The following is a 72089-nucleotide window of genomic DNA, read 5'->3' as shown; positions in this document are numbered from 1 at the left end:
TCCAGCTCGCACTGGAACGGTTCACAGCCGAGTGTGAAGCAGCGGGAATGAGGATCAGCACCTCCAAATCTGAGGCCATGGTTCTCAGCAGGAAAAGGGTGGAGTGCCCACTCAGGGTCGGGGATGAGTTCCTGCCCCAAGTGGAGGAGTTTAAGTATCTCGGGGTCTTGTTCGCGAGTGATGGGAGAAGGGAGCCGGGGATCGACAGACGGATTGGTGTTGCGGACGCTGCACAGGTCCGTCGTGGTGAAGCTGAGTGTAAAAGCGAAGCTCTCAATTTACCGGTCGATCTACGTCCCTACCCTTACCTATGGCCACGAGCTGTGGGTAGTGACTGAAAGAACGAGCTCGCGGATACAAGCGGCGGAAATGAGCTTCCTCCGAAGGGTGGCTGGCCTCTCCCTTAGAGATAGGGTGAGAAGTTCAGCCATCCGGGAGGGGCTCAGAGTAGAGCCGCTGCTCCTCCACATCGAAAGGAGCCAGCTGAGGTGGTTCGGGCATCTGACAAGGATGCCTCCTGGGCGGGAGGAGGCCCCGGGGCAGACCCAGGACACGTTGGAGAGATTATATCTCTCGGCTGGCCTGGGAACGCCTTGGTGTTCCCCCGGATAAGCTGGAGGAGGTGGCTGGGGAGAGGGAGGTCTGGGCTTCTCTGCTTGGGCTGCTGCCCCCGCGACCTGGCCCCGGATAAAGTGGAAGAAGATGGATGGATGGATGGATATTCGTTAACTTTTCCACCTTCAGTACAAATTGTTAATAGGTCTGACGACTTTGACTATTGATCTTGTTACGGGTTCAAAATATTGGGGATGGATACAAGAGGAAAACCAAAATAACAACACTGGTCCGGCCGGGTCAAGTCAAAACGATGATTTTAATGAACACACGTGTGGGAGATGAATACTGTACGCAGACAGCATCGATCTCTCACCGAAAACCACACAACAATAGTTTTTATGAAATCAGGGTATTAGAACGCCCCCTCATACGTAAAGTAGGTACAATACAATCAATGTTGACAACTTTTAACACATTAAAAGAACATCTTCTTCTTCCCGAGGCCAGATCCTTCCCAGTAATCTTCTAACTCTGCTTATCCCCTGGAACAACCCGTCTCTCCTGCCAGCATAATCAAACAGCTACAAGGCTTTGCAGATTGTCATTTAAATATTTGAACTCTCCCCTACACATGAGTTCAACTACTGCTTGTGTGTGTGCGTGTGTGCCTCGACCTCAGCATTCACTCTGTCTATAAAGACAGAGGCCAACTCTTCATGTGTGCAATAACCTAACTGAAACCATACATGTAATCTGTTGAATAAATGTTCTAATCAAATGCCACTACTCAAAGCTTAATAAAAAGAATATAAATGAATAAAGGATAATGATAACTGACATAGTATGTCTGTCACGGTCCTGGGTCGGTTCGACCCAGCATTTTGAGTTTCTTATGTTTTAGTTTATTTTCTGCATTATGGATTGTTCTTTATCCTCTGGTGCTTTGATTGTAATTGTGTTCTGTTCCTTTGCCGATCATGATGAGTATTCTGGTTTGGGTTTTTGTTAGCTTGCCCTCATGTTTAGTTTAGGTGGCCTGTGTTTGGTCTTCTCTGTCTGTCCGTGATGTTACTGTGCTTGCTTATGAGTCTGCGTCTGTGTCTCTGTCTGTCGTGTGCTTCCTGTTTTATTCTGAAGGTCCCCGTCTCATGTGAGTATGTTCAGTTTATGTTTTCCCTGTCCCGTCAGCTCTGATTTCTCCCAGGTGTGTTCCCCCCTGTCTCTCATCCCTTGATTACTGCCATGTGTATATAAGCCCTGTGTTTCCTTTGTTCTCTGTCGCGTCGTTAACGTCTGTTCACCCTCACGTTATCTGTGTGTTCCGCCTGCCTGCCTGTCTGCTTGCTTAGTTTATTTCTGTATCCTCAGTTTAGTTTAGTTTCAGCTTCTCCAGCAATAAAGCTGTGTATTCTGAGTTCACGCCTGCCTCTGAGTCTCGCATTTGGATCCTCCTCTCCATCCGCCTGCACACTGACCCGTGACAGAACGACGCGACCAGTAATGGATCCAGCAGACTCACGGTGGAAGTGCAGCTCCCGTTTTGACGGGACCCGGCTAGCGCTTGAGGGCCCCCATGCTGCCGTTCCTCGCTAGCGGCCTACCCTTCGCCCACTCATCTGCTTCCTCCCCGCGGACGCCCGGTCTCGCAGAAAACGCCCAGCCGGTCCCGGGAGGATTTCTACGAGCCTGCAAGCAATCAGCTTACGCCTGCTCAGGCATTCTACAAAATGTTAGGGATCATTATTGTGCCACCTGACCCACCCAGCGTTTCCTCACCGCAGGAGGAGCAGCTGCATCAGAGTTTTGCCACGTCACCCTCAGCCAGTTCCGAGCCCTCTTCGACAGGAAAACGGCAGACGTGCCGCCAGCATTCACAGCTCCAGCGGGAGCCTAGGATGTTCTCTGAACAGCCGGCTAGGGTGAGTGGTGGGGCAACTCTTTTGCCCCTGCTGAAATAAGAACTGTAAACGAAAGGACTGATTATTTGAAGGACAATTCTCCCGGTTCATTGCACTATTCTGACTGTCCCATACCTCACCCTTCTAAATCTGTTAATGAAACCAAGGAGATCTGTGACTCTATGCCTCAGAAAGTTCCGAATGATTATCATGCTCTTGAACCCGTCAAGAATGTAGTGACTGCTGTTTGTCCTCGACTCAACACATCTGTGAGCGCAAACAACGTGTGTATCATCCCAGATATTCATAAGCCCCTGCCAGGTAACTCAGGAGTAGTTAATTCGGAAGCTATTGTGTCTACTCCTGTGCCCATGTTTAAAAATGAACAGTGTGTTTCCCCACTCGTAGCTCAGTTAGCTGATCAGCAGCCACTCGTAGCTCAGTTAGCTGATCAGCAGCCACTCGTAGCTCAGTTAGCTGATCAGCAGCCACTCGTAGCTCTGTATCCAGTGTTCCCTGCTCATTCAGCCTCTCTACCCATAGCACAGTCGCATCCACAGCCTGACTTACTACAAGCCTTATTACAATCCATGACCCAGTCAGTAGCTCGGTTAGCAGAAGAGTCACTAGCCTTATCATTAGGTCGGTCTCCAGTGTCCTCATTACCTGTTGTTCAACCATCTTCTCCACCGCTAGTTTCGTTCTCTCCTCACCCGATACTTCAGCCTGTAGCAGCCCAGTCCCCTGTAGCTCAGTCATTCTCTCACTCACCAGTTCCACTTTTACCACAACCACCACCACATCCTGTTCTCCAGTCAGTTCAGTCTCCTCCTGTTCTCCAGTCAGTTCAGTCTCCTCCTGTTCTCCAGTCAGTTCAGTCTCCTCCTGTTCCCCAGTCAGTGCAGTCTCTTGTATTGCCAACACCTCAGCAATTAGCACTGCCTGCTCCTCAGCCACCATCTCCACCCACTCATTTTCAGGAGGGGGATAGCCCCACACCAACTTTTGTTGCTTCTCAAGACCTGGCTAAATTTGAGACGTTTACTCTCTCCAGGGCCTCCCCAGAGGTTAGATATCAGCATTCAGTTAACTCTGGCCCCTGGATGTAAAGAAGCCAGCGCTACCTGTTTTGTCCCTGCCAGAGGCCCGTGTGCCTGCTGGTTCTGTTCCGTCCCTGCCAGAGGCCACCGTGCCTGCTGGCTCTGTTCTGTCTCTGCCAGAGGTCTCCGCGCCTGCTGGCTCTGTTCTGTCTCTGCCAGAGGCCACCGCACCTGCTGGTTCTGTTCTGTCTCTGCCAGAGGCCACCGCGCCTGCTGGTTCTGTTCTGTCTCTGCCAGAGGCCACCGCGCCTGCTGGTTCTGTTCTGTCTCTGCCAGAGGCCACCGCGCATGCTGGTTCTCGTCTGTCCCCGCCAGAGGCCTGTGAGCCTGCTGGTTCTGTTCTGTCTCTGCCAGAGGCCACCGTGCCTGCTGGTTCTGTTCTGTCTCTGCCAGAGGCCACCGCGCCTGCTGGTTCTGTTCTGTCTCTGCCAGAGGTCCCCGCACCTGCTGGTTCTGTCCTGTGTGTCCCAGGGGTCCCAGTGCCCACTGGTTCTGAGACTGTTTTTGCTGGAGGGCCCGAGGAGCCCGTCCGGCCATTTGTCTCGTCCGCTGGAGGGCCTGAGGAGCCCGTCCAGCCCCAAGACTCGTCAGCTGGAGGTTCAGGAGAACCTAGCCAGCCTTCTGTCTCGTCAGCTGGAGGGCCTGAGGAGCCCGTCCAGCCTTTTGCCTCGTCAGCTGGAGGGCCTGAGGAGCCCGTCCAGCCTTCTGCCTCGTCGGCTGGAGGTTCTGGAGAACCTAGCCAGCTTCCTGCTTCATCATCCTCATCTGCTTCAGCGCCGCCTGCAGCCGTCTCCTCATCTGCTTCAGCGCCGCCTGCAGCCGTCTCCTCATCGGTTACTTTCACGCTGCCGGCAGCAGCCTCCTCATCTGCTTCAGCGCCACCTGCAGCAGCCTCCACATCAGCTGCATCAACCACGCCGTCGCCTGGTCCAGCTTCAGCTTCACCCACGCAGTCGCCTGGTCCAGCTTCAGCTTCACCCACGCCGTCGCCCGGTCCGGCTTCATCGTCGTCTGGTCCGGCTCTGGCTTCATCGTCGTCTGGTCCGGCTCTCGCATCAGCTGCCTCGTCTGGTCCAGCCTCCGCCTCGCCTGGTGCTGCGGGGGCCACGCAGCCTTCAGGTCCCCAACTGCCGCCTCAACATCGTCGGTCATCTGCCAGGCCGCTTCTTGGGCATCTTCGCCACTGTGGACGACCTCCTGAACGCCGCCACTGCCTTCCGCGTGGCCGGCCTCCGGACTTGAATTGCCGCCGCCGTTGCCATCCGCACGGTCGGCCCCCTGAACTGCTTTCTCGCCGCCGTTGCAGCCCACACGGTCGGCCCCCTGAACTGCTTTCTCGCCGCCGCCGTTGCCGCCCGCACGGTCGGCCCCCTGAACTGTCCCCTCGCCACTGCCTACTGCGTGGCTCGCCTTCAGACCTGCCCGCTACCGCTGCCTTTCACACGGTCGGCCTCCGAACTGAACTGTTTTGGCCTCCTGTGCGGTCGGCCTCGGGTCGGCCTCCTGAACTGTTTGTTAGATCTGTGTTTCTTGACCGCCTGGGTTTTGGTTTGTTTGGACTCTGTCCCTCCGTCCTGGACCCCCACCGCCCGCCCTGGTCGGGTCGTTTTCTGTTTTTTTGGGTGTGTTTGTGTTTCTGTTGGGCTGTCTGGGGCCAGCCCTTGAGGGGGGGGTACTGTCACGGTCCTGGGTCGGTTCGACCCAGCATTTTGAGTTTCTTATGTTTTAGTTTATTTTCTGCATTATGGATTGTTCTTTATCCTCTGGTGCTTTGATTGTAATTGTGTTCTGTTCCTTTGCCAATCATGATGAGTATTCTGGTTTGGGTTTTTGTTAGCTTGCCCTCATGTTTAGTTTAGGTGGCCTGTGTTTGGTCTTCTCTGTCTGTCCGTGATGTTACTGTGCTTGCTTATGAGTCTGCGTCTGTGTCTCTGTCTGTCGTGTGCTTCCTGTTTTATTCTGAAGGTCCCCGTCTCATGTGAGTATGTTCAGTTTACGTTTTCCCTGTCCCGTCAGCTCTGATTTCTCCCAGGTGTGTTCCCCTCCGTCTGCCTGCCTGTCTGCTTGCTTAGTTTATTTCTGTATCCTCAGTTTAGTTTAGTTTCAGCTTCTCCAGCAATAAAGCTGTGTATTCTGAGTTCACGTCTGCCTCTGAGTCTCGTATTTGGATCCTCCTCTCCATCCGCCTGCACACTGACCCGTGACAATGTCTTTTGTAAGCGTGTGCGGCCTTTTATGCTCAAAGCCACTTCACTCAATAGATCAGCCAGACATCCCGCTGACTGTAGCTTTTAACCCTTACTGACTTGAGCACAACTCCATAATCAGCACCAAGCGGCAATATGTATAAAGATGATCATGGTTACACCTGCAATGAAAGATTATATGATTATACTAACACCTGTAAATAGAAGATCAACATGAGGTTATAACAATCACTGTCATACAAACTTTAACGTAATGTCAATAGCTTCAATAATGCTTTAATCCAATGCTTATTATATGATTCTGATGCAATGATAAAATAACAGTAAAATATCTCTTCTCAATCTTATGCTCATGAAAGAGCTGGGATTTGGTGGGATTATGCAACATTAAGACAGCAGCCAGGGATACCGAACTAATTTTGTGGTTCATTCACACCTCGCTCAAGTTGACCAGCTTGTCTATTACATGTTTTACCGTGATATTGGGTTAACTTGGCATAAAGTTAGATAGAAAATGCTCATTGCACGTGTCATGAGTTGGAAAGTATAGAGGAAGTGGGTGTGTATTTTGAGTAGCCTGTAATGGTGTTTGTCACATCATGATCATGAGATGGTCCCAAGAAATACACTGTATACTGCAATGTTGTGATTGCCTCTGAAAAACACTCTTTAAAATGAAAAATGTTACTCTGCATTTTTTAGATGCTTGAAGAGGAAATTGTTACTTTTGTGAAAAATGAGCTACAAAAATTCAAGAAATTTCTGAGTCAAAAATGTCCAGAAGGCACAAAACGAGAAGATTATGAATCAACGGCTGATAAAAAAAGATGAGATCAGCGACGGTGACACATTTCTGAGACTCACACTGAGCTTCCTGAGAAGAAAGAAGCAGGATCAGCTGGCTGATTCTCTGCAGAGGAGTGAGATGCTTTTCTATATTTTCTTCATTTATTACATGTGTGGAAACTGTCAAACTGCCAAAGAGGTAAAATTGTTATTATAATGTAAAATTATTGTGAAAACAATAACTCTGTTAACCTCATTAATGGATAATGTGAAGATAATCAATAATGGATTAGGTTTCTTAAGGGTTTCTTAAAAACCATGTTGCACTTAGCATATTTGATTCACTGTAAATGGACCTATATCACCTGATGTTTCCTCAGAACCTTCTGCTGCCATTTGCCAACATAAATTAAAGTGTAACCTGAGGACAAAGTTTCAGTGCTTGTTTGAGGGGGGTGCCCGAGCAGGGAACCCCACCCATCTGAATCAGATCTACACAGAGCTCCACATCTTAGAGGGTGAGAACAGAGATGATGATCATCATGAGGACAGACAGGTACAACCTGCCTCCTTGAAACCTGGATGTTCAGATGACGTCTTTTTTTAGAATATTTTTAAACCTTTATCTGGAAGACATGAACCAGTCAGAACTGTGGTGACAAAGGGAGCGGCTGGAATTGGAAAAACAGTCTTGACACAAAAATACATTTTGGACTGGGCTGAAAACAAAGCCAACCACAATATACAGTTTATCTTCCCATTCACTTTCCGAGAGCTCAATTTGCTGAAAACGAAACAGTGTAGCTTAGTAGAACTTATCCATTATATGTTTACTGACACCAAAGGAGCAGGAATCTGCAGCTTTGAAGAGTTTCAGGTTGTGTTTATCCTGGATGGTCTGGATGAGTGTCGACTTCCTCTGGACTTCCACAACAACAACATTGTGACTGATGTTACAGAGTCCACCTCACTGGATGTGCTGCTGACCAACCTTATCAGGGGGAACCTGCTTCCCTCTGCTCGCCTCTGGATAACAACACGACCTGCAGCAGGCACTGTAATCCCTCATGAGTGTGTTGAGATGGTGAAAGAGGTCAGAGGCTTCATGGACTCACAGAAGGAGAAGTACTTCAGGAGGAGATTCAGGGATGAAGAGCAGGGAAATACAATGATCTCACACATCGGGACATCACGAAGCCTCCACATCATGTGCCACATTCCGGTCTTCTGTTGGATCACCTCTACAGTTCTCGAGGATGTGCTGCAGTTCAAAGAGAAGACAGAGCTTCCTGCAACCCTGACTGAGATGTACATCCACTTCCTGTTAACTCAGATAAAATAGGATAATGCAAAGTATCATAGAAAGGCTGAGACAGATTCAGTGTAGAACACAGAAGCCAAGAAGATCCTTCTGGCTTTGGGAAAACTTGCTTTTGAGCAGCTGCAGAAAGAAAACCTGATATTTTCTGAAACAGAACTGAAAGAGTATGGCATCGACATCAAAACTGGATCAGTCTGCTCAGGACTGTTCATAGAGGTCTTCAATACGAAGCATGGGTTGAGCCAGGAGAGGGTGTTTTCCTTTGTGCATCAGGACGCAGTGGACCAGGCTTTACAGAGTCCAAAGGGGCACCTAGACTTGTTTGTTCGCTTCCTGCTGGGTCTTTCACTGGATACTAATCAGACTTTCTTACAAGGCCTGCTGAAAAAGACAAAAAGTAAACTAAAGGTCAGAGAAAAGCTAGTGCAGTACATCAAGCAGAAGATCAGACATTGTCCTTCTCCAGAGAGAAGCATTAATCTGTTTCACTGCCTAAACGAACTCAATGACAATTCTTTAGTGGAGGAAATCCAACAGCTTCTGAGATCAGGAAGCTTCTTTGAAAACATACTCACTTCTTCTCAGTGGTCAGCGCTAGTCTTCATCTTACTGTCATCACAAAAAGTTCTGGACATGTTCGACCTGAAGAAATTCTCTGCTTCAAATGACGGTCTTCTGCACCTCCTGCCAGTGGTCAAAGCATCCCAAAAGTCTCTGTAGGTTTTTGATTTAATGTGCTAAATATGACCATGGCTTTGAAAGGAATCAAAGAAACACTCACATTAAAACCTTTTCTTTTTCAGCTTGAGTAGCTGTAACCTTTCTTGGAAAAGCTGTCTGGGTCTGTCCACAGTTTTAAACTCAGAGAAGTCTAATCTGAGAGAGCTGGACCTGAGCAACAATGACCTGCGTGATGGAGGAGTAAACCTGCTCTCAACTGGACTCGAGAGTCCACAGTGTAGACTAGAGATTCTCAGGTTAGTATTAGTATGGGATTCCGTTAACTCAAAAAACTAATTTTCCAGTTCTGGGTCATTTTGATCCAGCATTTTGAGTTTCTTATGTTTTGGTTTCCATCCATCCATCCATCCATCCTCATCCGCTTTATCCGAGATCGGGTCGCGGGGGCAGCAGCCTAAGCAGAGAAGCCCAGACCTCCCTCTCCCCAGCCACCTCCTCCAGCTCATCCGGGGAACACCATGGCGTTCCCAGGCCAGCCGAGAGATATAATCTCTCCAGCGTGTCCTGGGTCTGCCCTGGCCTCCTCCCGGTGGGACATGCCGGAACACCTCACCCAGGAGGCGCCCAGGGGCATCCTTGTCAGATGCCCGAACCACCTCAACTGGCTCCTTTCGATGTGGAGGAGCAGCGGCTCTACTCTGAGCCCCTCCCGGATGGCCGAACTTCTCACCCTATCTCTAAGGGAGAGGCCAGCCACCCTTCGGAGGAAGCTCATTTCTGCCGCTTGTATCGGCGATGGTTTATTTTTGCATTATGGATTGTTTTCTATTTCTCTGGTGCTTTATTGATTATTATGATAATCTATGTTTCAGTTACTCTTGTTAAGAGATTAGTTCTTATGTTTGGTATTTCTCTGGATTATGATGTTTGGGTTTTTGAGTTGTGCTGGTTTGATTTTGTATTAAGGGTTATTCTTCGTTTTGTTCTCTTTACTTTATTTAGTGTTCTGGCCTGTAGTTTAAGTCACTGTCTTCTCTGTTTTGTGTCATATTATTCCTGTCTCTCTCAGTGCCAAGTTTGCGTTTTTGTGAATCGTTTCTTATTTCCTGTTTTACTTTGAAAGTTCATGTCTCATGTCAGTGTGTTCAGTTTTACTTCTCCCCTGTCTCGTTAGAATAGAATAGAATAGAATTCAACTTTATTGTCATTGCACATGTCACAGGTACAGGGCAACGAAATGCAGTTTGCATCCATCCAGAAAGTGCTTTAGTCGTGATATAGATATATTACAATATATATTAGCAATAATAGAGATGTGTAAGTATATTACAGAAATGGGTCTATTATGGTATGTTATAATGTACACAGTGTGAAGTATGTTATGAATATTCTATAACTATAAGTATGTACAGGCTGTAGTGAGTACAAGCTATGTACAGGCTATGAACAGGATATAAATATGAAATAAAAACTATACAGAAATCTGAGATATACAGTTATACAGAAATGTGAACTATGTAAGTTATAAACAGTTGTGGGATTAAAAATTATCGTATGTACAGAATGATTATTTACACAGAACTATACAGTAGTGGTAAAGTGCTAGTGGTTGTGGGTGTGTGTATGTTCAGTCCATGAGTTTAACGTGGGTCAGATGTCAGGAGGCAGAGTTCAGGAGTCTGACAGCTGTGGGGAAGAAGCTGTTCCGGTACCTGGTGGTCTTAGTCCGGAGGCTCCTGTAGCGCCTCCCAGAGGGCAGGAGGGCGAAGAGTCTATGTGATGGGTGACTGGGGTCTTTGATGATTTTCCCAGCCCTTTTCAGACACCGCTTCCTGTAGATGTCCTTTATGGCAGGAAGTGGTGCTCCGGCGATCGCTGGGCAGTTTTCACGACCCTCTGCAACGCCTTCGGTCCGAGGCAGAGCAGTTCCCGTACCAGACTGTTATACAGTTGGTCAGGATGCTCTCGATGGTGCAGCGATAGAAGTTCACCAGGATGTCTGAGGACAGGTGGTTCTTCCTCAGAGTCCTCAAGAAGAAGAGGCGCTGGTGAGCCTTCTTGACCAGCTTGGAGCAGTTGGTCGTCCAGATGAGATCCTCGGAGATGTGGACTCCCAGGAACTTGAAGCTGCTCACACGCTCCACAGCCATCCCCTTAATGTGGATGGGTGGATGTGGTCAGCATTTCTCCTGTAGTCCACGATGAGCTCCTTAGTCTTCTCGGTGTTAAGCAGCAGGTTGTTTGTGTCGCACCACTCAGCCAGACGATCCACCTCCTCCTGTAGGCGGCCTCATCGTTGTCACTGATGAGGCCAATCACCGTGGTGTCATCTGCAAACTTAATGATGGTGTTGGAACCATCAGCAGGTCTGCAGTCGAGGGTGAAGAGGGAGTAGAGGAAAGGGCTCATCACACAGCCCTGTGGTACACCAGTGTTCATTGTGATTGTTGATGAGCAGCGGTTATCCAGTCGGACATGTTGGGGATGGTTGGTCAGGAAGTCCAGTAACCATTTGCAGATGAGGGAACTGATGCCCAGGTCTGTCAGTTTCCTGATGAGAGTTGTGAGGGTGGATTGTGTTGAATGCTGAACTGAAGTCTATAAACAGCATTCTGGCGTAGGTGTTGTTGTTGTCCAGGTGTGAGAGGACAGAGTGCAGTGCGATGGAGACTGCATCCTCTGTGCTCCTGTTCTGGCGGTATGCAAATTGGTGGGGTCCAGGGTGGGGGAGACAGGATTTGAAGTGTGCTAAGACCAGCTGCTCTAAGCACTTAGTGATGATGGGGGTGAGGGCTACTGGGCGGTAGTCATTGAGGCTAGATGGGTTGGAGTTTTTGGGTATCGGGACGATGGAGGTGGATTTGAAGCAGGCCGGTACCACAGTGTGGGCCAAGGACAGGTTGAATATGTCTGTGAGCACTCCTGCAAGCTCCCAGAACACGCTCTGAGAACACGCCTGGGATACCATCAGGACCTGCAGCCTTGTGGACATTGATCCTGCTCAGCACCGCTCCTGCATCGGTGGGGAGAGAGTCAGAGGTTGGTGGTCTGGCGTCATGTCTGTTATGGTTGTGGTTGTGGGGTTCCCTCGCTCAAAACGAGCATAAAAGTTGTTGAGCTCGTTGAGGAAGGAGGCATCAGAGGATGTGGGGAGGGTTTGGTGGTCCTGTAGTCTGTAATGGTCTGGAGTCCTTGCCACATGCGTCGGGGTTGGAGTTGGAGAAGTGTTCTTCTACCTTCTTTTTGTAATGGTGTTTGGCTTTTTGATGCCCTTCTTTAGATTAGCCCTGGCTGTACTGTAGGCGTGTGCATCTCCTGACCTAAAAGGCGGTGTTGCGGGCCTTCAGGAGGAGACAGAACATCCCGGTTCATCCAAGGCTTCTGGTTGGGGTACATGGTGATCCGTTTCTGGGTGGTGACACTGTCTGTGGTTTCGGAGATGTAATCCAGTACAGATGAGGCGTACTGGTCCAGGTCTGTGTGGGTGAACATATTCCAGTCTGTGTTTTTAAATCTGTCCTGGAGCACTGCGTCTGTCCCCTCTGGCCTAATTAGCCTAATTTCTCCCAGCTGTGTCTCCCTCCTGTTGCCCATTCCCTGATTACTCCCCTGTGTATATAAGCCCTGTGTTTTCCTGTGCTGTCTGTCGTGTCGTACCCTATACTATACAAGACACATCTCCTGGATGCACTGGTACGCATCTTCAGTGATGTATCCTGGGGTGAGGGTGTTTCGGGTCTCACAACATCATACACCCTCACCCAGGCGACCCAGCCGAGGGTGATCAGGCCCCGACTTGCGTACCAGTAGCTACCCACGGATCAGCCCTCTTAATCCACAGCCACCTAGTGGCTTTCTCTGCCGCTTCGCTCACAGCCTGGATGACCATCTTCTTGGCTGCCCCAGCCACACCCAGCCAGCCTAGGACTTTGCAGAGTGATCGTCCCGCAAAGCCCCTACAACCCACTTCTATGGGCTCATAGAAAGTCTTCCAGCCCCTTCCCCTGCACTCCTGCACTAGTTCCTGGTACTTTCCATGTTTCCTTTCATTGGCCTCCTCAATCCACTCTTCCCAGGGCACTGTGAGTTCCAGCATGATCAGCTGTTTTGAGGCCTCAGAAATAATGATCATATCTGGCCGGAGGGATGTTTTTGCAATGTGCTGTGGGAACTTTAGCTGTTTACCCAGGTCAGCCTGTAGCTGCCAATCAGAGGCTGTGTTGAGGAGGCCAGTTGTTAAATGTGGGCGCACCTGGGGTTTCTCTAAAGCCTTAACGAAAGAAATTGCCTTCCTCGGCGCATGATGGTGCTTGCTGGTCCTGATTGCTAAAGCAATATTTTCAGCAACTACTCTGAGTACGCCAACGATACCGACCATCGGCCAAGGCCTTTGGGCAGCTGCTAAGGAGGTGTTCTAGGGTCCCTCTTCCAGAGCACAGGAGACAGACAGGTGTCTCGCTCTTCCCCCACAGATGGAGGTTTGCTGGGCTTGGCAGAGTGTCATATACTGCCTGCACTAGGAATCGGATCCGGTGGGAGTCTGCCTGCATGATGTTTGCCCAGGTGACCTTACGCTGCAAGGTGCTCTCCCACCTTGTCCATGCTCCCTGCCACTTAAGGCCTACAGCCCTACTTACTCGCTCGTCCTCCACACCTGCTCGGACCTCTTCCTGGAGTAGCTGGTGTCTCTCCTTTCCCTGTGCCCTGCTGACATGGGCCTTTGGGAAGTACCCCAAGCCTTCTCCCTCTGTTGCTTAGACCCCCACCAATGTCAGATTATGCCTGTGTGTTTTTGTTCTCAGTATTCACTTCATGTTTTGTTTTCGTGCCAGCAATAAAGATGAGGGTTTGAGTTGCATTCTGTTTTCTGAGTCCTGCATTTGGATCCTCATCTCCGCCTGCCCGCACTCAGAGCCCTGACAGAACGACGTGACCAGTATGGATCCAGCAGACTCAATGAGGGAGTGCTGCTCACCTTTTGACGGGACCCGGCTAGCGCTTGGAGGGCCTCCATGCTGCTGTTCCTCGCTCGCAGTCTGCCCTTCGGCCCACTCATCTGCTTCCTCCCCTCGGACGCCCCGGTCTCGCAGAAAACGCTCCAGCCAGTCCCGGGAGAATTACTATGAGACCGCGAGCAACCAGCTTACACCTGCACAGGCATTCTACAAAATGTTAGGAATCATTATTGTGCCACCCGACTCACCCAGTGTTTCCACATCGCAGCCGAAGCAGCCACAGCTGAGTGTTTCCTCATCGCATTCAGTCACAGCTGCTCCCCCTTCAACAGGGAAGCGTCGAACGCGCCGCCAGCACTCACAGCTCCAGCGGGAGCCTGGGATTTTTTCTGAACAGCCGGCTAGGGTGAGTGACAAAGACTTCCTTAATTTGCCTTTGGTGTCAAGGGATAAACAGACTGTTTCCCCCAAGGCCGCTAACGCCAGCTTCATGAACTCCAGAGCTCATGTTTCTCCTGTTCGGGAGAATAAGAGTGTTTGTTTTGAGAACAATTATTTCTCCCTGGGTTCAAAAGACTGTGCTCCTGATGTTCCTTCAGACCCAGGAGTTCAGACTGTTTCATCTGGAACTGTTTATTCTGGGGCTATGTTTTTTCAGTCAGCTGCCCAGCCGCCACCTTCAGCTCAGTTAGCTGCCCAGCCGCCACCTTCAGCTCAATCGCCAACTCCACCACCACTGTTACCTCAACTTCAGTCGCCCTCTGTTCAGTCTTCTGTGTCGTTGCTAGCTCAGTCCCCTGTTCAGTTGCCGCTAGCTCAGTTTACACCTCCACCACAATCAGCCCTGCTACCTGTAGCTCAGTCTTCAGCCTCGTCAGCCACACAGCCACTATCACCAACCTTTATTACAGTCCATAGCTCAGTCAGTAGCTCAGTTGGTAGCACAGTCATTAGCTTTGTCATCAGTTCAGGCTCCAGTGTTTTCACCCATCCAGTCAGCCACTCATCTACACTAGAGATGGCACGATACCACTTTTTTAAGTCCGATACCAATATCATAAATTTGGATATCTGCCGATACCGATATGAATCCGATATAGTGTTTTTCACTCAATAAAACTGTTTTTTAAATATCTTGCTGCATTTTGTATAAGTTCATACTCAAGTTTAAATAAACAACAACACTAAAGCTATTCTGTTATACCTGTATGTAAAAAATACACTGCACCCAAAATATTTCATAGTTCAGCAACACTGATCAATCTAATAAACTTAAACCTACTCCACCCTCCCTATTCTGGTATTTTAAAGAGTACTTAGCACTTTAGTACTTTAATTTGATGCAGGGTGAAAAAAAATGGACATAAATAAATTATTTTTCAAAAAAAAAAAAAAATAGATTCAACATCTTTCTTCTACAGAATTGCAGAATGCACAGATGGTACCTTCTGTTAAGGGTTCAGAAATTGAGGAGGAAGACCAAAAATAATGACCACTGATCCTGCCGGGTGCAATTAGACGGCATTTTAATGAATACACATGTGGAGTCCAACACTGTGCAGATTCAGTGTTGAACTGTCTTACCATAGTCAGAACAAAGACTTTATAGGGTTGGGGGTGATACTGCTCCCCCCCCCAGACACAATACAGCATACGTCAATCCAAAACCACAACTGTTCAGTTAACTTTTAACACAGTTTAAAGAACATCGTCTTCGGCTTGAACCCAGGTGCTTCCCCCAGCTTCGGTGTCGCTTATCTCTGGGACATCTGGTGTACTTCCTGGAACAGACTAACACGTACGCACCCCAACTTTGCAGTTATAGCAAAACACATCTTAACTTCTTACCTACTAAATGAGTCTACTTATATGTATGTGTATGTGTGTGTCAGCTTCTGCTGCCCTTTATTTCACCCTTCACTTCATCAGCTAAACCTTGTAACCTTTCCACCAGACAGAAGGCCAGCACGTACGCAACTGAAACTATGTGTGTGTGTATGTGTGTCTCGTCCTTAAATGCTCTCTCATCTCACCCGTTGCACTTCTGACCTTTCACCAGAACAGAGGCTCATCCTTACATGTAATAACCTAACTGGAACTATATATGTAATCTACTGAATAAATGTTTTATTCAAAAACCTCTACTAAAAGCTTAATCCAAAGATATAGATAAATAAAAGATACTACAGATTCATAACCTACTCAAAGTACTTGCACTCAGACTCTGCTTTCGGTTTCACTTTTGCAAAGCATGGCGTTTCCTGTCTCCTTTTACACAGAGTATATTTCCTGTCCCTGCAGTCTGCACAGAAACATTTAAAATTATAGGAGCTTTGAAAAGCATTTGGAATTATAGATTCAACTCAACAGTTTAAAGTGGTTCTTACTGGACCTGTAATAAAAGCTTAATTGGGTGCCAATATGTTTAAACATCTAAATGCAATATCCCTACTTGGAGATTATGTGATTAATGCCATGGTAATATGAACAATAGCAGGAAATAATTTCTCTAATCCCAATACTTCCCAAAGGAAAAAGTAGTATAGCTTACTAGGGTAAATTAGACTTAACAGTTACTATATACAGTAATGTGCTTCTATATATTTTACACAAGATTAAAACTTTTGGTGTAAGATTCAGATATTTATTTATTTATTAAAAGCTAGACATTTTAAATGAGAATAAGAAAGAAAAGTATGTCTTTGTGCCCCCTTTTCCCTGTTAATGCACTATCGGCCCCCCTGGCTACACTTTGCTAGATCCGCCCCTGCACAGTTACCAGCTGTCAGCTACGTAGAAAAGGATCCTGGTCTAGAAAGTAATATTAAATAAATTCTAACAACAGCTTATCAAGCTTAAACGTGCTGCTGTTGTTCAGCCGCTGGTTTCCTCTTTCTGGTGCAAAGTGGGCCAAAAACAAAGAAGAGAGACGGACTCGCGACAGAAAAGCCGATCAGCTGATCATTAAGCAGTTTCATGACTAAAGTAGCAGCAGGAGACGGAGGGAGAGAGAAGAGGCACTCGCTCCATATATTGGTTGTTAAGCTTAACGTGGGAATGCGTTACAAACATTCAGAGATGAACTTACACATTTGCTTTGCTTCTCTCTGGGATAACTTCCTCGGAGATGAAATGCTGGATTGCTAGCAAGGCTACAAATACACACAGGCGCTCTATCACGTGACCACACTGCTCCGATGCGCTACAGTTATGAGCAGAGTTACGCCGTGTCGCAAGTTTTGTGAGGTGCTTTTTTGATATTTAATGGATCGGATTACTTTTTTTATTTCTCTCCGATATCCGATCCAGTAATTTACGTCAGTATCGGACCGATACCGATACCTAATATCGGATCGGTCCATCTCTAATCTACACCCTCAGCCAGGGGTCTCAATGCCTTCTGGTCCTGCATCAGTCCTTGCTGGAAGCTCAAGTGAGCCAATCCAGCACTTCGCGGCTCCCACGCCGCTGTCAGTCTCCGCTGGCAGTTCAGGTGAACTGTTTCAGCCGTCCGCCACTGCAGAAGGGTCAGAGGGGCCTGTTCAGCCACCCGTCTACGCTGGAGGGTCTGGGAGGCCCGTCCAGTCGTCTTCTGTTTTAGCTGGGGGATCAGGAGAACCCAGCCAGCACCAAGTCACATCACTGGGGGTTCTGCAGAGCCCGGCCAGCATCATGCCATGTCAGCTGGAGGGTCCGAGGAGCCCATCCAGCCTCAAGCCACGTTAGCTGGGGGTTCTGGAGAGCCCGGCCAACATCAGGCCATGTCAGCTGGTGGGTCCGAGGAGCCCATCCAGCACCACGTCTCGTCAGCTGGGGGTCCTGGAGGACCCAGCCAGCACATCCTCATGTCTGCTGACGGCTCTGGGGAGCCTGTTCAGCCACCACCTGTTCCACCACCTGCAACTTCCACACCGTCGCCTGCAGCGTCACCACCCACAGCTGCCACGCTGCCGTCTGGTCCCACGGTTGCTACACCGCCGTCAGATCCAGCTCGGCCTGTACCACCTCGCCTTCGCCGGCCGCTTTCCAGGCTTCTAGTTGGATGTCATGGCCGTCGAGGGCGGCCTCCTGAAAGAGTTCGTCGCCGCAGCTGGCCTCCAGACCTGCTTTGTCGCCACCGCCGGTGGCTTCATGGCCGGCCTCCGGACCTGCTCTGTCGCCGCCACTGCGTTCTGCATGGCCGGCCTCTGGACCTGCTCTGTCGCCGCCACTGCCTTCCAGGTGGCCGGCCTCCTGATTTGGCTCACCTGTGTCACCACCGCCGTTGCTGTCCACATGGTCGGCCGCTTGAACTGTGTCCGCGCCGCTTCTGCCTTCAGGCAGCTGGCCAAGAACTGGGTCTTTGGATTTTTGAGCGGTTGCCTCCCTGAACTTTTGATTTGTGGACTCGTGATGGATCTAGTTTTGTGTTGAACTGTTTTCTTGTGTTTATGGACTGATCTGGACTCATGCTCATGCTGGTGGCTGCTTGTCGGGGCCTGGAGCTTGGGGCTCGCTGGGCCCCTTCGGGGGGTGGGGTGCCCTAGGCCCCTGGGCCTGGGGCTCGGTCACTCTGGCACAGCTGGCTGCCGGCAGAGCTCACGAGCACGTCACTGCAACCCCCCCTGGCGTCTGCTCCGCGGCTGCTAAGTGACCCCTCATCTGGGGCTCTCCTCAGCTCTTTCTGGGAGAGTGACACGGTTGCCGCTCCGTTGGTCTTTCTTGGTTTCTTGTGATCTGAGGGCCTCTGGATGTCTGGAGACTAGATCTCCTCCATACCTGCTTCATGCCCTGGAGGACGGGGCTATGGCCCCCCACACCCTCTAGCACAGTGGTTTCCAAACTTTTTTTGCCAGGCCCCCCTTTTTTACAAGAAAAATGTTCACGCCCCCCCACCGCACAAACACATCCTCCAAACACACACACCCATATTTTTTTTACAAACTCCATTGCGGTATATTTCACACCTCAAACATTTAGTAAACAATTAAGCAAATACAAGTAAACGGCAATAAATTACAGGTAGTAATAAAATATACTACTAACTCTTTTACGCTACGTCCACACCTACATGGGTATTTTTGAAAACGCAGCTGTTTCTATGCGTTTGGGCCTTTCGTCAACACGTAAACGGCGTTGCGATTCACCGAAAACGAGATTATTTAAAACTCCTTTTTGCGTTTACGTGTGGACGAGGAATACAGAGTTCGTCACGCATAGCGACAAAGGTATGTGCCTCTTTTCACGTCACGCTGTGCGCCACGTTATTGTTTACATGAGATGAATTGCAGAATGGCAGATAGGGACAAAATACTGTTACTGTTAATCTGACTATCTTCAGGTTTTACACGCAGTTACTGTCCCTCCATTTAGAAAGGCAGAGGCGTCACAGTGTAATTATTTTACGTGTAGTTGTTTTTTTTCCTGTGTAATAATATTCAACATTGCCGTCAATACATTTTTCAAAAAATGCCTCTCTGTGCAAAATGGGTTTAAACACATAAACAGCTGTGGGATGCTGTTTGTCCGTGATTTGAACCGGGGGAACAAATTACGGCAGGATCAGCCTGATATTATTTGTATCCCGCTGTAACTTTACTGCTTAAAGAGCTAACATGTCCAAAATGTCAGGAGTAGTTAGTTATTACAAGAAGTGTTTGTGAACTAAAAATCAAGAATGTGGGATCCTGTTTGTCCGTGATTTGGAGAGCCCAGCGCTGCTCCCGACGCAGGGAAACTAATTTTGCAGGGAGACCTACCTTGGCACTTGTGCAGGTGAAGCCAAAGGAAGATATGCTTCACCATATTTTCCTGTCTTTGGCTTGGAAGGAAGTTGGTTTGGAAACATATTTGGCGATGCTTCATCTCCTGCTTTGCGTTTATGTGGGAGCCCCGTCAAAAACCTGTCCACAGTGTCCAAGCGCTCTTTTTTTTTTTTTTTGCTTTTCATACCGTGCCCCCCCGCAATGGCTCTGCGCCCCCCCTAGGGGGCGGGCCCCACACTTTGGGAACCTCTGCTCTAGCAGATCATTACATGAAGGAACCTTTTAAATACAAGCTCATTCATGCTCACAGGTGTACACACGGGTGCTCACAGACACAAACGACACCCTTTTTGGCTCCTACCTCAAAGCACACTGTGCACTGTCGATCTTACGTGCTGCACAATAATATTCAATATTTAGTATTTACTGTTCACATAGATTATCGCAATGATGCTGTTTATTGTATTGCTCTCTGTTTTTGCTTGTTTTCTCTTTTTTCTTTCTCAACAGGTGATCCAGGTGATCGATATATGTATTTTTTGTCTGTTAGTTTTGTTTGTTTTTGTTTTTTGCCCTTTATCACCAGCCCTCTTCCCCGCTGTTTTTCTTTCCCTACCTCTCTTTCTTTCTCCCTTTTCTTTCCCCCAGTCATGTCTGTCCTGTGTGTAGCAAGTGAAAATAAAATAAAATAAACAATAAAAACAAAGGTCAATCAAATGGACCAATACGGCAAGGCCGGGATGGTCCATTTGGTAAAGTAAATCCGTTGGGCATCTTTCTTGGCCTTTAGACAATAAATCTGATGGCAAAAGAACCAAACGGGACAGGCGGAAAAAAAAAAATAAAAAAATAAAAAATAAAATAAAAAAATAAACACCTGTGCCACCATAACAAATAAACAAAACATAACCATTGACTTTGGCTCTTACAACATCCCCATAGAATGACATGTTTTAGTTTTAGACATATGAGCATGTTAAAAGAAAATTGTACATAATGTGATCAGCTACATGAAATGTGCCCTTTTATGGATCACTAAGCAAACCACATGTCTTCGTGACTTTTCACCTAATAACTTTTGTGATAAATTTATTTAGCAACTAACAGCTTCCTCTTTTCTAAGAACATGCAGACTTAGAAAAGGGGAACCTCAGCTCTGAGTTCTTAGAATAACTCTGTTATTCTTACACACAGACACACACACACAGACACACAGACAAGTATAAATAAAGAACGCAGACAGTAATACAGCGCGAGTCTGGAGTACGAGCGCTCTATGACTGCCCTCGCGAGTAAAAGACAACTGCAGTGTTTGTGTTATCTAACTCAGGCGTCTCAGCTGAAGAACTGCGGGGTGATGTTTAGAAATCCCCTGTCAGAGCAGAATTAATCTTTTCTTCTTCTTTTTTTTAAATTTATTTAAAAGGGACAGTGCAGTTTAACATAGTCCAAGTACAAACCATGAAACTGATGTAACGCACATAAGTTTATAGCTATTGCTAATTTTCTTTTTTCGTTTTTTTTTTCTTTTTTTCTTTTTTTTTTTTTAACCTGTCCCGTTTGGTTCTTTTGCCATCAGAATTATTGTCTAAAGGTGAAGAAAGATGCCCAACGGATTTACTTTACAAATGGACCATCCCAGCCTTGCCGTAATGGTCCATTTGATTCACCTTTATTGTTTATTTTATTTTCACTTGCTGAATACGGGACAGACTTGACTGGGGAAGGAAAGGGAGAAAGAAAGAGGGAAAGAAAAACAGTGGGGAAGAGGGACGGGGGAAAAGGGCAAAAACCAAAACCAACAGAATAAGCAGACAAAAAATACATATATCGATCACCTGGATCACCTGTTGAGAAAGAAAGAAGAAAGCAAGCAGAAGAAAACGAGAGTAATAAACAACATCACAATGATCTATGGGAATATGACAGTAAATACTAAATATTAAACATTATTGTGCAGCACGTAAGATCGACAGCGCACAGTGTGCTTTGAGGTAAGAGCCAAAAAGGGTGTAGTTTGTGTGTGATCACCTGTGTGTACACCTGTGAGCATGGACGCGCTTGGTTTTTTTTTTTTTTTTAAAGGTTCCTTCATGTAATGATCTGCTAGAGGGTGTGGGGCCACTGCCCGTCCTCCAGGGCATGACGCAGGTATGGAGGAGATCAAAACTCCAGACATCCAGAGGCCCCCAGAACACAAGAGACCAAGGAAGACCAACAGAGGGGCAGCCGCGTCACTATCCCAGAAAGAGCTGAGGAGAGTCCCAGATGAGGGGTCACTCAGCAGCCGCGGAGCAGAAGCCAGGGGGGTTGCAGTGGCGCGCCCGTGAGCTCCGCCGGCAGCCAGCTGTGCCTGAGTGACCGAGCTCCGGGCCGAGGGCCGAGGGCACCCGCCTCCGGTGGCCCGAGCGAGCCCCAGGCTCCAGGCCCCGATAAGCAGCCGCCAAGGAGTGAGCCGGTGTACCTGGGCGCCCACCCCGGACACACAGAACCACCAACGCACCGATGTCTGAGGCGTCTGCCACCGGCAGGGGAAGTGGTGGGGGGAGATAGGCCTCAAACCTTGGAGGGCCTGAGATGTCCCCAGAGAGGTGGCATCTGATACCCAACCTGACATATAGACACAGACATACAGGCACACACAGATACAAACATCCATTCCCACCCTCATGCTCTCATAAGCAATTATTCCACACTCAACCAACGTGGAGACAGACATAAAGAGACGCTGTACACACAATCACTCTCCCCAAGCGTACTCTAAGAACCGGGTCTGGGTACCCTTGCCCCTGGAGTGGGAAACTGCACCCAGACCCAGGTGGTGTTACCCTTTTTCCCTGCGGTGGGAGAAGCAGACTGCCCGACTCCGTGGCAGCAGGGAGGCCCCACATTCCAGACCCCAGTCGGACGGCCAACTCCTCCTCCCAGCCCCCCGCTCCAGCAGGCCGCAGAGAACGGGGTGTGTGAAGACTCAAACCTCCCTCCACCCGCTCATATGTAGTGTTGATGCATGTGTGTTCTAAGGTGCATTTAAAACCCAGGAGGGCATGGAGCTACCTGCCAGAGCAGCAGGTAAGTGCATAGCCCTCCTGATAGCCCTCAATGTCTACGTGTATTTAAAATTGAGAGGTGGGCAGCCACGCCAGGGGTGAGGTGTACACCCTGATGGTAATTTGGATTCTGTGTGGCGTGCCCACCCCAAGATCCTATATGTATGTGTGTAATGAGAGTGAGTAATGTGAATGTCTAAGTTGTGGGATAAAATTGAGGCAGAGGCAGCCAGAAGGGGACAGAGGGGGGATGCCTCCCTGCACCCTGGTGACACACCCCACCCCAAGGCCCTGCATGTGTGGGTGACTGTGGTGGAGCGGGAAGAGGGAGGCAGCTGGAGATGGGGAGGGGAAGGAAGGGAGGGCAGTAACCCCTCCCTGGGGCCAGCTCCCCGCTGACCCCAGTAGGCACCCCCATACTCTGCAACCCACCAGGGAAAGGGGGGCCCAGGCCCATCCGGACCGGGGCCCAGTGCGGCAGCGCTGCCCGGCCCCACAGAGCCCGGGACAGTCCTCCCGACCCCACCACAGAGAAAATTGCACCCATCCCATCATCCACTCATCTTCCAGACTACACTAGACAATAGACGCCCAGGCTGAGATCTTCCTCCACCTCTCCTGTATCTCCCCCTATCTCCCCTCTCCCCCTAGCTATTGCTAATTTTCAACAGTTGTCCCTTGTTAGGCTTACAATCACAATACATACATTTTACAATAAAACATACATTTTCATAAAACCAAAATACATCATAAATACAACTACAATTAATAGACAATAAATTAAAAAAATAAAAAATCATTAATTAAAATGACTACAGCTCTGATTTCCCTTTAATCAAACTTTGACCTTCAATGTAAAGGATCTGATGTCTGTAATCAATTTGATTTCGGTTGGAAGTGTGTTCCACAGATGGTAAGCCTTTATGGAAAATGCTGACTGACCAAATTTAGATCTGCGATATGATATCTTGCAGTTGCCGTTCACCATGCTCCTAGTAATACGATTACTATCTTGTCTTTGGATGTATCTATTAAGACACTCGCCATCCTATTTATACATTTAAAAACTAATTTAAGAAAACACAAATGATTAAAACTCTTAAAACTAAGTAGATTATATTTCTTTAAAATATGATAATGATGCCACTGAACAGATTTTTTATCCATTATTTTTAAAGATTGGTTATATAAGGATACCAGGGCAGCTGTGGCTACAACTGTAGCTTGCCTCCACCAGTGTGTGAATGTGTAGAAACAGATTTATTTCTAGGGTAGAGGAGAGAGCTTTTTATGAGGATGTTAAAAGTGTCACTGACCCAAATGAATAGCATTGAAGATTATATACATAGAAATGATTTTATACACATTGCATTTTGTGCCTTTAAAGGAGTTGTGGCTCAAAAAGTCGTCTCTTGAGGGTTACAAACTTTTGGTTAGCGTTATGATTAGCCAATCTACTGTGAGGATGATATGAGTTATTGAAGGATTGCACACGCTTACAGACATTTGGAGTTCATCAAGACACATGACAGTATTGACTCCAGGCCAAAGGCCTCAAATCCATTTAGCTTCTAGCCGAATAGGAGTTTCGCTTGTAACTAAATTGGGTGACATGTAAAATATTGAGATAACACATGCAGCTCACACATGAGTCTTATTGTATAAAATGCAGTTACAGAATAACGAACGCTTGTTGAAGTGACCAAGATTTTTCTTTTTTGCTTTAAACCAGGAGCAAAGGGGGGAAAGCTTATATATTTTGGTTAAGTCTGATAAAATATAATTAGAATGTACCCTTACATTAAGAGCAGCAAAATGAAATAAAGTGCTATACCAAAACAGGTTATAACACAGGAACTGTGAGTTTTAAAATGAAGTTAGTGTCAACACATGGAAGTTGTTTCTAGGCAGTTTTTAGCTATGATGAAATTTATTCAGGAGTAATTGATTATATGTTTACACTTAGTTGATTAAAATGGTTGTTTTCCTTTGATCTTTTAACAGAATAAGTGTTTATGATGATTTTCTTGTTAGAGGTGACTTTAGGTCAGAGCTACGTGCAGCTGAGGCAGTACAGGATGTTGAATAGAGTGAACAACAGGAAACGTGTGAAACCAGCGCTTTAAGACTGTTAAAATGCTGTAGATTGAGATGAGTGAAGTTTAAGACTGTATATGAACAAAAGTTAGGAGTTCAAAACATAATTAGGTTCATGTTTTTGAATAAAGAGAACAATTGAGGAACAGAGTAAGTTGGCGAGCCGTAGGAGGAAAAGGTGTTTTGTTTCCTTTGCAGGAGGCTTGATGGACCACGAGAGAGGGACCAAGGAAGAACCTAACCTTACCCATGGAGTGTTCTTAGGGGGGAGCTGGCATTTTATTACTGGATCACCTAGATGTCATGAGGTGGTTGTCTGATTTGCTGAGCCAGAGGACGGCTAGAGAGGGTCAGAGGAATGACACAGATGAAGTGTGGTGACCCTCTTCAAGGGTCACCAAGAGAGGGAATTGTGAGGAATTGAGGTGTTATTTTTCTGCCATTTTTATTATTTCATTTTATTAATTCTATTTTTATTATTTTGTTATTGCTATTACATCATAATCATATAACAAGCATTTGCATTGACGCATTTATTAATAGTGATATTGCATTTAGATGTTTAAACATATTGGCACCCAATTAAGTTTTTATTACAGGTGCAGTTATAACCAGTGTTGGGCAAGTTACTTTGAAAAAGTAATTCAATTATAGTTACTAGTTACTTCTTCAAAAAAGTAACTGAGTTAGTAACTGAGTTACAATATTCTAAAAGTAATTAATTACTTGGAAAAGTAACTATTATGTTACTTTAAAAAAAAAAAAAAGAACGTTTAACCCCTGGGGGTCCAGGGTATAATTGGCCATTTTTTTACTACTCTTGATTTTCCCTCCACATTTTACCTTTAAAAACTGTTTACTTTGCCTTGTTTGGTATCATTCTTTTTAGCGCAACCTTGCGTGCCTGAATTTACAGTTATGTTCTCATGTTGTCATACTGTATAACCAGAATTGATCTAAAATCAGACAAAAACCATAAAATCAGAGTAGAAAAAGTTATATTTTTACTGTAACAACCACAAACATCTTTAATGAATCATATTTCATAACTTCAAATGCAAATATTAATTGTCAATTTTAAAATCCTATGCACAAGTTTTGCAAACAACAAATTTATTTGCATCCATTTACCTTGATTTTTTAAACAACCATTTCAAACTATTTACAGAACAATCAGCTGTTCTTCAATAAGATGCCACACAAATTATTTGTGCCACTCCAAAAAAATATTTTGTGTCCACTACAAAGGAGAACATCACAGCCTGATACCTGCAGGTCTGACAGCAGCAGGTGTATCACTGCTGTTTCTACCTGGAGACAGCAGTCGCCTTATTGTTCTGACACACAACACAAAACTATCCACAACACTACACACTAACTACACAAGACAGCACATTAACTACACACTCCAAACACGCTAAACGTCACAAATCTCACATCTCAAAACTCGCTCTCTCTCTTTTTCTGCTCTCTCTCTTTTTCTGCTCTCTCTCTCTCTCTCGACGTCACTCCTAAAACTTCCCCTGTTTTGTTTTGTTTTTTGCTCATAAGCAGAGAGGGCTTGCTAGCGCTAACGTGGTGAAACTATTGAGGAAAAAACGCCGCGTATATCTTGTTTATCACGACTCTGGTTTTACGTGGCCTATCAACACAATTTATAAACTGGTATATATCACCTTGTTGCTTTGTCTTTAAGTGATCACGTGATTGACGACTACTTTATTCTTCCTCAGTCAAACAGCAGCACTCGATTGTTTTGCCCCCTTAGCTCCAGGTGTTGTGCTAGACAGCGATCGTGATTGCCGTCCGTGGGAGCGCGCAGCTGCTTAAAGCTGTAGCGTCCAGATTACTTACAGCTACTTCCGTGCAGCTGATATAAGATGCGGTAAGCTGAACACAGCTTTAACCGTCTGTTTGTTGAAAAATAGTAACGGACCGCGTTTCCTTGTTAGTAACTGTAACGGCGTTGTAACGATAGGAATAGTAATTAGTTAGATTACTCGTTACTGAAAAAAGTAACGCCGTTAGTAACGCCGTTACTTGTAACGCCGTTATTCCCATCACTGGTTATAACCACTTTAAACTGTTGAGTTGAATTTATAATCTTAAATGTTTATATGCAGACTGCAGTGTGAAAGAGTAACTCTGTGCCAAAATAAGACAGGAAGTTACATGTTTTTGAAGTTACATGCTTTGCAGGAAGTGAAACCAAAACCAGAGTCTGAGTGAAAGCTAGTCTGAGGAGCAGTTTCGACGATGCTATTATCTTTTATACTTTTATATCTTTTGATTAAGCTTTTAGTAGAGGTTCTTGATGAAAACATTTATTCAGTAGAGTACACACACATAGTTTCGGTTCGGTTATTACATACACGAGAGCGGCTTCTGTCTCTCTGTCTGGGGAGAGGCCAGGAGCTAGTCGGCAGGTGAAATGGGGTGCAATTGCACATGGACACACACGTAACCACACACACACACACACACACTTAGTTAGAGGGTTCACTTGTAGGTGAAAGTTTAAGCATGTGTTGCTAGGGTTGCAGTTTTATGTTGGTGTACGTGACTGTTTGATGAAGAAGCAGGTGCACGAGGCGAGAGCTGAGCGGGCTTGCGGGAAACCACCGGGGAGAAGATGGAAGCCAGTGTTCTTTTAATTGTGTCACAAGTTGTCAAACAGAACATTTGTGGTTTTGAAGCTGATGTACTGACGCAATGAGGGGGCGTCACTAAATATACTCTGATGCATATAAAATTGTATTTTGAAGTCTGGGTGATGAGACCTGATACTGTCAGCGTACAGTGTTCAGCTCCCACGCTGCGTGTTTCATTAAAATCATCGTCCGACTTTACCTTTTGGACCAGTGTGGTTACTTGCATTACACCTGTATTTACTTCCCTATATTTTTGAACCCTAACACCTCACAAAGTGGTACTTTATGTCAACATGTTTACATCTCTGTCTCGTCACAGGATTCTTCGCTAACGCAATTGCACCCTGATTATCTTCATGAACTTTTGGCGGTGCATATTTTTGTCCATCGATACCTTGTAACAGTTGCATTAGATACAAAACTTCTTCTCAGAAATGATGACGGATGATGATGGCAGCAGCAGCCGTTCTCCTCTGCGTGAGTAGCTTCATGTTATTCGTGTGTAATTAACGTTGAGTACTAACCATGTTATTAAATTAATGCATGTAAGGTGAACTAGCAAACACCGTCGTAGTTACATGCGGCTGTCTTCTTGTTTGATGGCAGATACTCCCTTCACCCTGGCCAAAAAGGCTAAAATGACCAAAGAAAAAGAAAGAAAAACAGTTAAACATGAGAGGTTTTTGGACAAAGTTTGTGTTTTTTCCATTGTTTAAGCACTGCTTCCAGCCAAGAGTGAGACCATATATGCCCTATAGCTGCAGAAAAGGCTAACATTGTTATCTTTTTACAAAAAAACAGCTAAACATGAGAGGTTTTTGGACCAATTTTGTGTTCTCCATTCTTTAAGCACCGGTTTGAGCACCGTTTAAGCACCAGCACCATTTCAAAAGTACCGGTTTCGCACCGGTATCGGATAAAACCTAAACGATACCCATCCCTACCTCTGACTGTATCCTTTAGCAACATAACGTGCCTTGTACTTCTCAGATCCATCAACATTATTTTTGACTGCGTACACCCATCTACCCCCCACTGTCTTCTTACCCTCAGGCAAAGTGGTTAAGGTAAATGTGTCATTTTCTCTTAGTGATTGCATCTCTTCATCCATTGCACTGACCCATTTCTCTGAGTTAGATGAAGTTATTGCTTCCTTGAATGTTTGGGGTATGTTACACATTGCTCTGTAACAATAATCCATGTTTGTGAGTACTTGATCACAATCCTCCTTGTCAGTAACATATTCACTTAAATACCCAGGCCTTTTTCCATTCTGGAAGGGTACCTTGCAGCCTCGCAGTTGAGTTCATTCTCCTGTGACTGGCTGCTCATCTCAGACATGCTTACTGGGATCTGTTCCTGAGTATCTGTGTGTTCTGTACTCACATCAGTCTTTTCTCTGGTCTTGGTGAACCTGTTTGGTGTCTCAAAGTCACCCTCATCATCTGGCACCTTGTCAGTCTGAGTTTGTCTCTCTACTCTTGTTTTGGTCTCAAACTTCACCAGTCTATGCTTCTGTACTTTCCCACTGTCTGGGTAGTAGACCATATAAGCTGGACTGTTCTTGTCATTAGAGATGGCACGATACCACTTTTTTATGTCCGATACCGATATCATAAATTTGGATATCTGCCGATACCGATATGAATCCGATATAGTGTGTTTTTTAATCAATAAAACTGTTTTTTTAATATCATGCTGCATTTTGTATAAGTTCATACTCAAGTTTAAATAAACAACAACACTAAAGCTATTCTGTTATACCTGTATGTAAAAAATACACTGCACCCAAAATATTTCATAGTTCAGCAACGCTGATCAATCTAATAAACTTAAACCTGCTCCATCCTCCCTATTCTGGTATTTTAAAGAGTACTTAGCAGAAATATTAAGCAACCTAACTAATAGGGTTGCAAACTCCCAGCAAAAAAAAAAAATAGGAACCCCCACCCTCCACCTCATGATGGTTAATCAATGTAATCAACTTTAATTTGATGCAGGGTGAAAAAAAATGCACAGAAATTAATTATTTTTCAAGAATAATTAAATAGATTCAACATCTTTCTTCAACAGAATTGCAGAATTCACAGATGGTGTCTTCCCAAAGGAAAAAGTACTATAGCTTACTAGGGTATATTAGACTTAACAGTCACTATATACAGTAATGGACTTCTATACATTTTACATCATATTAAAACTTTGGGTGTAAGATTCAGATAATTATTTATTAAAAGCTAGATATTTTTAATGAGAATAAGAAAGAAAAGTATGTCTTTGTGCCCCCTTTTCCCTGTTCATGCGCTATCGGCCCTCCTGGCTAAACTTTGCTAGATCCGCCCCTGCACAGTTACCAGCCTTCAGCTACGTAGAAAAGGATCCTGGTGTAGAAAGTAATATTAAATAAATTCTAACAACAGTTTATCAAGCTTAAACGTGCTGCTGTTGTTCAGCCGCTGGTTTCCTCTTTCTGGTGCAAAGTGGGCCAAAAACAAAGAAGAGAGACGGACTCGCGACAGAAAAGCCGATCAGCTGATCATTGATCAGTTTCATGATTGAAGTAGCAGCAGGAGAGGGAGGGAGAGGCAGTCGCTCCATATATCGGTTGCTAAGCTTAACGCGGGAACGCTTTACAAACATTCAGAGATGAACTTACACACTTGCTTTACTTCTCTCTGGGATAACTTCCTCGGAGATGAAATGCTGGTTTGGTAGCGAGGCTCCAAATACACACAGCCGCTCTATCACGTGACGCACACTGCCCCGACGTGCTACGGTTATGAGCCGAGTTACGCCATGTCGCAAGTTTTGTGAGATGTTTTTTTGATATTTAATGGATCGGATCACATTTTTTATTTTTCGCCGATATCCGATCCAGTAATTTACGTCAGTATCGGACCGACACCGATACATAATATCGGATCGGTCCATCTCTACTTGTCATATCCAACAAAAATTCCTTTCTCACACCTTGAGTCTAGTTTTCTCTTGTTCTTCCTGTAGGCATAACACACTGACCCAAATGTCTGCATCCTGGAAAGGTTTGGCCTTCTTCCTGTCAGCATTAAATATGGTGTCTGTTCTGTGCGTCTGTTAAAACATCTGTTCCTCACTACAGCTGTTGTTTGCACTGCGTAAGTCCACAACTCTTTAGGTAACTCTTTCTCTATTAGCATACACCTGGCCATATCAAAAAGAGTGCGCCAATTGCGTTCAGCAGTACCATTTTGGTGTGGTGAGTATGGTGCTGAGGTCTCATGCCTGATTCCATTTTTGCTAAGGAGTGCCTGATACTCATTTCCCATAAACTCTGTTCCATTGTCAGACCTGATACATTTAACTTGCCCATACGGGGCCGTATCAGCCAAAAGCTTCTGTGTTGCTTTTGCTGTGTCACTCTTATTTTTCAGAAAATACACAAACACTGCACTGGAATAGTCATCAGTGAAAGATAGTGCAAATCTATATCCATCTCTGGACTCTGGGTCTATTGGACCAGCTAGATCTGTCAGGGTTCCTGGGTCGGTGACCCAGTGTTTTCAGTTTTGTCACGTTTAGGTTATGTTTACATTATGTTGCCACATCAATGTTCTCACTTCCTGTTTTTCCTGTGTCAGCTCGTCTCTTGTGCTATTAGCCAGATTATGTTCAGCTGTGTACTCACCGGTCTCTCATTATCATCCTCATCAGTCTGTGTATTTAAGTCCTCTGTTTCCACTCGTTCACTGTTGTGTCATTGATGTTATGTTGTCGTTTCCGCCTGTGTTCAGTTCAGCCAGCCATTCAGTCTTTCAGTCAGTCAGTCAGTCCTTTCGTTCCTGCCCTGTTCATCCACGCTTCATAATAAACCATCTTCAGCTCTTCACTATCCACGAGTCCTGCATTTGGGTCACTTCCTTGCCTCCACACGACACAACCCCTGACAAGATCTGTGTGTACCAGCTCTAAAGCGGTTTTGGCTCGTGCATCAGGGTCCCTGTTTCTAGTTTGAACAAACTTTCCCTGTGTGCACACCTCACAATGCCAGACAGATTTATCTGTTTTCCCTTTGATTGTCATACTATCAACAACACCCTGTAATTTCTGAATGTCATCATAATTACAGTGACCAAGAATTTCATGCCATGTTTGCATGTCATAGCAACCCTTACATTGGTCTTTACCTTCAGTGTTTACTGTTTGTAGGTAGTACAGTCTGTTGTACTCATATATTGGGAACCTTGTACCGTCTTTGTGTCGCAGGGTGTTTTTTCCTTGCTTGAAGATCACAGTTGCTCCGTTTGAGGTAGCTGCTTTCACAGAGAAGATGTCTTGTGGATACGATGGGATGTACAGTGCCTGTTTCAAGGTTGTTTTGTGGCACTGCCCCCTGCTGTCCATCAAGCAAAACTCTGCCTCCCCTCTTTGCTCTGCAACTCCAGTGCACTTAGTGCCATCAGCCAACTCTACGTAGTGTGACTTGGGCTGGAAACTGTCGTCGAATCTTCTGAACTTCGTTATATCTGTAACAATATGCGAAGTTGCCCCTGTGTCCACCATCAGACCCTTTTTGTTGATGCCATGCTCTGACTGGAACGCTGCATCCTCGCTGCTTACCCGGAATGCGTAGTCTTTGCTACCCGACTCCTCGGAAACTTTCTGTGTGTTGTCCTGTCGCCGTTTCCGTCTGCAGGTCGAGTCCCGATGGGTGGTGCTTTTACACTCGCTACACCACTGCTTGCGCTGACACGTCCTGGCTTTGTGTCCCTTTAGTCCGCATCTGAAACACGCTATGTCTGTGTTGCCGACCCCACGGTCATTCGATTTTTCAAACGTGGGATTGTCACTCGGTCGTGCACGTGCTTTCATGACGTTGTCATCTGATGCTGCGGCGTGCATTTTCTCTGTGTCTTCATAGCTTCGCAGTTTAGTTTTAAATTCAGCAAAAGTCACTTCAACTTCACTTTGTGTGACATAGATAGTAAACGGTTTGAATGATTCTGGCAGTCCCTTCAAAACCATTGCTACCAATAGTCCATCACTCAATGTTTCTCCAGCATTCCTCAGGGCTGTGATTATTGTCTCTGCTCGTATCACATACTCAGTCACACTCTCACTGCTGGGCTTTTGGAGCGAAGTGAGTTCTGTATACAGGCTAATTATACGAGGCTTTCCTTTACCTGCATAATAGTTTCTTAGAATCCCCAGCGCCTTCCGCCCATCATCCGCTGCTTCTCGCATAACAAGAGACAAACTTTTGTCATCCAGAAACTGGATCAGCTTCGCGTAGCCCTCTGCATTCTTTGCTCTGTCTTCTTCTCCCTCCGCGTCGGTAGGCTGCTTCAAAATAATGTCTCTTAAACCTTGCAAACGAAGGTGGCCCAAAAATTTCGTCTCCCATAGTTTGTAATTCTTTTCGTCTCCATCAAAAACTAGCCGAGCCCAACGGCTATTTGACTCAGCGGCTCATCGGCTCATGGCGCTAGCATGGTATGCTAATCCTCACCGAGTGTGCAGTACGTTGCGGCGTTTCTCTTGGTGGCAAAAACACATGGACTCTTTTGGAAAACTTCTTAGCTCCCTGGGCCCATAACCTGTTGGCAGAGATATGAAAATGGGCAGGAAAATCTGACTGTGCATGGCAAACTTCACCGACGATAGTTAGGGAGGAATAAACACACATCAGCCTTCGGCCATTTTGATGAACGCATACGCCCCCTAGAGCGTGCCAACTTTATTAACAGCCACACAAATATAAAGCACACATCAAACATAGATGGACCATTTGACTGTCTCCATAATTGAGAGCACTTTCTCTTCTCATGTCAACAGCCACATTAATGCGGTTATGGTGTTAAGGTCATTTTAACGAGATTAGCGCTGATAGCGCTAGATATAATATATTCTTTGAAAATGGCTAGATGAAATGTGGTGAAATAATTAGCTATGCTTAGCATAAAGACTGGAAGAATGATGAACCCGTAGTTTGGATCCAACTGAGGGTAACATAAACCATAACCTCTTAAAACTCAATCATTAATATGTCATATCTTATTTGTTTAATGTCTATAAAAGCCAAAGTACTATTAGTGCATTAGCAATGTTCTTAGTTGTCCGTTGACACTTGACTTTAAAGATTTAACCATATAAAATCATCAGCAGTCATGTTTAAAAACTCCTCATACAAGTATCGCTCTTGTTTCCATCATCAGTTTTCTGTGAACTTGCACTGGACCCAAACACAGCAGAAGGAAACCTCAAACTGTCTACAGACAACAGAAAAGCAGTGTTGGTGAAAAAGGAACAGCCTGATCATCCAAAGAGATTTGATAGCTGGAAACAGGTGCTCTGCAGCGATGGTTTGACTGGGCGCTGTTACTGGGAGGTACGGTGGACAGGAACGGTTAAAATAGGAGTGACATACAAAGGAATCAGGAGGAAAGCATACACTGATGGCTGCTGTATTGGATGGAACAATCAGTCCTGGAGTCTTTTCTGCTCAGCTCAGGGTTTTACTGCCTGGCACAATAGCATACCAACAGACATAAAAACAGCCCCACCCACTGACTCTAACCGAGTAGCAGTATATCTGGACTGGCATGCTGGCACTGTGTCCTTCTATTGTCTCCCTTGCAATAGTGTCTTCACGAAAACAGATACATCTCCACACGTATCAGACCACGTTCACTGAGCCAGTCTATGCTGCATTTGGACTTGGACGTGTACTTGAGTTTGAGCCTGACGGTACATTGTTATCATCCCAGATTGTTCTGTCTAAAAATGTTCCCTAGAAGATTGGTTCCCAAAGTGTGTGATGCAGGATCTTTGAGGCTTTAAGAAAGGATGAGGGTCCTCTGACATGTATTTATATTTTTACATGTACATCTGTACATTTTGAATAAGGTTTGAGCACATAAAACAATGCAATCAGTGTATTTAGTTTGTTTGATATAATGTAATGTGATTTTTTTTATGTTTACTCTTGAGTTGTTTGTACAGCTCAAATATAATATATCAGCTCCCAACACAGACTGAGACCAACTAAGTTCTGAACTTTAACAGCGTAATTTTAAATGAATGAGCCTTTTTGCATGATTAACTGTGATTTATTAACTCTTCAGAAAATTTGGATAAGTATTGGCAGATTTGCACAACAGCCAAATTCTTGGGTGTGTTACTTCATATGCACACACCTTTTTAAGTCTACAACATGCTGAACAAGTTTGAGATATCGCTGGGAAAAGTAACAAAAGACATAAAGACTTCACAGGTAGCATTTTTGTAGCTGACCAGCAGTTGTATTTGATGTCTTTATGAATGAAAGAACGTGTCCAAGCTCCTCATGCAGTTTTACTCCTGTGTCGTAATGCTTGCAAGGAATTCCCACAGAAGGAATACCAGCTCCTTGGTATTTGTTTTTCTGATTCAGTTTATTTTATTCTCTGAATATGTATATTGCACGTTATAGTTGACCGTTATACTAATAATAAAAACACATATTTGTGTGTGTGTGTGATCAGAATGAATGGGTGACATTTATTTATTTTTTTTACTTTTTATTTTATTTTATTTTTGCCTGTCCCGTTTGATTATTTAGCCGTCAGAATTGTTGTCTGAAGGCCAACAAAGATACCCAACGGATTTACTTTGCCAAGTGGATCATCACGGCCTTGCCATTTTGGTCCATTTGATCGACCTTTGTTGTTATTGTTTATTTTAATTTATTTTCAGTTGTTACAGACAGGACAGACATGGCTGGGGGATAGGAAAGGGAGAAAGAAAGATGAAGGAACAGAAAAACAGAGGGTAGGTGGGACAGTGAGAAAGGACACTTAGAAAGAAAAAAAATCTCCCGGATCACCTGTTGAGAGAAAAAAAAAAGAAAAACAGAAAACAAGCAAAAAAAAGAGAGCAACATAATAAACACAGCACCATCGCATTAATCTAGCTAACAGTAAATAACAGTAAATACTAACTATTGAATGTTGTTGTGCAGCACGCAGCACCGACAGCGCACAATGTGCTTTGAGGTAGCAGCCAAGAAAGATGTAGTTTGTGTCTTCACAGGGGACAATTATTTTTAAGGCTATGGATGGACGCTGACTCTTCAAAGACAAACTAGGCAGCATTTTTTAGACAATATTAACAATGCAGCAAAAACTATGGGCTACATAAAGCATGGAAAAACACTGGTGACATTACAACTCGAAGCCTGCTCCTGCGTATTTCTAATGCAGTAAATCTAAGCATATGAGACTGTATCAGCTTGTTGAAATTACACACTAATCAGTATATATTTATGAATACAACATTCCTATATAATGACCTAAAAAATTACTTACTGTACCTTAAAGAAACAATGATTTGAAAAAGGTCAAATTTGGAGATAAAAGTGTTTATTACAGTATATTTTACTGAGAAATGATTTCTCAGAGCCTGCAAGAATAATGTTGAATGATCATAGCCCACATAAAAAAATGTAGGAGTAAATTTAAGTGACAATAATAGCAATAATAACCAACCAACTTAAAGTACAGTTACATCATAACACAAGCGCTTAAACAATCCAAGGAGGAACGGATTATGTGCTGGTGAGGCCCAGATTTTCAATTTCTCAACAATAACTAGAATAAAATGTTGAATTCACAGCAGGAAAAAAGTTAATAACAGGAAAGGATGTCTTGAGGCTTACATATACGCTCTGATATTTGGAGGTGGAAGCCCCCTCGTCGTTCTCAGACGCATTCATCAGAATCAGAAACGCATTTATTGGCCAAGTACGTGCAAACACATACAAGGAATTTGGTTCCGGTCGATGGTGTAATAATATGTAAACGACACAGTATGTACATGAACATATACACATATACATACACAAAGGTGTATAAACCAACAATATAAAAACAATCAAAATCGTATATACAGAAAATACAGGATTATAGATATGAATACCACAGAGTGTAAATAAGGTGCAGCTGCAGTCTAGCAGTGTGGCAGTTCAACAGTTTAGGAGGGAGATGGCGAGGGGAAAGAAACTTCCTGTGTCGGGCGGTCCTGGTCTCATTGTGGAGAGTACAGTTCCAGCCTTGAATTCAGGTGGCTCTTTTCAGTTTATTTCTTCATGCAAGTACTGCTGCGTATACATGAGTAATAATAAAGACAATAATAAATAATGTAATAAGTAAAGCTGACTCCCGGCTTCAACGTTTTCAGACCCCGCTGACTTTCGCTACTCAGGTTAAACATGATATATAATTGTTTAGCTTTTTAAGGTGTTTTATTTGTTACAGAGTAAATCGGTTTGGCTGAGATCAAGGTTATTAGATTAGATTAGATTAAATAAACCTTTATTAATCCATCGGGTGGGTTCCTCTGGGATTTTCACACAGCTGAATAAACTTCAAACAGAAAACTGATTAAACAGAAGTGTGAGCTGGTCGAGGTTACTCCAGTGTCCTGTTATATTTTAGATAGCAAAGAGCAGACGGCTGAGTTTATTAAACTACACCAAGACAGCGGTGACGCAAATCTGAAGGCTAGACCGTCCCATTTCACACCCTCGCACTTCCGGCCTTCTCGGTCTTCGAAGGATCCGGCCCACGTAGACCGCGAAGGCCAGGTCCTCTGAAGGATGCGGCCTACGTTTTGGGACACAGCTTATAAACCAGTAAACAATAGACAACATAACATGTACTGGCTGGTCTATTTCCTATAACTTTAACTGAAACCAGCTAACAGTTTTCTTTCATATTACTGATGGAACAACACGGTTACAGAGACTAATGCAGGAGGCAAACATTACTTAGCTAGCACACATACGTTACTAGCATTACCAACGGATAACGTGAAACAACTCTCTTATTCGGTCACATTAAACGCCATATAAACAAGAATTACACTCCAAACATGTTAAATAAGTATCAACTTTACATCAGTTATGTAGTGCTCATATATTGCTCTCACCTGAAACACAGCAAAACAGTTCTGTGTTACTGACGGCTGCCATTAAAATAAACTGCCCTGCGTTACTTTTGTGAGGGATTATTTTGCCAGTCACCCGTTTATCAGAGCCGCCACTGCCACCTACTGGTGAAACTAAATATCGCCCTAACGTCACATCAGGTGGGCGCAAATGAGCTTTTCGCTCTGTGCTATGATGCAAACTACTGTCACAACAATAGCAAAAAAAGATGATGGGGGGGGGGGGACACGAACACACAAGGAACACATCTGACACTTGTTCTTGATGCTCAAAATACTCAGGGTGCCACTACAACAGTTTGGTGACTGTGACAGGCTTGGTCTCATGTTGTTTTCCTCTATTTGTGTGGATTGTAATGCAAAAACTAATATAAATATTGTAGATAACAGCAATGTTATGTTTGTCCATACTGCCTGCTTTTGTTGCTGTTACGGAGAGTTCTCTCTGGGTTATGTGTACTTCCTGTTATGAATGTACAAACGTTCATGTTGGCTGCTAAAAAAACGCCTGGCATACAGTTACAGCGGACTGATTATTGTAAGCAAACCTACATGGTGTCAGAAGTGGGATTTACTACAAAGCCTGCACAGTCCAAGAAGAAAAGGGGAGCCGGTAAGAACAACGAAAAAAGCAATCTCCTCACAACATGGCGGACGGATTCCGGCGCCCAGATCCTCTCATCTTTGACAGCAACGTCGCTGAAAACTGGCGTAAGTTCGAGCGCGAATATGACATCTTTATCGCCGCTGCCCACAGTGACAAAAATGCTAAGACTAAGGCCTATATACTCCTCAATCTGGCGGGACCAGAGGCCATCGAAAGAGAGCGATCATTCACGTGTGCCCCGCAGTCATATCAGCTGAAAGCGTAGTAGAAGTCGCCATGAATCGAGGGATGACCCGCATGTCTAAAGAGAAAGTTCAGGGAGATCTGCAACCCAGAGACCAATGTCATAATGGAGAGGCATAACTTTAACAAAAGACAACAGAAACCCGGTGAAACCATTGAAGCATATGTGAGCACGTTAAAGAACATGGCCAGAACTCGCAGCTTTGGTGCACTACAAGACGAGTTAATCAGAGACAGATTAGTATGTGGTATAACCAGTGACAGCGTCAGACGTTCCCTGCTTAAAGAGACGGAACTAACTCTTGCCAAGGCGGTGCGTATATGCCAAATAAGCGAGCTCACAGATCAACATAGCAAAGCCCTCTCTACACCAAAGCATATTACATCTGCTAGTGTGGACACTGTACAGATTAAACATGGCAAGTTCAAAAGGAAAACAAATAAACCTCTAACGAACATTCAAAATTGCAGAAACTGTGGTGGTTCGCATCCAGCCACACGGGAGCAATGTCCTGCTTTTCGGACAACAGTGTCACGCCTGCAAAAATACAATCATTACAAAAAACAATGCAGATCAGCAAAACCACGTCACAGAGGCAAACAAGTGAACCACATTTCAGAGGATGCTGATCCAGACAGTGATGAGACATTTTGCATTGAACACCTAACAACGGAGGGCGAGAACAATCACAACAAAGAAGGATACTGCACAGTCAAAGTTTTTGAAAAGGCCCTCAAACTAAAAGTAGACACTGGGGCAAAGTGCAACGTAATCTCACTAGACACTTACAGAAACATCTGCAACAACGAAACCCTACCCAAGTCACAAAAACAAGTAAATCTCGTTGCTTTCGGAGGCACGAAGATCAAGTCTACAGGCACAGTTACTCTCAAGTGCAAACTAGCTGGACAGTTATATGACCTGCAATTCCAAGTTGTAAAACACGATGTGCAACCCATCATCGGATTAAAGGACAGTGTGCGAATGAAACTGGTTAGTTTCAGCAAGGAAGTCTACCATGTTGACACAGATCAGGATGAGACACTGGCGCAGAAAGTGTTCCACGAATATGCAGACCTGTTTAAAGATGAAGTCGGTGACTTACCTGTAACCTACTCAATGAAACTCACTCCAAATGTGTCACCTGTCGTCAACCCTCCACGGCGTGTTCCTGTTCCTATGCAGAAAAGAGTTAAAGAGGAACTCCAAAGAATGCAGGCCTTGGGAGTAATTGAACCAGTGGAGGAGCCCACAGAATGGGTATCCAACATGGTCGCAACACACAAAAAGAATACTGATGATGTTCGTATCTGCATTGATCCGAGGGATCTGAACAAGGCACTAATGCGATCTCACCATCCCATGCGAACTGTGGAGGAAGTAGCTGCTCAGATGTCTGCAGCAACCATCTTCTCAGTTCTGGATGCAAAGAGCTCTTTCTGGCAAATCAAACTGGATCCTGCCTCATCTCTTCTCACCACATTTGCAACACCCTTCGGCAGATTCAAATTCCTGAGGATGCCCTTTGGCATCAACACCGCTTCTGAAGTCTTCCAGAGAGCCATGGAACAGATATTCATGGGATATCCATGCGCAGTGATTGTGGACGACATCCTAGTGGGAGGCAAAGGAATAGAGGAGCATGACAAAAATTTGAAAAAAGTTCTGCAGAGGGCCAGACAAGTAAACCTCAAACTGAATCCAAAAAAGTGCAAGTTCAGACTTAAAGAAGTGAGCTACGTGGGACACATATTCACTGACGAAGGACTAAAAGCAGATCCAACTAAAATCTCCGCTATCAATGAAATGCCACCACCAGAGGACAAGACGTCTCTCCATCGTTTCCTGGGAATGATCAATTACCTGGGCAAGTTCATCCCAAATTTAAGTGAACTGTCAGCACCATTTCGTCAGTTGCTTCACAAGGATGTGGTGTGGAGCTGGACTCAACATCAGCAGGATGCTTTCAACAAACTTAAAGCGTGCCTCACCAGCCCACCAGTACTACAGTACTATGACATGTACAAGCCAGTGACTCTCACATGTGACGTGTGAGATTATTCTGTTTTAACAGACGCTTCCCAACATGGTCTAGGGGCTGCATGCCTTCAGGACGACAAACCTGTGGCGTATGCATCAAGAACTTTAACTCCAACGAAAGAAGGTACGCTCAGATAGAGAAGGAGTTACTAGCTGTAGTGTTCGCATGTTACAGATTTTACGACTACATCTACGGAAAGCCAGTGGTGATTGAAACTGACCACCAGCCTTTGGTCACAATCCAAAACAAACCTTTCCACACAGTTCCGGCACTGCTACAGTGCATGATGCTATGATTACAAAAGTTCAACCTGACTCTGGTGTACAAGAAAGGCAAACACCTTTACATTGCAGACACACTCTCTCGCACACCAACGCTGGATGAGCAACCTCTAAAGGAAGAGGGGCGGAACTTCGAGGTAATGTCACTTCAGCTCATCTCACCAAGACGCCTACAAGAGCTTGCCGAACACACCTCGAAGGACGCTACTCTACAGACACTTGCTCGTTACGTCCAGCAGGGGTGGCCAAAACAAGTGAGTAGTGTACCTATAGAAATCAAACCATTTTTCAGCTACCACGATGAACTAATCATCGACAACAACGTCATTATGAAAGGCAACAGAGCCAGCATCTACAGGAACTACACAAGGGACATCCAGGCATGGAGTCTACAAAAAAGAGAGCAAGGGACAGCGTGTTCTGGTTGACAATAAACTCTGACATTGAGAACAAAGTCAAATCATGCAGCATTTGCAACAGTCTAAAACCTCACCAACAGAAACAACCCCTGAAACTACACCAAATTCCTGATCTTCCCTGGTCCATCACAGCCACAGACATATTCGAATGGGACAACCGCCACTACCTTGTGCTCATGGATTCGTATTCTGGATGGTTTGAAATAGATAAACTTGAAAACCTAACATCTGCCTAGTCATTAACAAACTCAAACGCCACTTCTCACTACATGGGATACCACAAAAACTGTACTCAGACAATGGCACCCAGTTTACCAGCCAGACCTTTCGTGAGTTTGCCACACACTGGGAGTTTGTACATGTCACAAGCAGCCCTGAGTTTCCTCAGTCAAATGGACTCAGCTGTCCGGAGTGCTAAAAGACTCCTTGAAACATCAAAAAGAGATGGAACTGATTTCTATTTGAACCTGTTACATCTACGCAACACGCCACAAGACAACATTCTTGGTTCACCAGCACAGAGGCTGCTATCAAGGCGAACGCGGTCAACCCTTCCTGTGTGCAAAAAACTGCTACCACCAACAGCAAAAGTGACAACCACTATCAAAACTCAACTCACAAAAAAGCGTAAAATTCAAAAACAGCACTACGACAGGTCCTCCAAGCTGCTCAGTCCATTAAGACCAAACGAGGTGATGAGATTACAAACACAGAGAGGACATGACAAGATTGGAGTTGTAAGTAAGGTATGTGCTGAGCCTCGCTCTTATGTCATTGAGTCGGGTGGAAAAGAATACAGGCGCAACAGACAACATCTTCTGCCTGTGAGCGAGCCTCAACCCGAAAAGCTCGCTACAACACAAAATGAACTGGACACATCTCAACGAGCAGATGAAACTGAGCCCAATAAAACACAAACCAACAAACATGAAACAATTCAAGTTCAACTTGACCCACCACAACATGGCACAAAACAGTCAGAACAGGTGATAACACCTACAAAATGCCAAGTACGCTCTGATGACAACTTGTACCGAACCAGATCTGGTAGAGTGTCTAAACCGAATAGTAAATATGTGGATTAAAAGCACACTGGTGCTGTAATTTCTGTTTCGAAATGTGTCTTATCTCGTGTTATGTTATTGCATACTTGTCACAGTTATGACAATGATTACCGTGAATTTCATTTGACATTTGAACCTTCATTTTTTTTTGTGTAATCCATAACCTGATAAGTTCTTCCATTACGGTGATGTTGTTTGATTTGGGTTGGCCTGAGAAGTGCAAAACTAAGAAGAAAAAAAAACCTGAAAAGGGGGATGTAGATAACAGCAATGTTATGTTTGTCCATACTGCCTGCTGTTGTTGCTGTTACGGAGAGTTCCAGCAGGTGTCACTGTGGTTCTCTCTGGGTTATGTGTACTTCCTGTTATGAATGTGCAAACGTTCATGTTGGCTGCTAAAAAAACGCCTGGCATACAGTTACAGCGGACTGATTATTGTAAGCAAACCTACAAATATCATGTGTTTTGGAAACAGAGCCGGTAATGAAGCAAACTGTGAATACAAACAGCTACAGTCATTTGTCAATACCATAATGGAGTCATGAGCAGGTGACTGACTGTCACGTGGTTCAGTCAGCTGATGCTAGTGCTAACCAGCCGGACTGAAAGTGAATCCTGTGGCAGAGACGGATCTGACGGTCGGACAGGATGCCTTTTTCTGAGCTCTATTTTAACGTCGATAACGGCTACCTGGAGGGGCTGGTGAGAGGTTTCAAAGCTGGAATTCTGTCGCAGGCGGATTATTTAAATCTCGTCCAGTGTGAGACGCTGGAAGGTGAGTTAAAATTGATAGCTAGCGGCTAATAGCTAGACGCCAGCTAATTCCACAAGCTAGCGCTTAAAGCTAGTTGGCTGTTAAACGTTAGTGTCTGTTTTACTCTCGCTATAAATCGTCCCAATTTCTGTTACTGTCTAGTCGTCAAGCTCAACATCGATAACTGCCACACGTTAAAGGTGAAATAATTTTCGTCAAGCTTGCTGTCCTATGTCTGTATCCTGCGTAGCTAGCTTAAACTAATCCTATATTGCTGCTTATTGCTCACTTCCCAGTTTTATGGGAAGTGAAATTATAGTCAGAAGATATTTTACAGTGTTCCTGTTAACATCGATGCTTCCAACAAATAACATTTTCTCTACCTTTTCTGTAACCATTCGGTTGACATCTTGCTAACTAATACTACCTAACATCAATATAACTGAGATTTTCTTATAGCAGACACTTCTTGTGTTATGATCACCTGCACACAGCGGGCAGGGATGAGTTCAGTTACATTTCAGCGTCAAATTACAACAGTCCCTTCAAGGTGTTTGATTAAAATTATTTTCCAAGAGAGACTTATGAACGTGAGACAGATTAGGACACAACCAAGACCAGGTAGCCAAATTTCTAGTCAAGTTAGCAGTTGGGTTGAGAGACAGGAACAGCAACAAATGCAGGGGCACTGCAGCTGAAAGTTGGGCCGCAAATCTGTTGAGAAATTGGTTTGAAAAGAAAAAAAAATATCTTGAGATGTCAGTGAAGTGCAAAATTCTATATAGAAAATAAAATCTGCCGTACAACACTGCAAGTCTACATTTAACAATTCTTAAATGACCAAGTAATGTAACATTATGGGAAAACCTTCATACTGCTTTTTGTTGCATTAGCCAGCATCTAAACAAAGAAACTATATTTTAATATAAAACTAGATTTATAGCCACACACAGTTCTAGTTTCAAACTTAAACCCTTAGAATAGTAGAGTCCTAACTAACTGTTTGTCCTGCAGACTTGAAGCTCCACCTGCAGAGCACAGATTATGGCAGCTTCTTGGCAAACGAGGCGTCTCCTCTCACCGTGTCCGTTATTGACGACAAGCTAAAGGAGAAGATGGTGGTGGAGTTTCGCCACATGAGAAACCAGTCGTATGAACCACTGGCCAGCTTCATGGACTTCATCACGTAAGCAAAACCTGTCGAGTTGAATTGAGTATGGACGTCTGTTAGCACAATTTCTGAGTATCATATTATTCATTAATTTAAAATTTGTCACAGTCATGTAAATAACAGTAGACACTGCAGTACTTTTAAGTACTGTAAAGTATTTGCCATTAATCGGTAAAGTAACATTTCTGTGATACTGAAACTTTTATCAGCGATAAAGTATAACAGTATAGAACATTTGTGACGATCCCTCCCCTCCTTCCTTTGGGCTTTAGCTACAGCTATATGATTGATAACGTCATCCTGCTGATCACGGGCACTCTGCACCAGCGGGCCATCTCTGAGCTGGTGCCCAAGTGTCACCCGCTGGGCAGCTTTGAACAGATGGAGGCGGTCAACATTGCGCAGACCCCCGCCGAGCTCTACAATGCCATCCTTGTGGACACACCACTGGGTGAGTATCTGTATATGACTTTTCCATCATCATAATAATATTCAGGGGTTTTATGCAATAAGAACAGGCCCACAAAAAACCCTTTATCACTCCCCTAAATCTAAAACTCAAATTGGTTCTCACAACGGTGGCTCTGCCTTTTTAAAGTTTATGAATTTTCTTTCTTTGGTTTCCTGTTTTTTTGTTTTGTTTTGTTTTTTGTTTTTTGTTTTTTTTAAAGACTTGAGTCGCTTATAGTTTGACTGAAAGTTGTCACCATCATTTGGTCAGGGTAACTCGCACACACCTTCAGTCAGTGTAGCGTTTAGCTTTCACTTTTCAAAGCAGTAACATAATGTTTGTCTGTATGCGACACATTTGTAGTGACATTTGTATATTGTTCTTAAGATAACTTTATACCTACTCTGAATGGGCACCAACCAGCAGGGGTGTAAAACCTAAATTGTGATGTCTTATGTTGAACAGGAGATGGCGCCAAAGCTGAGGAAAACATTAAATATTGATTTCTGTTTTTTTTTCCTTTTCAATAGCTGCGTTCTTCCAGGACTGCATATCTGAGCAGGACTTGGATGAAATGAACATTGAAATCATTCGCAACACCCTTTACAAGGTAGAGTTTATTAATAACTGAGTTAAGCTTTATTTATAAAGTGCATGTCATTCCAGGTGAAATCACAATGTGTTGCAAAAAGCATAATCTGTCCACATAAGGAAGTGAATAAATAAAATAACAGCTAAAAGAGGCAACAATGTGACAGTAAAAGCTGAAACTCAGAAGTTAACTCGGTTAAAGAAACAGAAATTCAAAGACCATAATTACTCCCAACAGAAGAAAACAAGTCAAAAACCAATAAAAGTTAAATAATTAAGATCAACAGCAGTCGAGCACAATTGTTCCAACCTAAACATTAATACTGATAAAGCAACATGACCACAGTATAGATCTTTACTTAACTCTCTGGCAGTTGTGTTCTAGTAGACAACTACAGATATTGTACACCCGTTTTCACACCTTGGCTCATGTGATTAGGTAGAGGATCATTAGGGGGTCCATTGTCCCTCTCGGTGGGTTACTCCCACAGAGCTTAAATCTGGGACTCTCCACCATTTGACCCTAGAACTGAAGAAGCTTCTCGGATGAGAGGTGAAACGTCTTCAAGCTACTTAAAGAAGTCCAGACGCTTTTCTTTCCAAGCTCAGACTAGTTGTTATATAGTTTAAATTCAGAACTGGCATGAAATTGTTATGTATTTATGTAAAGTTGTCATGTAAAATACATTAAGTAGATTTTATTCTCTCAGGCTTATCTGGAGGCTTTCTACAAGTTCTGCTCCAACTTGGGAGGAACGACCGCTGACACCATGTGTCCTATTCTGGAGGTGAGGCCTCAGTCTGATTTAGGAACGTGTCACTAATCTTCCTTCTGGTTCTCTGGGAGGTCTTTTATCACTGAGGAGGTTTGCTCATGAAGACACTGAAGCGTCTTTAACTTGACTCATCACTGTTCTTCTTCGCCTCTGTATCTGCAGTTTGAAGCTGACAGGAGAGCCTTCATCATCACCATCAACTCGTTTGGCACAGAGCTGTCCAAAGAGGACCGTGCCAAACTCTTTCCCCACTGTGGCAAGCTTTACCCAGAAGGCCTTGCTCAGCTGGCCCGTGCTGATGACTATGAGCAGGTCAAGGCTGTAGCTGATTTTTACCCTGTAAGTTCAGAAATGGCCTGCAGAATTCCCCATAGAAACATCATTGAACTCTTATGTTTCACGTTGTTTGCACTTTCATCTTCCAGTTTGTTCTTTGGTGTCTGTCATTGTTCATCGAGGTTCAATCTTTCAGTTTAACGTCTGTGTTAAAGCATAAACTTGTTCTTGCATCTTCAGGAATACAAGCTGCTGTTTGAGGGCGCTGGTAGCAACCCGGGAGATAAAACCCTGGAGGACCGTTTCTTTGAGCATGAGGTGAAGCACATGCATCCCTCCCTCACAAAGACCTTTTTACACTCAGTATTAACCTCTGTCGTGTAATAATCACAGACCTCTACATTTGAACTAATTGTTCAAAGCTGTTATTATTTCAAGCATGCTGACTTTAACTGTGCTGGATTAATGCAGGTTAGTCTGTATGTGTGGTTATTAGATTCATTTTCAGTGATTTGTCTTGCCTTCAGAATATTTTATTCAGCAGAATTTCTTACGTCCCAGTAAAGCCAGTACAGTCACGACATGGTGTGAGTGTGGCTGCGTCTCACTGCAACACTACACACATCCAACTATCTGACTGTGTGAGAGCCTTAATCGCCTCACACAGGTTGTCCGTATTATTATCCAAACACCTCACATCCCCATGATGATTGCTGGAACAGCTCCAGCTCTGAAGCCCATCATTTCTCCAAGCCAGGAAAGTGAAGGGGGAGAAAAAAATCTGACTGTCCAACTAGAACACTCAGATATCAGGTTAAATTTGAGAACCCCAGAAATGCTCAAAATAAAGCCATTTATTCACATTCTTTAATAATGAGTCATGCCGCTTAACTGTGCAGCACCCCACATTGTGCATTACGTGTTATACTCCAAAGGACAGTGAGGAAAAACACATAGACCGATGCTAAACATGATACTTAGAGTTCCCCAAAGGTTGTTTCTGTTCATCTGGACGTAGCGTTTCTCCCACTGAAAACGTCCAGACGAACAGAATCGACCTTTGGGGATTTACTTACCTGGATGATCGAGCATGCATCAAGACAATACTTATGGTTACTACAAAAGATGTTCATCTATTATTAAAATATGACAAATTAACAATGGTAAAGTGTGTAAAGGACACATCGAGGTGTTCCCAGGCCACCCCAGGGAGATGATCCCTCCAGCGTGTCCTGGGTGTACCCCGGTGCCTCCTCCCGGTAGGAATATCGTACCCAGAAGCGACTGCCTCAGCTGGCTCTACCCTGTGCTAAAGAAGAGCCCATCCATCCTTTGGAGAAAGCTCTTTTCTTCCGCTTGTATCCGCGATCTTTCACCTTTAAATGAAGTAACAGTAATAGTCTTAACAAGCGATCGGGCCTAGATTAACAGAGTTATGTTGTTTCTCAACAATGAAGCTCCATCTTGTGGCAGACGCCTGCATAACATTTACTGGCATTGGGCGTCAATATAAAACCATTAAACGACTGGTACGTCTGATACAGACTAGTGATGATTAGTTGACTAGTGCACATCCCTAGTTTCTTCTATAGGCAGAAAAGATGATGGCCATTTAGCCAATCAGTGCCACAACTGGGAAAAAAAACAACTGTGGTATTTACAACTTTGAGCATCTTCAAATAATGTCCTTTCTTATAATTATGATAGCATTGTTACAGGATGGCTTTGCTTAAAGGAAAAATGAACAAATGTGCATAATTGTCACTCAGACTAAGAACCTTTTACACTAGATTTTAACTCATTACTGCTTTTGTTAGACAACATGGAGATTTATGGCGTTTGGGATTTTGTGTTTAGTTTCCTGCGTGGAAGTCATGTAAAGTCGTTGACATGGTGGGGCGGCTGTAGCTCCGGAGGTAGATCATCTACTGATCGGAAGGTTGACTGTTCGATCCCTGGCTCCCCCAAGTCTGCATGCCAAATATTCTTGGGCAAGATATGAACTCCCAAGTTGCTTTCCGATGCATCCATCGGAGTGTGAATGTGTGTGAGTAGTAGTTAGACAGTGCTCATGTGAATGGGTGAATGTTGTACTCTGGCAGAGTAGTGCTGTAGAAGAATCAGTCCATTTACCATTTCAGTTGTGTTGCAATGTGTGCAAAAAAAAGTTTAGTTGATCGTGGCTCAAGAGTTGGCAGTTCGTCTTGTAATCGGAAGGTTGCCAGTTCGACCCCCCGGCTCCGACAGTCTCGGTCGTTGTGTCCTTGAGCAAGACACTTCACCCGTTGCCTACTGGTGGTGGTCAAAGGGCCCGGTGGCGCCAGTGTCTGGCAGCCCCGCCTCTGTCAGTGCGCCCAAGGGCAGCTGTGGCTACAAGTAGCTTGCCATCAGCAGTGTGTGAATGTGTGTCTGAATGGGTGGATGACTGAATGTAGTGTAAAGCGCTATACAAATACAGGCCATTTTAGTCCAGCATCTTGAGTAAATGAATACCTGACAAGCTCTGCAATAATGAGTATCTGAAATATGCATGAAAATGAAACTGAACTGCCAGTTTAGAAAAGATTGGGCTGAGCTAATAGAGAGATTGAAGTTGGATCCCTTTGTGTCAACCGTAACCACGTCTTTTGTTTTCATTTTTCATTCTTTGACGTCAGTACTAACCTTGTCTTTCCTCCTTCGTGTTTGTAGGTGAAGCTGAATAAGCTGGCCTTCCTCAACCAGTTCCACTTCAGTGTTTTCTACGCCTACGTCAAGCTGAAGGAGCAAGAGTGCAGGAACATCGTCTGGATCGCCGAGTGCATCGCCCAGCGTCACCGCGCCAAGATCGACAACTACATTCCCATCTTCTAAGCCGCCTCCTTCCCACCATTATTTCATTCAGTTGTTGTTTTTTTTTTGTTCCCCACAGTTGCAGCCTGGTGTTAAAGGCCCAGATGGTTTGATGCTCAAGTCCCACTTTCTTCACTTGTAGGTGTAAATCGGTTTTCAACAGTTGCTGTTGTGTGCATTCCTTTCTTGCTTGTTAGGTTAAATGATCCAACACACAAAAATACAACTGAAGGATGTACTGTAGTTTTGTTTTTTTGTATAGTAGAAAGGAATGACATGATTCTGGTTCGTCAGAGCGACGTCTTTGTTTAAACTCATTTGACTTTCAAACACTTGTGACTGTCTTAACTTGCTTCCAGTCCTTGTGTTTTGTTGCACACGGCAGCTGTTTTTTAAAAAAAACAAAAAAAACAGCAGAGGAAGAATTTGCAATTCAATATGAGCAGAAACCAAGGACACGGTACGTTGTCTCAGCCTGTGCAGCTCCATGTGGTAAAACACGAAAACATCCCTCCAGGTTGTCTTTACTGTGGATTTCTGTTGGTAGTGCTACGTTTTCCCAGCATGTTTGGTGGTCAGTGTGATTTTCCGTCAAAACCAATGAGTGAAATGTGTGAGGCCCTCCTGGTTTGTTGTCTAAATATATTCTAAAATTTTGAAAATGAAACTGCTGAACAGGAACTTCCGTGCTCAGTGTTCCTGCTCTAGCATGAAGATTCTGTGAATAAAGTGGAATGAGTCAGTATCCGGGGCGTATGGATGACAGACGTCATGTTTAAAGTATACAAAGATATATAGATATTTAATGATGACTATCTGATTTTTTTTTTTCCTGCTGTAAAGGATTTATTACTGTTTTCATCTGTTATTTGTGAAATGTGTATTGTAAATGTGACAGAGTAATAAATAGACTAATGCAGGTCTGAAGATCTCGAAGAACCGTGACATTATTTTGAGTTTTTAATTTCCCACCGGAGTCATGTGACCATAGGGTTACAAGTAGAAGTACAGCGTAATCGCAGATAAACGCTACACAAACTAATAAGTCTTCCTAGCACTTCTGTTTACATCCTGTTAAACTGGTATTGTCAGCACTTGATGTTGATCAGTTGCAGACTAAAAGCAACACAGTTGCTACAGCCAGCAATGGCACTGGCAGCACTTCTTCATCATGCAGGGATAATAGCAGGGATAGAACTTGTGTAAGTGATGAAAATTTCTGCTGCTTTACTGGATTTTGGATAGAAATAATGCACTTTGTACTTATCATTTGCTTAAAAGCTTTATATTTATATATAATACAGATGATGCTGTTTAATTGATTCAGACTGAGAATCTTGTTTTTGGAAGGTGTTATTTACTTTGACTTTTTACACCTAAATTGACATTTCTGCTTACTGTAGACCTAAATGTGTCTAATCAGCACAGGCTGTGTCCTGTTAGGATTAATTGTGTCCAATCAGGCTGTTTAGCTCCAGCTGTTGTATAGACAGTCTGCCGGTTCCCACATTTAAGAGCTTCTGTTGCACGGAGAGGAACCAAACCACTGAAATGCATTCAGCTATGACCTTACAGCTTAAAACCAAAGCACAACTCTTTAACCTGCACTGCTCTGTCGGTCTGACTGACTGGGACATGGACAAGGAGCTGAAACTGGCTTCAACCACTGACCAGTTATATCATGGTGATGGATTTTATTTTCTCCAGTAGTGTTTGCTCTTTATTCTGTCATATGGATTAGCATTTTTTGATTCGTTCTGAAACAGCGAGTCAATCTGAAGATCAGACAGTGTGTATTTTGTCATTGTGTGTGTGTGTCAGCGTGTTTGTGTGTCTGTGACAGATGACAAAGTGAGTGATCAGTATGTGGTCCAGAGGCCTTCTGTAAGAACCTCGAAAAGGAAAGATGAATTTATTTGGTACGATAAAACATCAGGTGAGCTCCATTGAGTCCCACCCCCATAACTCAGCACTGAATGACTCCTTACAATCACTCTGTGTTCCTTAGTTTGCCTTTGAAAAATGTGGTTTGTGTAGTGTTTGAAAGAAATGGCAAACAGTCAGTTTAGGACACACGTTGTGCTGCTTTAGACACTGAAGTGTGTGATTTGATTGAAATCCTTTGATTTATTTTCTACCTTAAAGCATGTTTCTTGTATTTATTTCTTCTAATACACAAGGATGCAGTTCTGTCACCGTACTGAAATTATTTGGTGAGCTTTGTGTTTGCCACTACAGTGCAGTATGTGTGTGCTTGAGTGTTGCATGCACAGCTTTGGTAGCCTATCAGTATGCATTTGCATCCCTCCCTTATCGTGCCAGTGCACAGTGATGGACAAACACAGCAGATGCCTGCTTGTCAAAACTTTGCTCCCCCACTCTGCTTTCTAATGCTTTTGTTTTTTTGTATGCATCACTGTGAAAGGAGGGAAACCGTTACAAAGAATGTAGTTTTTAATGTCTTGTCTGGAAAACGAGCATCCACACGACACTTTTGCCTCTGATTATTTATTTTTTTTTTTATGCTTCTGGCTTCATGTGTTGGAGAAATGATTCTTAAGTGATCACTGTAGCAAACTGAATATTTCTGTGCATCAGATACTTTTGTGAAACCAAACCTGTGGCTGCTGGTGAATCCCAGCATTGCCTGCCCGATCCAGTACAACGAGATTAATGCTGACGCGGGACCTGTGTGTGAACCTGCTGAGGAAAGCCAAACTCGGCCCCTGGAGACTAGATGTCCCCTGACAGCAGAGCTCCACGTGTTTTCCTGCCATGATGGTCCTCTCCAGGGGGAGGTGCTGCAATCAGTTTCCTCTGAGTACACGGTACACACTAACCGCTCACAGCCACTCTAATATGCATCGCCTGGTTCTGTTTGCAGTGGCAACCTTCAGCTTACTTTGTTAGAGTGCTGGATGTTTGTGCAGAGTCTCAATGAACACTTCATTTATTTTCTGGATTTGACACGTGAGCATAGGATTAAACATCTGTGTTCATGGGCTATCCCAGTGGTTCCCAAACTTTTTTTTTTTGCCGGGCCCCCCCTTTTTTTTTTTTTTTTTTTTAACAAGAAAAATGTTCGGGCCCCCCCACCGCCTAACCCCCTGCACAAACACATCCTCCAAACACACACACCCATATTTTGTTTACAAACTCCATTGCGGTTTATTTCACACCTTAAACATTTAGTAAACAATTAAGCAAATACAAGTAAACGGCAATAAATTACAGGTAGTAATAAAATATACTACTAACTCGTTTACGCTACGTCCACACCTACACGGGTATTTTTGAAAACGCAGCGGTTTCTATGCGTTTGGGCCTTTCGTCAACACGTAAACGGCGTTGCGATTCACCGAAAACGGAGATTATAACTCCTTTTTTGCGTTTATGTGTGGACGAGGAATACAGAGTTCGTCACGCAACGACAAAGGTATGTGCCTCTTTTCACGTCACGCTGTGCGCCACGTTATTGTTTACATGAGATGAATTGCAGAATGGCAGATAGTAAGATTAACAGTATTTTGTCTCTATCTTCAGGTTTTACACGCTTACATATACACACGCAGTTACTGTCCCTCCACTTAGAAAGGCAGAGGTGTCACGGTGTAATTATTTTACGTGTAGTTTTTTTTTTTTTTGTTTTTTTTCCTGTGTAATAATTTTCAACATTGCCGTCAATACATTTTTCAAAAAATGTCTCTCTGTGCAAAATGGGTTCAAAAACAAAAACAGCTGTGGGATACTGTTTGTCCGTGATTTGAACCGGGGGAACAAATTACGGTAGAATCAGCCTGATATTATTTGTATCCCACTGTAACTGTACTGCATAAAGAGCTAACATGTCCAAAATGTCAGGAGTAGTTAGTTATTACAAGAAGTGTTTGTGAACTAAAAATCAAGAATGTGGGATCCTGTTTGTCCGTGATTTGAGAGATGCAGCGCGTTCTCGACGCAGGGAAACTAATTTTGCAGGGGAGACCTACCTTGGCACTTGTGCAGGTGAAGCCAAAGGGAAGATATGCTTCACCATATTTTCTAGTCTTTGGCTTGGAAGGAAGTTGGTTTGGAAACATATTTGGCGATGCTTCATCTCCTGCTTTGCGTCTGTGTGGGAGCCCTGTCAGAAACCATTAGCAGTGTCCAAGCTGTCCTTTTTTTTTTTTTTTTTTTTTCTTTTTTTCTCATACCCCCCCACACACACTCACTCACTCACTCACTCACTCACTCACTCACTCACTCTCTCTTTGGGAACCTCTGGGCTATCCCAAGGCTTCATTAAAGACCAAACGCATTACCATTGACCAATAAACATGGGTCACAGGCCCAGTCATTCATTATTTGGTGTAACTAATCAATAAGTGACTTCAGTCTCTACATACAGCTTTTACATTTATTCAAATACACGTTTGGGTCATTGCCTATAAAAATCCTGTAATGACTGAAACGCCTGTATCTGTCAACGTTAACTGTCAATAATCTGACCATCACTGATGATTAGGTCAAGAACGATGTCGTCTCCTGTCAACCCGTCAAGAGCAGACGTAAGGCGAGGACCGTAAAGCCCAGGGTGAGAACAATAGCTTTGACCTGGACCAGTTTCCTTCAGTGGGATGCAGGCAGCTCATTACTCACTTTTTTTTTTTTTTTTTTTTTTTTAAAAGTCCTCGAGAACCCTTGTTTTCCTCAGACAGGCTTTTGTCCAAATGAATTAAAATGAGAACCTTTTCAATTATAGCTACAGTGTTTTGGAGGAATTTAATGAATTAACCCAAACTAAAACAAATTAGGATTCTGTGTAAAATGGAAATGTGGCAAATCTTCATTCTGTTTACAGTTTAAGATGGAAAACGTTAAATGTTTTTACACTGAGACATTTTAATCTGATGCAAAATACTGGCTCAGTTTGAATTTGATGGCTGTGTGTCAAAGTTGGGATGGGGGCAACACGGGGGGGTGGCGCGGCAGGTTTAATTGAGACGAGGTCAATGACGTGACTGCGTATAAATGGGCATCTTGGAGAGAGAGTTTCCTTAGTCCCAGTAAAACTGCATCTACATATTCTGGAGTAACTGGGCGAATGCCGTAGACACTCAATGTTTCTCTTTATTCTTTATTGTCATTATTCTAGTTGCTCCGTTGTTTGGTGCTCAACTACTCCCACAGTTCTTGTGTGTGTTCAAAATTTAAACTGTTCCGCTAATGCCAGCCTTTTGTTGTGTTCATGACTTATTTATCATGAAGCTTTTATGCATGTTTTTGGTTTGTCCCCCCCCCCCCCATTTAAGTGAATGGAGAACATGAGAAGTGTGGTCGCTGGTTTAACTCGCTTTATCGGCACTCAGTTCAAAAGCATGCGTCTCTGATAGTATGGGGGTGCATTAGTGCCTATGGCATGCACATGTCACCATCACTGCTGAAAGGTAAATGCAAGTTATAGAGCAACATAAGCTCCCATCCAGATGTCATCTTTTTCAAGGATGGCCTTGCATACTTCAACAAGCAAATCAGAAACGACCAACAATAACCATTACAACAGCAGGGATTTGTAGTAGGAGTCAGTGTACTGAGCTGGCCTGCCTGCAGTCTAGAACTTTGAAAAAATGAAAATATTTGGCCCAGTATGAAAAGAAAAATGCTACAAAGACCCAGGACTGAGCAGCTGGGATACTACGTCAGGCAGGAGAGAGACGCCTTTCCAACTGGTCTCCTTGGTTCCCAGATGTTTATGGACTGTTGGAAGTCCCAGTATTTTTGAGACACATTGCTGTCATCAAATTCAAAAAATTTTTTTCGGTTCTTAAAATGTTTTGGGTTTTTTTTTTTTTTTTTTCTTAAGCATTTGATGTATCACAGGTTCTAGTGTGAATAAAATATGGGTTTATGGGAGATGCAGTTCATTTAGAATGGGGTTTGTGTGCTGTCTTTCAGGTGTGTGAATGTTAAAATTGTTTCAGCGTGAATGGGCTTTTTATTAGTGCGTTTAAAAATTTCAGGACACTAAGCCTCTTAAGCCAGGCTGCTGGCCCCGTCCACCAGTGAATTACTGCATCCTCATTGCCTTGGCACTCAAGAGCAGCCATACAGGGAGCCTCAAAGTCCAGCAGATTTACAATTTCACCAGGTTAGGATTTGATTGTCTAATTGCCCACAAGGTTACTTCACCTTGCATGCTAAATGAAACACGTGATCTGGCATGATTAGGTCTTTCAGAACATCAGATGGGTTCCTTTTCATTCCAAAGTTATGTTTGAACTGGATAGAACTGCTGCACTGTCTGATGTGACTCTCTGCCCGTTCCCAGAGAGCACTTCCCATTTTTTCAGACGGCTCCAGATGGCTGGAAGAACACTATCCGACACAACTTGTGCTTCAACAGCAGTTTCCGCAAAACTTGCAACCAGCTGTGCAGAGATGGCAAGAGGAAGTCATGTTTTTGGCACCTTACTTTAGATGGCCAGCGGCGCCTTAAGGATGAGATCCACATGCTGACAGGAGAATCTTTAAAGCAGCTGGAGAAGAGCATGTCCCACCCAGGTAAATGGAAAGCAATCTTAATGTGAGGAAAGCTCATAACTCCAGTTTACTGTCAGAACTGGTAAGATAATGGCAAGGAATTCAGTTTAGTACCAAATATGTAAAGAAGTGGCTTTGGAATAAAACTCATTTTGAAGTGTAGAATTCAGTTTGAGGTGCTGTTGGTTTGCAACAAATAACTGCTTTCTTTTTGTTTCAGATATAATTCGGAGCTTATTTCCTATGTGATTTCAGTTAAAGGGGGAAATGTGCATTAAACAGTAGCATAATAAAGCATGGTGTAAAAGATCAATCTGATTCAGTGTTCATTAGTCTAAATTTATTAATCTGTCTTGTTAAAAATGTTTTACTTACACACACACACACACACACACACACACACACACACACACACACACACACACACACACACACACACACACAGAGAGAGAGAGAGAGCTGAGCATCACCCTTGATCAAAGACTGCATTTCAGCAGTGTGCAGCAACCTGCTGAAACAGTGGTACTTGTTGAAGCAATGCCCACATGAACAGTAGGACCCAATGTTTCCCAGCAGATTATTGAGCATCCCACTGCTTCCACTGACTCGTCTTGCCTTCCTGTAGTTTTATTATACTGGTACATTTAGTTTTTGTTGTGTTGTTTTGTTTTGTTTCTCTCAAGATGGTGCAATTTTCAGAGAAATGCCTAAACATAGATTTCAACTCAGTACCACAGCTGATGATACAAAAACTACATTCAACTTGTCTGTTTTCTTTTGCAAGAAGTTTGTCCTTATGTAAATCTTTGCTTCATTTGACAACAGTCATGGTTCAATGGTTCAGCCCATAGCAGGACCGGCTTTTTTCTTGTTTTCAGCAGCAAGCGATGCTCATGATTGTGCCAGAGCACATTTTGAACAACACCATGGGAATTTCAGATTTCACACAGGTGGTTGCATGTTACACTCTGGAAATGGAAGGAAGGTGAGAGTTATTAACCCTCTGTGGTCCACGGACACGCTGCATCTCCAAATTACATGACGGATTTAAGCTGACACAGCAACAAGCTGCAGCCAGGCTGAGTCTCTATTTCAGCCCACATTGAAAGTTCAGACTTCCAAGTTTTTAAATTTTAATTAAAAGCCAGTAAATCCAGAGTTATGATAATATATATAAAAAACACCCAGCACGCCCCTGCGGGCGGTTTATCCTTCAAGCTCGGGTCCTCTACCAGAGGCCTGGGAGCTTGAGGGTCCTCTTGCAGTATCTTAGCTGTTCCCAGGACTGCGCTCTTCTGGACAGAGATCTCCGATGTTGTTCCCGGGATCTGCTGGAGCCACTTGCCTAGCTTGGGAGTCACCGCACCTAGTGCTCCGATTACCACGGGACCACCGCTACCTTCACCCTCCACATCCTCTCGAGCTCTTCTCTGAGCCCTTGGTATTTCTCCAGCTTCTCGTGTTCCTTCTTCCTGATATTGCTGTCATTCGAACCGCTACATCGATCACTACGGCCGCCTTCTTCTGTTTGTCTACCACCACTATGTCCGGTTGGTTAGCCACCACCATTTTGTCCGTCTGCATCTGGAAGTCCCACAGGATCTTAGCTCGGTCATTCTCCATCACCCTTGGGGGCATCTCCCATTTTGACCTCGGGACTTCCAGGTTATACTCGGCGCAGATGTTCCTGTACACTATGCCGGCCACTTGGTTATGGCGCTCCATGTATGCCTTGCCTGCTAGCATCTTGCACCCTGCTGTTATGTGCTGGATTGTCTCTGGGGCATCTTTACACAGCCTGCACCTGGGGTCTTGCCTGGTGTGGTAGACCCCAGCCTCTATGGATCTTGTACTCAGAGCTTGTTCTTGTGCTGCCATGATTAGTGCCTCTGTGCTGTCTTTCAGTCCAGCTTTGTCCAGCCACTGGTAGGATTTCTGGATATCAGCCACCTCCTCTATCTGCCGGTGGTACATACCATGCAGGGGCCTGTCCTTCCATGATGGTTCCTCGCCTTCCTCCTCTTTCTTGTGTTTCTGCTGCCTGAGGTATTCACTGAGCACGCTGTCAGTTGGGGCCGTCTTCGTGATGTATTCGTGGATGTTTCTTGTCTCATCCTGGACTGTGGTGCTGACACTCACCAGTCCCCGCCCCCTTCCTTCCGCTTAGCGTACAGCCTCAGGGTGCTGGACTTGGGGTGAAACCCTCCATGCATGGTAAGGAGCTTTCTTGTCTTTATGTCAGTGGCTTCTATCTCCTCCCTTGGCCAGCCTATTACCCCAGCAGGGTACCTGATCACGGGCAGGGCGTGGTGTTGATGGCCCGGATCTTGTTCTTACCGCTCAGCTGACTCCTCAGGACTTGCCTGACCCGCTGCAGGTACTTGGTGGTTGCAGCTTTCCTAGCGGCCTCTTCATGGTTCCCATTCGCTTGCGGATCCCCAGGTACTTGTAACTGTCCTCTATATCTGCAATGTTGCCTTCTGGTAGTTCAATCCCCTCAGTTCTGACTACCTTCCTCTCTTTGTTACCATCCGCTCTACACTTCTCCAGTCCGAATGACATTCCAATGTCATTGCTGTATAGCCTGGTAGTGTGTATCAGTGAATCGATGTCTCGCTCACTCTTGGCATACAGCTTGATGTCATCCATGTACAGGAGGTGGCTGACAACCGCTCCGCTTTGTAGTCGGTATCCGTAGCCAGTCTTGTTAATGATCTCACTGAGGGGTTCAGGCCTATGCAGAACAGCAGTGGGGACAGAGCATCTCCTTGGTAGATCCCGCACTTGATGGTGACTTGTGCTATGAAGGCTCTTAGGGTCCTGTTGATCTTGTACAATTCTAGGCATTCCAGTATCCAGCTGTGGGGCATTGAGTCATAGGCCTTCTTGTAATCAATCCAGGCTGTGCACAGGTTGGTCAGTCTGGTCTTGCAGTCTCGGCTGACTGTTCTGTCTACCAGTAGCTGGTGTTTTGCGCCTGGTATTCTTGCCAATCCTTTCTGTGCCCCGCTCATGTATTGACCCATGTGCCCGCTCATCTTAGCCGATATGATGCCTGACAGGAGCTTCCATGTAGTACTGAGGCAGGTTATTGGTCGGTAGTTGGATGGGACCGGTCCTTCTTGGGGTCCTTGGGGATCAGGACCGTCCGACCTTCAGTTAGCCATTCCGGTGTCTCTCGTTAACTAGCAGCTGGTTCATTTGTGCTGCCAGACGCCGTGGAGTGCAGTCAGCTTCTTCAGCCAGTAGGCGTGAACCATGTCGGGCCCTGGTGCTGTCCAACTCTTCATACTGGAGACCCTTTCTTGGATATCTGCCACTGTGATGGTTACTGGACCCTGTTCAGGAGGTTGCTGTGGTCTGCCCTCAGATCCACTAGCCACTGAGCATTGCCGCTATGGGTTGCGCCCTTCTCCCATATGCTCTTCCAGTATTACTCCGCTCCAGCCTTGGTGGTGCTGTTCTCTTATTGTTCCCTTGCCACTGAGAGTACACCTTTGCTGGTTCTGTGGAGAACAGCTGGTTTATTCTCCTGCCTTCTATCTCTCTGGTGTACCTCCTCAAGCGGCTTGCCAAGGCTGTGAGTCTTTGCTTGGCAGTTTCCAAGGCCTCAGGTATGGACAGATTGCTGTATTTCTTATGCACCTTCTTTGTCGCGCTTTCTGCAACTCCGTTAGTTGGCTAACCTCCTCCGTGCTACTTTGATCTTGCCCTCTAGCCTCCTTCTCCATGGAGGGTACTGCCCCTTGTGGCTGTTCAACTTGTAGCCAAGCATCTCACTGATCACTGCTGCCGTAGTGTAGATCAGCTTGTTAGTGTCGGTAATCGTGGTTGTAGGTATCATCCGTAGTGCTGCATTAACATCATCTAGCAGACCTTCTGAGGGTACTTCACGTAATCTTGGTAACCGCTATGGGGATCCAGGTTTCAAGCTTGGCCATGATCCTATCTTTCAGGTCAGTTCCTCTCGCACTCAACGATCCTTCTCCTATCGCACTTGGGGCTATGTACCCAATCTTGGGTGGGGGTGATGATATCACATATATATGTATATGTGTATATATGTATATATATGTATATGTGTATATATGTGTGTGTGTATATGTATGTACGTATATGTGTGTGTGTGTGTGTGTGTGTGTGTGTATACGTATGTACGTATATGTATACCACATGGTACACCCTCGCCCTATCACAGCTGGGATAGGCTCCAGCGCCCCCCGCGACCCTGAAAAGCGGACGCGAATGGATGGATGCACTATAGTTATATGAAAAACGTGTATGCTTACTGCATTTGAATTATTTTAACCATATATAACCACCTGTATAAGTGTTTAAAAAAGGCTTTGATTTTGCCACCCGATTTGATTTCTTTGCCACCCTAAGAAAATTTCTCTAGGTCCGCCCCTGCATGCCACCCTAAGAAAATTTCTCTAGATCCGCCCCTGGCCCCACCTTCTGTTATTTTAAAACAAGACACCCGTCTCATTCCTCCAAAACCTTTTTTAGCTCAAAACAGAGAGAAGGATGGAGTCTGCACCCCTGCGTCACACTGAGGAGGAGGACAGTTCCTCGGTCGAGGGCTCATTAGTACCTGACACTCCCGGTTACTATAGCCCCTTGGAGAAGCAGCAGCAGCAAGCCGTCGAGCTTGACGGTCGGGCATCTTTATTTTTCAATACCATGAAAACCGCTGTGTATCACCTAGTCAACCTAGTAATCAACAAGTACCTCACTGACGAATGCAACGGCTGTAAGTTTGATCACCCCAGCCAGAGGCAGCACGAGTGTCTGCAAGTGTTGGAGGATGACTTTTACGCTGAAAATTATTACAGCATCAGAAAAAGACTCCTCACCCCTCGCTTCATTCCTTCCATTCAGCGTCTGCTGATTGCCCGCAACAACAAACTGGACGACGTCAAAGTCCGCACGGTGGCAGAGACTCTCTTGCACGAACTGAAATCGGTAAGGAAAGTCTTTGACGCCATCGCCGAGGCATACGACAAACTGGTGGGGTTGGACGTGGTGAAAATCGGACAGCTACGCTTGGTCAGAGAGTGTTACAAAGGAGGCCGCTAATGTTTTCTCTGAAACACTGATTCTTTCCAAAAAAACAAAAAATGTATTGTACCGTATCTTTCAAACAGCTACCCTGCTTATTTTTTTCAAACAAGTATCCAGATTTTTCTTTCTTAAAATGTGTAACCTGCATTTTACCACATTTTTAAAAGCATGTGTCCATTTTCAAACATGTATCCTACATTTAGCGCATTTTTACAAACATGTATCCTGATATGGCCACCCTTCCAAGGCCCTGAGAAATTACCCGAATCACTATGGGATAAGGATGGGGACTTACCCTGTGTACCCACATAAATGGTGATGAATTGTGAAGTTACAATTCTTTTCTGTAAAAAAAAAAAAAAAAAAAAAAAGCATTTTTATATTGTATATAAATAAATGTTGATGTTGTGCGACGGGATTGTGTGCTTCAATTTTACTTATAATGTGCCAAATCACTACAACAGACGGCTCAAGACGATGCCGTCCAGAGTAAGGATCTTGTTAGACACTGTTTCCAAGATTTTCAAGTCCCGTTACAATAACCTCAGTTTTATCTGAATTTAGAAGCAGAAAATTAAAGCTCATGTATCTAAACCATCCCAACAGTTTTACCAATAAAAGTGGGTATCATCTGCATAGCAGTGAAAATGTACGCTATGCCTTCTAAAGCATGCATAATGTAAACAGAACTGGTCTTTGCACAGAAGCCCGTGGAGCTTCATAATTAACCTCAGTGTGTGTGAAGTGGACTCTCCATTTAATAATAGCTGTAATAAAATGTTATGGTCAGCGGTATCAAATGCTGCAATTTGGTCTAGCAGGAAAGATTTCAACATGAAGGCTGAAAACTGATTAGATTAATTTCTGATGACCTTTTCTGTGGTTCTTCAAGTTTGTAACACCGAACATATTAAAGGATGATTTAAGGCTGTTTTGGGCTTAAGGTTCACAGGAACAGTTTAATTAGACAGCCGTTTACTATTTTTCTTTATTTTCTTGCTTTCATCACTGACATGTTCAATATGATAACTATATCAGATGAGAAAATAAATCCCTGTGTAGTTAAAAGAAACTTTAATCAAACTGAAATGTTGCTGAACTCTAATGGACGTGTCTTTTAATCTTGTCAACAAGATTATGGTACCAAATCAACGTGATGAAGATCTCCTTTGAAAAATACATACTCACGAGACAAAGTAAAAGCAGAGCCCTCACAGCTGGTAGTACAAAACGCAGTGACAACTTGTGTATTAGATACCCTCACTCCAAAAGCATATATCTATATATATGGAATCTCCAAGAATATCACCCTAAAATGGCATTCAGGGGTTGTTACTGTAAAATAAAATTTTTTTTAAAAAGCAGAAAAATTTTCATCTGAAAAAGTTGAATTTTAGTAAAAACAATGCTATGTAGGTTGATATTCTCGTTACAGACAAAGTGGATGTTTAAAAGTCTTTTGTATGAAGGGTTTGAAATGCAATACGTCTCCTTATCAGCTGGAAAGCCAGAACTTACAACACGATACTTTTTACTTCATGTACAGGGTTTCCAAAATAAGTTTTATTTCAAGTAAACAAACTAATACATTTGATTCAGGTAAAACAGATCATCACATTTATTCTTGTAAAGGGTTTTCTAAAAAGTTTTATTTCATGTAAAGCGTTTCCAAGGCTGTTAGCCACGTTGCCCTGTATTGAACTTATTTACAGTGTGTCAGTAAAGGGTGGCATGCACTTCTGGCCCCTGTGTTGAATGAGCCCATGTTGGGTTTGTGAATTTGACACCTTAAGGTTTTGAAGGTTTACTTAAAAAGCCATCTCTAGACCCAGCTGTCTTAGCTAATTATAGGCCAATCTCCAACCTTCCTTTCATATCAAAAATCCTTGAAAGAGTAGTTGTCAAACAGCTAACTGATCATCTGCAGAGGAATGGCTTATTTGAAGCATTTCAGTCAGGTTTCAGAGCTCATCACAGCACAGAAACAGCTTTAGTGAAGGTTACAAATGATCTTCTTATGGCCTCTGACAGTGGACTCATCTCTGTGCTTGTCCTGCTAGACCTCAGTGCTGCATTCGATACTGTTGACCATAATATCCTATTAGAGCGATTAGAACATGATGTAGGTATTACAGGTACTGCACTGCAGTGGTTTGTATCTTATCTATCTAATAGACTCCAATTTGTACATGTAAATGGAGAGTCCTCTTCAGACACTAAGGTCAATTATGGTGTTCCACAGGGTTCAGTGCTAGGACCAATTCTATTTACATTATACATGCTTCCCCTAGGCAACATCATTAGAAGACATAGCATAAATTTTCACTGCTATGCAGATGACACGCAGCTCTATCTATCCATGAAGCCAGGTAACACACACCAATTAGTTAAACTGCAGGAATGTCTTAAAGACATAAAGACCTGGATGGCCGCTAACTTTCTGCTTCTTAATTCAGATCAAACTGAGGTTATTGTACTCGGCCCTGAAAATCTTAGAAATATGGTATCTAAGCAGATTCTTACTCTGGATGGCATTACCTTGGCCTCCAGTAACACTGTGAGAAACCTTGAGTCATTTTTGACCAGGACATGTCCTTCAACGCACATATTAAACAAATATGTAAGACTGCTTTCTTCCATTTGTGCAACATCTCTAAAATTAGAAATATCCTGTCTCAGAGTGATGCTGAAAACTAGTTCATGCATTTATTACTTCCAGGCTGAACTACTGTAATTCACTATTATCAGGAAGTCCTAAAACTCGCTGAAAAGCCTTCAGCTAATCCAAAATGCTGCAGCAAGAGTACTGACAGGGACTAGAAAGAGAGAGCAGATTTCTCCTGTTTTGGCTTCCCTTCATTGGCTTCCTGTTAAATCCAGAATTGAATTCAAAATCCTGCTCCTCACATACAAGGTCTTAAATAATCAGGCCCCATCTTATCTTAATGACCTTGTAGTACCATATCACCCTATTAGAGCACTTCGCTCTTGCACTGCAGGCCTACTTGTTGTTCCTAGAGTATTTAAAAGTAGAATGGGAGGCAGAGCCTTCAGTTTTCAGGCCCCTCTTCTGTGGAACCAACTTCCAGTTTGGATTCGGGAGACAGACACTATCTCTACTTTCAAGATTAGGCTTCAAACTTTCCTTTTTGCTAAAGCATATAGTTAGGGCTGGACCAGGTCACCCTGAATCCTCCCTTAGTTATGCTGCAATAGACGTAGGCTGCCGGGGATTCCCATGATGCATTGAGTTTTTCCCTTCCAGTCACCTTTCTCACTCACTATGTGCTAATAGACCTCTCTGCATCGAATCATATCTGTTATTAATCTCTGTCTCTCTTCCACAGCATGTCTTTCATCCTGTTTTCCTTCTTTCACCCCAACCGGTCGCAGCAGATGGCCGCCCCTCCCTGAGCCTGGTTCTGCCGGAGGTTTCTTCCTGTTAAAAGGGAGTTTTTCCTTCCCACTGTCGCCAAAGTGCTTGCTCATAGGGGGTCATATGATTGTTGGGTTTTTCTCTGTATTTATTATTGTGCTATCTACTGTACAATATAAAGCGCCTTGAGGCAACTTTTGTTGTGATTTGGCGCTATATAAATAAAATTGAATTGAATTGAATTGAATTGAATTGAAGTTGGGGATACATGTTCCTGGTGAGCATAAGATGTCTGATATCAGCTTGACATCTCAGTTATAAATGGAATTCAAAATGTTTTTGGAAGTATGACTAATGTATAATCTGACTTCTAAGGTACGCACGCCAAGGCCTAGAAGACAAGGGGACAGTTTACTTCGTGCTATAAAAACACAAACCTTAATCTTTGATCTTCCAACTTTATCTTTCTGTTCTGGTTTTAGAGTCTCTGTTTATTGAGTCGTACTTTGGGAATCACCCTGTTGTGAGACAAGGGTACGCTGGGAGAGAATATGGCATTATACAAGCAGAGTGTTTTGACTGTATCACTAGATCTAAGAAATACACCTGTTATTGGTTATTAAAAAGAGTTAGCTGTGGTGCAGGTTTAATTTATAATTGTTGCATGATCTGTTCAAGAATTACAGACAGTTTTATACCGATAGTTCAGGCATTTTTTACTTAAGTAGAAGTTTAGCTGCTTGTGTCAGAAATACTCGAGTAAAAGTTTGATAATGTATGGGCTCAGAAGTGTGCTCAAAGTATGAAAGTCAAAGTAGTAACCTAGCTGAATAATGTGCTATAATGAAATAATGTCAGTAGGTGAGACTACAAACTTAGTCTGGTGGTGAAAAGGCACAAGAGGCTCAGAGGCACATTTGGCAGCCAGGGTTAGAGCTCAGAGACCCTGAGCCTGGTGGTTGGGCTAGCAACATGGTCTGGTGAAAGAGTCTAATGTTACATGGTGTTGCGCCTGATAAAAAACAAAAACAAAACAAACAAACAAAAAAAGAAAACCTATAAACTAACCCCCTTGTTTAGAGGTGATTGTCAGTTTGCTGGGTTTTTTAGAGACGCCGAGAGTGAGAGAGATCATGTTCTACATTACTTTAAAAGTGATTTTCAGAGCTGTTGATGTATGAAACAGTGTCCATAGAGACATGGATCAACTCTGTTTATGGCATTGAGTGTTAAATTGTGATAGTTTCAATAAATCCTAAATCCTGCAAAATTCTTGCATTTATACTGGGGAGCAAAGAAAAGTTAGACGTTGGTTGTACTATTGAAAATCAGACATGAAACAGACATGAAGAAGAATGTGTTTGTAAAACTAGCAGTAAAGTATGGGAACTATAAGGCAGACTGTTTCTGTTATCAAAACAGTTTGTGTTGTTAATCCTGAATGATTCTTGGTCACAACATTTTACTCCACACACATTTGGAAAATCGCATAGTTTGACAATAAATATCCCAGTAAAGACGCTTCATTTCTTAAGAAATATGCAGAGGGAGTGATCTTTATCAAAAGTAGAAGTTATAACTGTGGCTTAACCGTTGTACACAAGAACTTTAAAAATCTATAGTGTGTGAGGTTGTGTAAGTAAGTGGTGTCTTGCCCTTCTCGCCTGCATGTGACAAACCATCTGTTGGATCATGGATTTGACATCTTAGCATTGTGAAAGTGGGGGAAACATACTTCTGGCTGAGCATAAGATTTCTGCTTATAACTTAGAATCTCAGTTCTAAATGAAATTAAAAATGTTTTTGTAAGTATGGCTAATGTATACTTTGACTTGTAAGGCATTAACACACACACACACATACACACACACACACACACACAAGAACAACATCAACACAGAGAAGAAGAAGAGGGGGTAGTTTGCTAAGCATCATAAAAGCAATCATTAATCTTCCAACTGTATCTTTCTGTTCTGAATTTAGAGTCCTTGTTTGTTTACTGAGCCGTACTTTGGGAGTCATACTGTTGTGATACTGGGGAGAAAAGGGTAAGGTGTGAGAGACTAAACCATTGCACACAATTAGGGATGGGTATTGATAAGATTTTCACGATTCTGATTCCATTTTCGATTCTGTTTAACGATTCGATTCTTTATCGATTCTTTATCGATTCTTTTTAAAAAAGGAGAACATTAAGGTCGATTAGCTTAGAACTTTGTTTTTTCTCTTTGAACAAGATAGAAGTTTAGGAGTAACATGGCCTTACAAACCCAACAGTGAGATCTTAAGAGATCCACAGCCTATGGCTCTTCAATGGGGTGTCACAGGGTCCCCAGGAAAAAAAATTGTAAATGTAAAATAATAAAATAAATATTCTTCTGTAGCAATAACAAAGTATAACATAAATTATTCTGTAGCAATTACACAAGAATATCCAGTAATGTCCCTGCCTACAATTAAACACATTCACTTACCGAAAATCGGGGGCATCTGCTGTGGCAAATGGGTGCAAGCCTTTGACCACAAACTTAGTCACTGCTCGGTGACATTCGTCTATCCTAGCCTGAAAGGAGACGCTAACGGTAGACTGCAGCGAGAACTGCCAGCATCTGAGCCAGCCAGAATCTTTCTGTCTCTCTCATCATGGTCACCTAAATGCAGGGCACAGTAATGGCAGGTTTTGTAATAAGGCAGATCGCGCTAACATAATATGCACTGTTAGCTGATTATTTACCTGCTGTATTAACGGGAGAGGACGTGCAAACGTTACCGCTGCTGCTGGGTTGAGATTCACGAGTCCGGAGCGGAATTAAAAACACGACATTCATTTAAGGTTATTGCGTGTTTTGTGAGCAAATGCTTTTGCATATTCGTAGTGTTTCCTCCTTTAAATGAAATGTTGTCATCCGTTCTCGTAAAGTATAACCAAACTTTTGAGCGTTTGAGCCGCTTAGGCACCATTTTTCCTGCCAGGTAAATGACGCTCCGCAACATGGTGACGTCATTTGGGGTGACTGGAATCAATAAGGAAATCGTTTGCAAAAATGGCAAACAATTCCAAGGAATTGAAACAGTGGGAACTGGTTCTCAACAAGAACTGGGTTTCGATACCCATCCCTACACACAATACTTCAAAAATCTAAAGAGTGTGTGAGGCTGTTAGCTGTGTTGTCCAGCAATATACTTATCTACAATGTGTTAGTAAAGAGTGACGTGTACTTCTGTCCCATTAAGCAATGGTTTAACAAATTTCACTGCAATCTATAAAAGGAATCTGGATTTAAATAGAACATAGTAGTGTTGGATTAAGTGTAGGAAACACTAGTATAAGGTGTCTATGGAACAAATCTCCTTCAACATTCATAATGACCAAAGTGGATGACTACAGGCATTTCTCTCAGTCAACTGATTGTGTTTAGGAAAAAAGCAGCCAAATACACTGAGATTACTCCACATGTTAGTGAGTTAACTCTGGATGTCTGTGGGTTTTGTCAACTTTGGGTGAACAAAAGCAGAAAAACGGTAAAAGACTCAGACATTGAAAGTCTGGTTTATTTCATGAATGCAATGAAACATTTTACAGTCCACAGAGCAAAGTAGCATACATGATAATGGATACTACAACATAACATGGACAGTGAGAAGTAAAACTCATCGTCTTACCAGCTGTTATATTCTTTAAACTTAAAATAAACCTCTGAAATTAGATTTTAGTGTTTTAAGTCATGTATTAAAAAAAAAAAGAGTCAACACTTGTTTCTCTCAGCAGCATTACTGAGGTGACACTTTAACAATGCTTCATATCACAGTTTTTATGATGAAAAAACATGTTCTCTCGTTAGCAGATGTAGCAGAATGCATTTATTGCATTGTATGAGCTACACTTCTTGTAAAAAAAAAAAAAAAAAAGCTGATTGGAAATGCATTACAAAAAAAAAACTCCTGCCTTGACCTTCCTTCTGCGAGCACGCACGCACACACACACACAAAAACACACACACACACACTCACATAGTAGCACACGCAGCATTGCACACACAAACACACACACAGAGAGAGAGAGAGAGAGATCATTAATACAAAGGATAGCAGCAGCTTTTGGATTTTCACTCTTTGATGGCTTTAATATGAACAGCCACATAAAATTCATTCAATTTTTTGCCTTTGCTTCAATTAAGCTGTGTCTTTAAATCTACCATACCTTTCTTGTTCAAAACGTTTACTGACATAGTAAAGAAGTAGCTAGGGAACTCAGTAAGTATGAGCAGCAGTAGCTTAGGGACACTTTCTCAAATAAAGAGGATTTCATCATCTGCAGTTCGTGAAAAAAAAAGTGCCACATTAAAAACAAATCAATAGATCCACAAATTATGGATGCAGACTCTTTTCAGCTATAGAGGTAAAGGTATACTTCATGCACTTATCAGCATACAGTTTAAAGGCTTGCATCAGAGTGCATTGGTGCGCATTTGGGCATCTTTTATTTAACATGGTTATACCACTGTGAATTTTGCTATATAAATATGCTCAAGAGTCTATCATATGTTTGACATCCAGCTAAAAATTCGAAAATATTGTAGCGTCCCTCCGACAGAAGACACAGACGATCGGCGTTCCGGTTACTGGTGTTTATTCAGAATAGTAACACGGGCTACTGTGGGCCGTAGCCAACGCCAAAACAACAGGGAAAAAGCGCGCTCTCCACATTCAAGGACACTCAGTAAATCACCATGCTGTGGGTGTGGTCGAACTATGCCATAAGTAACTGGCAATTCTGAACACAAAACACAAAAGTCAACTAACTTGTAACCCAGTCCATTACAATATATAATTTTAAATCAGTAACTTTGCAAATTTAGATGAAATGTTTTTGGACAACAAATGAGTCACGTTTTAAAAACAGTTGGAATAATCTGTGCTGCCAGACAGACATTTATGAAGCGCTGGCTATAACACACATCCTTACCATGTGAAAGGACCGCGGATGTCTTGGAGCAGAGAACCACGTTGTATTGTCGCTTTTCTCTTATGCATAAGCAACGCCGGCTGGTCAGAAACACTCTGTGTGGGTAGAAAATGGTCTGCACCCGCGCTGGTCCTGACGCGAAATGGCGCGGGTATCACGCTCTGAGGAACACTTCATATAGGACCGGTGCTTCCAAAAACAGTAGATGGGGTGCCGATAAGTCTGGGGGGCGATACACCTGCAGGGCATCACCTTGCTGTGCAAGTTTAAAACAATGAGGGTGGGGCACGCAGTTGCTGAGCTCGGGTGTAACTGGCCAAGATAGGCCTAAGGGTCCGCTGTTGCTGGCTACTTCAGAAAATAGGCGAGACCTTGCTCAACTGGTACATCTGCGGGGCTTTTACCTTGTCGAGGAATTACAAAAAGAGCCGATACCGGCCACTTTAAACAATAGGTCGGGTCCCCGCTCAACTGGTACACCTGTCGGCTTTTACCTTTTCCTAAGGAATCCCAACAATTAAATGATACCCGCGGTGGGCTTTTGCAATCCTGAACAAATTCAAACAATTAGCCAGCTGTTGAAAAGACGGAGCGGGTCTGGGCGACTGGTTTTAGAAGCATCACTGCAGCATTTATTTCTAAAGGGGTGGTGAATGTCATTTGTGACCACCTATTGCGTTAAAACTAGTAGCCTCTGAAACCGTACAGAAGAAATTCCTGTTTGAGCCGTTTTTAAATAAATGCTTGCATCGCTGCATGCTGTGATACCAGAATCACAAAATGAGCGCATTAAAACACAATTAGTTTGACAGAGCGATACTGGCTGCTTTGGGGGAAAACGTGACATGGTGTGCAACGTGTTTTAGAAGTAGCCCAATAGCGTTTATTTTCTAAAGGGCTGAATGTTATTTGCGACCATCTGTTGTGTTAAAAACTACTCTGAAACCATGAACCCCTTACGGAAGAAATTCCCATTTGATCCGTTTTTAAAATAAAATGCATGCATCGCTGCATGCTGAGACATTGTCAGAATCATAAAATTAGTGGGATTAAAACACTATTACCAACACTTTTGACTAGATGTAACTAAAAAGCATTCCACCTTTTTTAAGGCGCACTGTCAACCAAAACGGCTTCCACCCCTCCACGCAAAAACAAAGAATTGCTTTTAAGAACACATATGTCTGCATAACTGGATGTTGAGACACGCCAAAGTGATAAAAATAGTTTAATTAAAAAACCCTATGGTTTGATTAAATTAAAAACCAGTTAAAAACACATGAACTCATATAACCCCACTGACGCCCTGTGTGTTTCCACATATGAACTCGCATACCCCCGAGCACACCTGAACGCGCATGCGCACACGCACGAAACCGGTCAAACAGGTTGTCAAACCGGTTTGGTTGGCCGCCATTTTGAAGTAGTGCCATCGTATTACTACTCTCATGGACACATCTTTATCTTCTGACATGTGACTTGCCTTCTTCTCGTGTCTTTTGACCAAGATGTTTTTACTATTTTGAGCATGTATGTAAATCTTACCCTGATTTACCATCAGTCAAATGAACCTGGAGACTGAGTGATGGGAAACATAAACTCTGCTCTTCCAGAACCACTCATTTGACTACCAGTCAAATGAGTGGTATAAAATATAAAGTAGTGAGATATCCAGCTGGAGGCTCACTGAACACCTTCATAAACGCTTGTCAGGAAAAAGGCCAAAAATGCATGGGGACAGGTAAGTACACCAACTGAACACTAAAACATTTCTGCTTCTTCTCAGATGATTGACTTGGTCTGTGCCCATCAGTGTTTACTTTTAATTAGCAATCATTAATTTGTCATGCATCTAAATGGTCCAGCCTTATCACAAATCCATAATCTATGCTTTAATTTCTTTGCTACGTGATAAAGAAAAGTGTCTAAATTTTTGTTCTCACTATCCAGTAACACAGCATGATTTTTTTATTCTTTGCCCATAACAGAAATGTAATGACCATGATGAAGAGCAGCTTTCGTGGAATCTTCCTTCTCGTCATCCTCAGCAGCATTATATCAGGACTGGGTTCAGTAGTGCTAAGCGATTACAAGTACATTCGCTTACATTACACTTGGCAAGAGGCCAAAAGCTACTGCAGGGAGTATGCTGCTTTTATTTTTAATAGCTATTAGAAGTTATTGTAGTTGAATATCATTTAGGTATTCAATGTGGAACTTTTACTTTGGAAACTAAAAGAACTCAATGTCAATATGTATTTTACTTTATTAGAGCAAAATAATAATAGGACATATGTATTTTAGCTGAATTTTTTAGAACTGCCAGAAGCCTGTGTTTTGTTGTATATATATGTGCATGGTATACATGCCATCAACTTTTGCATGAATTCCAATTAAACATAGACATTCATGAGCACCAGACTTTCAAATAAGTCCTAATAAACCACACTTTCGGTGCTTTTTGATTAAATGAGATTTCTGTCAGGCTCACATTTCAACAAAACAGTCGAATAAAAAAAAATGATTTAAGTTTTTGCTAAACCTTCATCTCTTGTTCAGAGACAATATAACGGAAGATGTGTGTGGAGTAACAAGAAGATTGTAGAGGACCAAATTGTTGGTTATTTTACTCTGTGCAATTGTAAACACAAATGATTGAGCAAGAGCCTTGGTTAAAGTCACTGAAAATACCTTGAAGTCCGAGCGCATTTAGAAATTATAACGGGGAGAACTGAATGAAATCTCAATTTTAGGAAACCTTTATCCATAGAATACTCTTATTCTGAAAGATCATTCTTTAAATGAAGCTTTTTTTTCTTTGTAGCTCTGGTGACTACACTGACTTGGCTCCCATCTATACACAGTCACATGCAAACGATTTAGAATTTAAAAGATATCAAGCATGGATCGGGCTGCGTAAAAGTCAGCAAGATTGGACTTGGCTCAATGGAAATTCACCTAACTCAAACTTATGGGCAGAGGACCAACCCCAATCTGGTGAAAGCTGTGCATTCAGCTATTACAACGGTCACAGATATGTGAGATGGCTCTTGAACAGTTTTTAGAGATTTGTTATGAAAAAAAGAAATACATGAAATTATGCAGAAAATGTTACCGTTGTTCTGAGTTTGATAATTTTAAAAGGACCACTATTTATGTTCTAACTAAAGTAAAGATCTGAATATGCTGAGTGAGCGAGCATCATGATAAACAACGCTTTGATACATTTAAATAAAGAAACACAATAATGATAATAGTAATAATAATAACAATTATAGTCTTGAAATATTAGGGCAGTTGGTGGGTTTTTGCTTGTTCATGTGAAATGATAAAAAACCACATAAACATACACGTGTCTTCATAAATTACAGTTTTTCTGCAATAGCCTCTACTAACCTTTATTCAAACAAGGAGAGCCTATCATAATATATTTTAAATCTAGGTTTACCCTTAGAAAATAGAATTATAATTCAGATCAGGGGCAGGCAGTGAAAGCAGAATCTGTGGGCCAGATTTACAACACTAAATAGGTGCTGATAGGCGTGATTAGCTTTACAGGTGATGTACAAAAGTTGCACTCTTTTCCAAACACATTTGCAGTCAGTTTATTTCAATATGACACATCCAATATCCCAAGAGCCACACAAGGACG

General features: G+C 43.6%; 2 protein-coding genes across 4 annotated transcripts; both read left to right on the top strand.

Annotated features, from left to right (window-relative positions):
• Window positions 1–42137: 42137 nt before the first annotated feature.
• Window positions 42138–49457, top strand: LOC116333247 (V-type proton ATPase subunit d 1). The gene is made up of 8 exons (XM_031756440.2): window positions 42138–42436; window positions 43430–43601; window positions 43859–44037; window positions 44568–44647; window positions 45339–45416; window positions 45567–45743; window positions 45921–45998; window positions 48372–49457. Exons 1-8 carry the CDS (start codon window positions 42310–42312, stop codon window positions 48531–48533), a joined length of 1053 nt encoding a protein of 350 aa, XP_031612300.1. The 5' UTR covers window positions 42138–42309; the 3' UTR covers window positions 48534–49457.
• A 560-nt stretch (window positions 49458–50017) lies between these two features.
• foxr1 (forkhead box R1) lies at window positions 50018–55362 on the top strand. Of its 3 annotated transcripts, none has more exons than XR_005613967.1 (7): window positions 50018–50196; window positions 50356–50448; window positions 51111–51340; window positions 53017–53085; window positions 54512–54639; window positions 54842–55052; window positions 55252–55362. XR_005613967.1 is itself a non-coding variant. In XM_031756442.2 (7 exons), exons 1-7 carry the CDS (start codon window positions 50064–50066, stop codon window positions 55278–55280), a joined length of 915 nt encoding a protein of 304 aa, XP_031612302.1. In that variant the 5' UTR covers window positions 50020–50063; the 3' UTR covers window positions 55281–55362. The 3 variants fall into 3 exon arrangements, 2 of the variants coding, with proteins under 2 accessions (XP_031612302.1, XP_039471644.1); XM_031756442.2 differs by having other exon boundaries at window positions 50020–50196; window positions 54820–55052; XM_039615710.1 differs by lacking the exon at window positions 50356–50448 and having other exon boundaries at window positions 50020–50196; window positions 54820–55052.
• The last annotated feature ends 16727 nt before the right edge of the window (window positions 55363–72089 follow it).

The sequence above is a fragment of the Oreochromis aureus genome, linkage group 1, assembly GCF_013358895.1.
Source record: "Oreochromis aureus strain Israel breed Guangdong linkage group 1, ZZ_aureus, whole genome shotgun sequence".
Lineage (NCBI taxonomy): Eukaryota > Metazoa > Chordata > Actinopteri > Cichliformes > Cichlidae > Oreochromis > Oreochromis aureus.
The sequence above is the reverse complement of the archived record's forward strand: the minus strand, read 5'-3'. Positions and strand labels throughout refer to the sequence as shown.

Coding starts and splice junctions, on each gene's coding strand:
- LOC116333247 (XM_031756440.2), top strand. CDS start 42,310: ATGCCTTTTTCTGAGCTCTATTTTAACGTCGATAACGGCTACCTGGAG. Junction 43,602..43,858: donor AGCTTCATGGACTTCATCAC/GTAAGCAAAACC, acceptor TTTGGGCTTTAG/CTACAGCTATATGATTGATA. Junction 44,038..44,567: donor CCTTGTGGACACACCACTGG/GTGAGTATCTGT, acceptor CCTTTTCAATAG/CTGCGTTCTTCCAGGACTGC.
- foxr1 (XM_031756442.2), top strand. CDS start 50,064: ATGCATTCAGCTATGACCTTACAGCTTAAAACCAAAGCACAACTCTTT. Junction 50,449..51,110: donor TTGGTACGATAAAACATCAG/GTGAGCTCCATT, acceptor TCTGTGCATCAG/ATACTTTTGTGAAACCAAAC. Junction 53,086..54,511: donor CGAGGACCGTAAAGCCCAGG/GTGAGAACAATA, acceptor TAAAAATTTCAG/GACACTAAGCCTCTTAAGCC.